Source organism: Zingiber officinale, chromosome 9A (assembly GCF_018446385.1).
Source record: "Zingiber officinale cultivar Zhangliang chromosome 9A, Zo_v1.1, whole genome shotgun sequence".
Classification (NCBI taxonomy): Eukaryota; Viridiplantae; Streptophyta; class Magnoliopsida; order Zingiberales; family Zingiberaceae; genus Zingiber; species Zingiber officinale.
This window is the reverse complement of record NC_056002.1, coordinates 1,374,753-1,446,841: the sequence shown is the minus strand read 5'-3', so window position 1 is coordinate 1,446,841 and position 72,089 is coordinate 1,374,753. Positions and strand designations below refer to the sequence as shown.

Below are 72,089 nucleotides of genomic sequence, written 5' to 3'. Positions count from 1 at the left end.
TAACTGATTTTTCTCCTTTCCTTTGCAGCGGACATCGTCATGGAGTTGGTAATAGCCGGCATTCTGAAGAGAAAGGCGGCGGTGCTCGAAGCCGCGGCAGCAAAGGAGATGGAGGCGCTCGGCATCCAGTCGGTCGGCTCGCATGAAGAAGAGAGCGGGACACATGCCGGGAGTCGGCGCTCGAGCTTCTCTCCCGAGCCGGTGGGGCAACCCTCACCAAGAGCCCTCGCTCGGGGTGACGGCTCACCTCGAAGAAGCGGCCTCACCCGAAAGGCGCCAGTGGAACTCCCGTCCGCTCGGCCACGCTTTGTTCAACCCTCCGCCCCTGCAAGTGCTCGCGGAAAGGCTCCGGAGATCGAAGACATTTCATCCGTCGGACTCCTTGAATGGGACGAGGAGGCCCTATTGAAGCCGTTCGATCGGCACCCTTCCGCCCTCTCAACCGGTCAGTTCAACCATCCACTCTCGGTTTGGCGGCCTCGATCCTCTTCGGATGTCGGTCCGGACGACCCAGTCATAGTCGCTGTCTGAGTCACTCTTCATCTTCTAACTGAAGAGCTGCTGCCAGAGGCCGAAAGTGCCCGAGCATACCATCACTTTGAAGGGTCCACTAGCCGAGATGTGGGCCGACACGCGTCGCGCTCATCCCCCTCCGAAATTTGGCCAATAGCCATATGCAGCAGGCCACGGGGGTAAGTTTATTTTCTCCGAGTTTTGTATGCATTCCTTCCGATCGGCCAATAACAACTTCTTATTTCTTTTGTCAGAGATGGGTGGAGGAGATTATTGTCTCCAACCGCCTAGCCTTGGTAGATGAAGAACTAAGGCAACTGAAGGCGGCCGTCGGTCCGTCCGGCTCTAAAGGCCCCTCCTATTCTGAGCTGCAAAAGGAGCTGAAGAAAGCTCAAGATTTGCTGACGGCCGAGCAGAAAAAGACGGCGGATCAGGCCCATGCCTTGGCCGAGTCCGAGCGACAAGTCAAGTCGCTCGACACAAAAATAACCTTGGCCACCACTCGAAAAAACACGGTCATTTCCGAATTGGAGAAGAAGAACGTGGAGCTGAAGATAAAGGAGCTGATGGAGCAGCTTGATAGAGAGAAGGCGGGTCGCTCGGCCGACGCGGATAAGCTTCAAAATCTAAAGGATTCCCTTACTGCCTCCCAGGCGGCCCTCAAAGAATATCAAGAGGCCGAGCCGAGTCGGGTCGCTGCACTAAGACAGAGCTACATCCGCTCGCCTGAATTCTCGAAGAAAATCTGCGAGCGGATGTACACAGCCTTCGACTTGGCTATGACCGCCACCACCACGTATCTGAAGTCTAAGGGTCTTCTTCCGGAGTCCACTACTATTCCGGCCGGCGATCAAGTGGCGCTCCTGGACAACATCCCCAAGGACCTTTATGATTACATTGAGTAGACGTCTTTATATGTAGTTTGGCCGCTAGGCCAAAAAATGATCTTTTTTTTGTACTTAGGCCGCTCGGCCTAAAGTTTTAATTTTAATGCAATATTTTCTTTTCGCGTACTTCGTCCTTTTGCTAGTTAATGTGTGTTGTCCGCTCGCCTATTATCACATCTCTGGTATTCGAAATGTGTTTTAAGTATTTAGCGCTGCCCTTCCGCTCAGCTAAATATGTAATATTTCGAATATGCAACATTCCGCTTTGATAGCAGAAATCGCTCGCTAGACACCGATGAAGTACCTTTGGGTACTGGGCCGAGCGGAACGTAGAGACGATCGAACGATATTGACGGCGAGTCTCTTGGAGAATTGCATCCTTTTTATTGGCCTCATCCGCTCGGATGATTTATAGACGCCGGCTCGTCTCTCGATATTTAACGTCGGAGCTCGACGGTCTTCCGCTCGGATGATTTATAGACGCCGGCTCGTCTCTCGATATTTAACGTCGGAGCTCGACGGTCTTCCGCTCGGATGATTTATAAACGCCGGCTCGTCTCTCGATATTTAACGTCGGAGCTCGAGGGTCTTCCGCTCGGATGATTTATAGACGCCGGCTCGTCTCTCGATATTTAATGTCGGAGCTCGACGGTCTTCCGCTCGGATGATTTATAGACGCCGGCTCGTCTCTCGATATTTAACGTCGGAGCGACGGTCTTCCACTCGGATGATTTATAGGCCGGCTCGTCTCTCGATATTTAACGTCGAACTCGGCGACCTTTACTAATTTGAACACACCGGCTCGTCTTAGCTATTTGTCATCCATTTTATCATTTTGCTGCCTGCATTACAAGTACATAGGCGACCAAAATATACACAAAAGCGAGTTACATCAGTGCACCTTTCACCCAGCTCGATAAGGTTGGAGATTATTCGCGCTCCACGGTCGGTCCGGCTGTCGCCCGTCTTCATCCTCCAAATAATAAGCGCCCGAGCGGAGCTTTTCGATGATTTTGAAGGGGCCTGCCCAAGGAGCCTCCAGTTTACCGACGTCGCCGACCGTCTTTACTTTCTTCCAGACCAGGTCGCCTACCTAGAATGATCTGGGGATTACGCGTCGATTGTAGTTTTGCTTCATCCGTTGCCGGTACGCCATCAGCCGGACGGACGCCTTGGCTCGCTCCTCATCGACCAAATCCAGCTCCATGTTCCTCCGCTCGGCGTTGCCATCATCATAATTCTGGATCCGGACGGACTCGACGCCGACTTCGACAGGAATCGCCGCTTCGCCGCCGTACACCAGATGGAAAGGTGTGACGCCCGTTCCTTCCTTTGGGGTCGTGCGGATGGCCCATAAGACGCCAGGCACTTCATCCACCCAACTTCCTCCCAAGTGGTCGAGCCGAGCGCGCAGAATACGAAGAATTTCCCGATTGGCCACTTCGGCTTGACCATTGCTTTGGGGGTACGCCACGGACATGAAGTGTTGTTCGATGCCATAGCTTTGGCACCAATCTTCGAGCAACTTTCCTGTGAATTGCCGCCCGTTGTCGGAAACAAGTCGGCGTGGGATGCCGAACCGGCAGATGATATGTTGCCAGATAAATTTCTTGACCATCTGCTCGGTGATCTTGGCTAGCGGCTCGGCCTCCACCCACTTGGAAAAATAATCAACCGCCACCAATAAAAATTTCCTCTATCCGGTCGTCATAGGAAACGGACCCACAATATCCATTCCCTATTGGTCGAACGGACAAGACATAGTAGCTGCCTTCATTTCTTCCGCCGGTCGGTGAGAGAAATTATGATACCTTTGGCAAGAAAGGCATGTCGCGACGGTCCGAGCGGCGTCTGCTTGTAGAGTTGGCCAGAAGTATCCGGCCAGCAGGATTTTCTTAGCCAGCGATCGTCCGCCTGGATGCCCACCGTAGGATCCTTGATGCACTTCTTGGAGGATGTACGCCGCGTCTTCCGAGCTCACGCATTTCAACAGTGGGCGAGAGAAAGCCTTCTTGTATAGTTGGTCTCCAATGAGCGTGAATCGACCGGCTCTCCTCCTTAGTAGCTGGGCTTCATCCCGATTGGACAGTGTAGCACCCGAGCGGAGGAACTCCATGATGGGTGTCCGCCAGTCGCTCGGAAACGAGAGGCCCTCCATCCGGTCGACGTGAGCCACCAGCGAAACTTGTTCAATTGGCTGCTGGATGGCGACCGACGTTATTGAGCTTGTGAGTTTGGCTAACTCATCGGCCGCTTGGTTCTCCGCTCGGGGTATCTTCTGGATAATAACCTCTCTGAAGTCGGCCTTGAGTTTCTCGAAGGCTTGAGCGTAAAGCTTGAGCCGAGCGTTGTTGATTTCAAAGGAGCCTGAGAGTTGTTGAGCGGCCAATTGAGAGTCTGAATGTAGCATCACCCGTCCGGCCCCTACATGCCGAGCAGCCTGTAAGCCGGCTATAAGGGCTTCATACTCTGCTTCATTATTCGTAGCTCTATAATCAAGCCGGACGGATAGATGAATCTTTTCTTCTTGGGGAGAAAGCAACAATACACCAATACCGCTCCCGAGCCGAGTGGCCGATTCGTCCACAAATATCTTCCACATGGCTTCGGGTTCTGGCCTTTGTACTTCGGTGACAAAATCCGCCAAGGACTGCGCCTTTATCGCCGACCGGGGCTGGTATTGGATGTCGAATTCGCTCAACTCCATCGTCCATTTAATGAGCCGTCCGGACGCTTCGGGATTCAACAGCACTCTTCCCAATGGGTTATTCGTCCGAACGATGATAGTATGAGCCAAGAAATAAGGACGGAGGCGCCGAGCGGCGAGGACCAAAGCGAAAGCCAGTTTCTCGAGCCCAGTGTAGCGAGATTCAGCATCTTTTAAAATATGGCTCAGAAAATATACAGGCTCTTCTCCGCTCGCCCTTACTAGTGTCGAGCCGACGACTTGCTCGGTTGAAGATAAGTAGATACAAAGTGGCTCACCCATAGTTGGCTTGGCTAGTACCGGAAAAGAATTCAAATATGTCTTCAGATCTTCGAAAGCCCGATCACATTCTTCGTCCCAGTGAAACTTGGTGGCTTTGCGCAAAATTTTGAAAAAAGGCAGGCTCCAGTCGGCGGTCCTTGAGATGAATCTGGACAGAGCAGTTATCCGACCGGTCAAGCGCTGCACTTCCCTCAGATTTCTTGGAGGCGGCATATCTTGTAAGGTTTTCACTTTGCTGGGATTTGCTTCGATGCCCCGCTCGGTCACTATATAACCCAAGAAACACCCTCCTTTTGCTCCGAACAGGCACTTCTGTGGGTTTAACTTGACTCCATATTTTCGTAGCGTTCGGAAAGTCTCTTCCATGTCTTCAAAGAGATCGACCGCTCGGACGGAGTTGATGAGAATGTCGTCCACGTATACTTCCAGATTTCGCCCGATCTGCTCTTTGAACACTTTGTTCATCAATCGCTGATAAGTGGCTCCCGCGTTCTTTAGTCCGAACGGCATCACATTATAGCAATAGGTGCCGTCGGCTGTAACGAAGCTGATTTTTTCTTGGTCTTCTCGGGCGAGCGGCACTTGATGATAGCCTTGGTAAGCGTCGAGCATACATATCAGCTCGCAGCCAGCTGTGGAGTCCACCAGTTGATCGATCCGAGGCAGAGGATAAAAGTCTTTCGGGCAAGCTTTATTGAGATCCCGAAAATCTATGCACACTCTCCACTTGTTGCCCGGCTTGGAGACTAATACTACGTTCGCCAGCCAGCTCGGGAACTGAACCTCGCATATATGGCCGACCTCCAAAAGCTTCTCAACTTCCGCCCGGATGATGACATTCTGTTCGGCGCTGAAATCCCTTTTTCTCTGCTTTACCGGCCGAGCGTCCGGTCGGACGTGTAGCTCGTGCTGCGCTATACTTGGTGAAATTCTGGGCAGTTCATGCGTCGCCCAGACGAAAACATCATGGTTTCTCTGGAGGCATTGGATCACTTCCGCCTTCTGGCTCGCCTCCAGATCGGACGCGATGAATGTCGTGGCCTCCGATCGGGTCGGGTGAATTTGCACTTCCTCTTTTTCTTCATAGATCAAAGAGGGTGGCTTTTCAGTGATAGCGTTCACCTCGATCCGGGGCGTCTTCCGAGCGGCATTGGCTTCTGCTCGGACCATCTCGACGTAACATCGTCGAGCTTCCAGTTGATCCCCTCGTACTTCTCCCACTTTGTCCTCGACGGGGAACTTGATCTTCTGGTGGAAGGTGGAAACGGCCGCTCGGAATTCACTGAGAGCTGGTCGCCCCAATATGACGTTGTATGCCGAAGGAGAATCCACCACGACGAAGTTTGCAGTACGCGTCCTTCTGAGCGGCTCCTCTCCTAGCGATATGGCCAGCCGGATCTGTCCAACCGACTGAACTTCATTGCCCGTAAACCCGTAAAGGGGGGTTGTCATGGGCAGCAGCTTGGCTCGATCAATTTGCAGTTGATCGAATGCCTTCTTGAATATGATATTGACCGAGCTTCCTGTGTCAATAAAAACGCGGTGAATAGTGTAATTGGCTATTACCGCTTTGATGAGAAGAGTGTCGTCGTGGGGAACTTCAACCCCTTCCAAGTCCCTGGGCCCGAAACTAATTTCGGGTCCGCTCGCCCGTTCCTGGTTGCAGCCAACCGCATGGATCTGGAGCTGTCGGACGCTCGCCTTCCTTGCTCGGTTGGAATCTCCTCCGGTCGGACCACCAGCTATGATGTTGATCTCGCCTCGGGAAGTATTACTTCTATTTTCTTCTTCCCGAGCGGACGATCGGGGCCATTCTCTAGACATCCGGAGATTCTCCAGCCTCGAAGAACGATGCCGCTCGGGAGTCTGTTGTCGTCGCCTGTCAGCTTGCGTCCGATCGGCTTCATGAGTTCTCTGTTGCCTGTCGGATGATGGCGATCGACGACCGCCACTCCGGGGAACGGGATGAGCGATCAAGGGAAGACTTCGACAATCCCTTGTGTTGTGTGTGTGTCCGTCCGGTGGAAGGAGCAGAACATTGGGGTCCATTTCTTCTTTGGCTTGGGTCGCGCGGCAGCTACCTCTTGCACGTGGGACCTAGTATGGGGGGGAGCGGATTGCTTCGGCCCTCGATCCTCTGGGTGGCTGATGAGCAGCGTGCGGCTTTCGTTCGGCAGGAGGAGCCCGCTCAGTTGGAGTTTCTTTTTTTCGGGCCGCTTGGGCTTCCTCCACGTTGATGTATTCGTTGGCCCGGTGTAGCATGTGGTCGTAGTCTCGGGGCGGCTTCCGAATGAGTGATCGGAAGAAATCCCCATCCACGAGGCCTTGTGTGAAGGCATTCATCATGGTCTCCGAGGTGGCCGTTGGAATATCCATGGCCACTCTGTTGAATCGCTGGATGTAGGCTCGGAGCGATTCGCGGGCTTCCTGTTTGATGGCAAACAGGCTGACACTAGTCTTCTGGTAGCGCCGACTGCTTGTGAAGTGGTGGAGGAAAGCCGTTCGGAAGTCTTTGAAACTTGAGATAGATCCGTCCGGCAGTCTCCGAAACCACCGTTGAGCCGATCCAGAGAGGGTGGTGAGGAAAACCCGACACTTCACCCCATCTGTGTATTGATGCAGGGTTGCCGTGTTATCAAACTTACCCAAATGATCATCCGGGTTGGTGGTTCCATTGTATTCACCGATCGTCGGAGGCACATAGTGCTTGGGCAGAGGGTCTTGTAGAATAGTCTCTGAAAATTGGCGGTTGATCTGCTCGGGCGATGCGTCCGCTCGGGGGGCTTTCCCTTTTTTGTCGTCTCGTCTTGGCATTTCATCCGAAGAAGATTCTCGATCTCGATTAGTTGTTGCGGCTTCAGGAGTGCGGAATAGGGCCCGATGGAATGCAACGGTGGCTGGGGGTGCTTCCGCTCGGCCACCAGATGCTGATGTTGCTTGCTGCTCAAGCCGCTCGGCTGATGCCTTCTGTTTTTGTTCCACAAGCTTGGCGGCCCACAACTCGATCAGAGCGTCGAGTTCCTCCGTGGAAAGCGTCACCGTGTGCTGTCGTCCAACTTCGTCCATTGCTTCCGTTCGGATGCAGGAGCGTTCCCACAGACGGCGCCAAATTGATCCTGTCCGAAAGCTGAATCAACGGACGCTGGGCACGTGGCGCCCTCCGAGTCGCTGACGTCGATCTCCGACCGGTCTTACGATCCTCCGGCGAACCTGCAAGGAAGTCAGGCCGGGAAGGGGTTCCCGGCGACGACCCTCCGACGCTCAAGTCAGGCAAAGCTCAACAAGAAAGTGGCTCAAAGAATCGTAGAATGAGTACCTCCGGCGAAGGATGAGGGCCTTTATATAGGGTTGTGGAGAAGCGGATGCACACATACCGAGGTGTACACGTGTCCTCAACCCATACCCCAGTAAAGGCCTGTCAGTGAGCTTACCTGACCCCATACTGATACAATCCAAGCACATCTTCGATGGGACAGCGGAACCCTCTGTCATAAGGTTTGGAGTATGGCCTAGTCTTAGAGCATGACAGCTGTCAGAAGATGTTCCTTGTCCTTCTCTCCCTACTCCATGCCGGGACGTCCGGCCGGCCGACACTCACCTCCCGTCCGGCCGGCCGGCACTCACATCACGTCCGGCCCTCCATATGCACTAGTATGCTTGGGAGATCCTCGATAATGTGCTATGTGGGGACTGTTCGCAGTATGCTACCTTATGTCTTCGACCGAGCGTGTCATCCGCTCGGCCCTATGATCCTGTTCAATGAGCGTCGGAACCCCAACTCCAGCCGGGGCACCTTTTGCCATCATTTAGACACCAGTCGGCCGGCCGATCATTCGACCCACCCATATCCGGTCGGCCACCTGGCCCTTTGACTTCCACGTGGCGTTGACTCCCCAGAACGGGGGTCCCCTGTTCTTACCGCCGGATCAGGCACTATTTTACATGATCTTCTTTTATATCGCCAGACCTCATAGTAGGATCGATTTCACGTGAGAAGGGGGGGAGGGGTGAATCACGTGTATTTTAAAACTTTCTTTTTGATTTTTTAAAATGAGTGTATAACAAAAAAATAAACTAAGTAAGAAAAATAGAAAGAAACATACCATGATTATTTTTACTTGGTTCAGAGCCTTCGCCAACTCATACTCCAAGACCTAGGTCCTTTGGACTTATCGATGGGTAATCCACTGAATTCTTTTCTGGAACTGTTAGAAGAGTAATGCGAATACAAATGATTGAAGGAAGTGTAACAATCCTACATTTCCTCTATTCAATAATCAGTAACAGATAATTGCAACTTAAATTAAAATATATAGTCTCATAGTAAATGGAAGTAGAAGCTTGGAGTTAGTGTTGAAGCGTTGTAGCAGAGCAGCAACACAGTTGGAAGCTTGATTACACCAAGGAACAAGAGCGAGTCAAATCTGTGTATCTCAAATAATTGCTCAACAACTTCTTTTATAGGACATTGGAGGCGCCTCCAATCGTTTTAGAGGCATCTCCGATCAGTGTTGATCAGATACAAGAAGTTCTCTTCTTATCCTTAAAACTTATCCATTGAACTGAGGCGCCTCTGCGCCCTTTACATTGCGGCACCTTCTTCCCACTGGAGGTACCTCCGCGCCTCAAAAATGCAAAGGCTAAGCTGGTCAACCTGAGGTGCCTCGGATCACTGTTCATCCGAGGTAAATCATGTGTTTAAGATGCAAAATAATTGTTAGCCTTAACAAAATAATATTTTTACCAGTAAAACAGAATTAACACAGTTTCTAATAGTATGAATTAGACCCTGTCTGACATGAAGTCTCAGCTTATGTACCTAAGATGAACCAGCGCCTACAGTCACACTGGGACTCATCCTCATTGGATCATTCTCCTCCAGTGAGTTACTTTCATTTACCATTTGTATTCACTTGAGTTGCCTCTTAACCCACTAAGTCTTTTTGCCAGTTATCAAGTCCACAGACTTAACTGGACTTTAGCGATCTGTCAGGTCCTGCAGACCCAGTTAGGCTTCCTTCCAGACATCGGGTCACACCTTGACCTATCTGAAATTTATGCCAATTATTAAGTCCTTAGACTTAACTGGGCTTTAGGTTGGTGTCAAGTCCTCTAGAACTGTCATTCTTGTACACTCGATAAAAGTATTAGATAAACATAACATATAACTTTAAACCATTTGTTATTCATCAAAATCTGAATTTGACCATTGGTACTAACCGCACCAACACTCATGAGAGTTAATTGCCTATAGTGATGCACATTGAGCCGAATCTCCCAAAGATAGACATTCTACTAGTGGGCATGTCATATTTCTTGGGCAAAATCTTATTTCCTAACTTACAAAAAAACAACCTACAGTCTCTCGTTCAAGCACGAAAGCTAAATATATAGTTATTGCTGAATCTCTGTTTGATCTATCAATGTGGGATATTCTGAATTCTTATTTCTAATGGAATCGAAATTATCTATGGATTGATCAGAAGATTTTTTCAATTGTCTAGAATCCCTTGAACAAAAATAGATCTTGATCTTGTAGAATCATATTGAATATTTGACAATGCATTCCGTACCTTACTAAAAAACTGATCCAACCACACATTGTCTAACCAAATCAAATTCTCTAGTTAATGCGACATCCGAAATTATTTGTGTATACTATCTTCTTTCGGCATTTTTCCCAAATAACTACTCTCAAAAATCTGGTGTGATAATCTTGGAGCAACTTATCTTGCGGCAAATCCAGTTTTTCATATTGACACCAAGTATGTAGAGACTGATTTTCATTTTATTCACAAACATGTGATGATTTGACAACTTTCAGTTTCTTACATCTCTACAGAAGATCAAATTATTAATATATTTATTAAGTCATTATGTAACGTTTCACCAAGTTAGTACTAAAACTCAACGTTCAGACACTCCCGTTGGGTTTATTAGGGACAATGACAATAATGAATAATAATCTTGAATTAATTTCAATCAATTGAGATTTTTTATATTTGGAATCATAATCAAGATCGACATGAATCAATAGGAAAATATAATATTTCTAAATTTATTATATCCAGTACTACCGTTATAATTATTATCATTGTATGTCATTAATCTTTTTATTATTATTTGGATAACTTGTATTAATAAACCTATTGACTTTAGTAATAATTAATACAAAAATTATATTCTTTGTTCTTATTTAATTTCTTTATCTCTTCTCTATTTCTATCGCTTCATACCTCGACCTCAGATCTCAACATCATCGTCCCTCATCCTTAGTCGTCGACATCCTCAGTATCAGATCCCAGCATTGCACTTGGCTCAGCCTTAGTGGCCGACATCATTCCAACCTTGGCCTTAGCTGCCAACACCATCCCGAACTTGACCTTGGATGCCGACACCATCCCAAATTTTATCCTAGCCATCGACTCCATCTAGGACTCAACATCATATCTCGATATCCTTCCTGTCTTGGTCTCAGTCGCTGATTTCATCTATCCTCAAAGCGACTCAACATTGACCTCATTTCCTCATCCTCATATCAGGCCCACACCCTACCTTGGCCCGTTGAAAATGTGTAGGGTGAACGTGGATAAAGAAGTAGCATCATCACCTCAATAATGAGATTGTTTCTCCCAGGAGATGTAGACAACAATTGTGAATATTCCATAACACGTTGCATCGGGTGAATAGAAAAGTGGTTATATGGTTATCAGATCTGGTGTTCTAGTTGCCCTACATCAAACACATAGCGTTTGATGAATAGAGAGACAACTAAAGGTTGTAGGATCTGATCCCCTCATAGACTCATACGAAGATGATGAAAGAGAATGTAGCGTTTGACAACTATATAAGGGGGCGTTTGGTTTAGGGGAATAGGAGTGGGGAATGAGAATAAGAATCATTGATTGTCATTGTTAATATTTGGATTATAGGAATAGAAAAACAAATAAGGGAATGAATCCTTGAAATTGGGTAATAACTCATTCCCATGATCCTCCCCTTCAATGAGTCATTACCCTATTTTCATCAATCAAAATATTCCCTTATTCCAAAAATACCCTTGACCTAAAACTAAAATTTTCTCCCTTAATATCAAATATCAAAATATATTTATTTATTTTTTCTTTCATATCACTTCTCTCTCCTTATTCTCTCTCATCATTTTATCACACACTTTCTCTCTCCTTAATCTCTCCTATCACACTCTCTTTCCTCTTTTTTCTCATTACACTTTCTCTCTCCTCAATCCGAGTTGGTATGTGGCGGGTGTTGCCACAATGAGGTCGCAGGGTCGATCCTCGGAGCAGCTGAGGAATAAATCCTCTATCCCCATATTACACCCTGTCCGTCACATGCTTGCTCGGATGCTGCGATTTACCTCCCTCGTGATGGCCTTGGGTCGGGTACGGCGGGGGCGCTGGGGGCAAGCGTTTCGCCTTTATGCCACAATTTTATCACACACTTTCTCTCTCCTTAATCTCTCCTATCACACTCTCTTTCCTCTTTTTTCTCATTACACTTTCTCTCTCCTCAATCTCTTCCATCGCACTCTCTTCCTTCTTTTTTTCTCATCATATTTTCTCTCTCATCATACTTTCTCTCTCCTCAATCTCTCCCATCACACTCTCTTTTCTCTTTTTTTCTCATCACACTTTCACTCTCATCACACTTTCTCTCTCCTCAATCTCTCTTGTCACACTCCCTCCTTTTTTTTCCTCAACACACTTTCTCTCTCATTATACTTTCTCCCTCATCATACTTTTTCTCTCCTCAATCTCTCCTATCACACTTTCTCTCTCATCATACTTTCTCTCACACCATACTTTCGCTCTCCTCAATCTCTCTCGTCACACTCTCTCTCCTCTTTTTTTCTCATTATATTTTCTCTCTTTTCATCCTCTCCCATCATACTTTCTTTCACATCATATTTTCTCTCTCATCTTCTCTCATCACGCTCTCTCCTATCAAACTCTCTTTTCTCATTTTCTCTCATCACACTTTCTCTCTCTTCATTCTCTCTCATCATACTTTCTCTCTCATCATTCTCTTTCATCATATTTTTCACTCACATCTAATTTCTTCTCTTATTTTTCTTTAAGGGTAAAAAAGAAAATTTTGATTTATTCCGATAGAAAATATGTAACTAACCAAACATTACTTTTAAGAGTGATATCCATGCTCATACCTATTCTCATTACATAATATAATGATTCTCATTTCGATTCCTATTCCTAGGAAACAACCAAACGGCCCCTAAATCTTAGAGGAGGTAAGTGTAAGAGGACTCTCATACTTTCTTCGATTACATCAAACTCTTACATTTTTTTTTTCTTCCTCCGCTAGCTTCACATCTCAAACAAACCCTAATTACCTAAATGTTTGTCATAATCCCTTCCGATGCCATTCTAGTTCAATTCTCTATTTAAGTACGTTTCAGGTCTTCCTCATCTTTTTTTTTGCTGACCATTTCTAGTGTATGCGTTAGTCCGTTCGTTAACCGTGGTTTGACCATCTACCGCATTTAATTGAAACAACCGCTTTAAATTTAAAAAATGGAGAGAAAACTGAAATGGTAACTCAACCAAGTGGAAGATCTTTTGTTTTAACGGTATTCATTCACGCTCTTTATTTTTAAAAACACTAAATAAAAGGCCCTCAGTATTATGATTTTTTTTGTCATTTTTTTACTTTTTTCAAAAGACATCAAAATAACACTCAATTTTATCTCAAGAATATTTTTTATAATAATTGTTCTACCTACTACAACACGTAGCAGCTATAATATATTAAAATAAATCAAAATTATCATAATAAAGAATTATATCATTTCAAAACAAACACACAAAATGACAAATGTTACACAATGAATGCTACAATTACTATTTCTACATATTTTATCATCGTCTTCATCATCACATCATGCATCGATCAATAGATCAAAGAGGAATCACGGGGATATTTTGACAGTCACATATCTCGATCATGTTGTGATCAGGATCGTGGAAGAAGAGTTGCTCCACCTCCAACTCACCTTCCCTCACTACTCCACTCACATATTCTATTTTCTTCTCTTCCAATATTCTTCTCGTGTTTCTCGTGTCGCTCACTTGGAACGAAATGTGATTGTCTTTCGGATCAATCTTTCGCGACTTAGGCTCTGTCGTCGCCGGCGAATCTCGTAGCAGCAAATGCACGCCAACCCCGTAGTTATAGAGCCTGCATGCCATAAATTTAACAAAAGAAAAGAACAGAACACATAAATATATGAAAACTAGTAGCTTCTCTATAATATTGACTAGTAAGTGATGAGTCTCACCAAGCACCCTCGAAACCCAAGGAGGAAGGCCGTTTGACGAGCTCGAATCCGAGCACCTCCTGATAAAACTTTATGGAGTCGTGGAGAGAGGAACACAAGAAGGAGACGTGATTGAGAGACACAAGAGGAAGAGGAGGAAGTGAAGGCTGTTGCTTCATTTGCTTGATCCATGTTCATGGTGATGATACCTGTATTTATACTGTGCGTGCCTTCCTTATAACTTGTTTCGCACGTTGACGACTTAACGAAGGCTTATACATATTACATATATCTTTCCGAGTCATTGCATTGCAAGATATACATTCATGTCTTCTAAATGGAAGCATCTACAAGATCGGTGAGATTTATTTTTTTCTTTTTTGCTAATTAAAATAGTAATTAATTGTAATTTTGTTGTTGTTTGGAAGTTACGTTGCTCTTAACGATGGCCGAAGAAAGCGTGTTTCTTGCGGAAAACACGGAGTCAACCAATCAATTACTAGTCAATGCGAGCACATCTGAGATAGAGGTTGATGTTTCCTTAACATCGAATCCAATACTATCTATCAGTATTATTTATAATATTATGACATTTGTATAATTATGTATTTTATTTGATTGCTTCATTTGCTGATGTCATCGATTGTTCATTTTGTTTTTATTATATTGTATTTTCTTGAGAAGTAAGAAATTGATGGGGCGTATGGATAGGATAAATGATGTAATCAGTGATGCGCGTAAATAGTGTCACGGAATGTATATAAGATGCAATAATTTGTGTATTGCTTCTATGGTATATTTTTTTTTATTTTTTTATTAGGCTAATAGGGACGTTATGAATCAATCCGCGTTACAAGTGCATCCAACTCAGATATTCAATTGGAAAAAAAATTGTTTTAAATTTTGAATAGCTTAGCTTAAAATTTTTTGGTGGACTCTTGTATATGGCTCAAATTCCCCTATAGAGCGTTATGTTCTTTGGTCTGATCTAGTTGACCTTGCTCTTTCTATTTCTGGTGCTTGGATAGTGCAGGGAGATTTTAATGCCATTTTGAATAATTCTAAGAGAATTGGAGGTGCCCATATAACAAATTGTGGATCTGAGTTTGAGGCTTGTCTTTTTAGGTGTGGTCTTTCTGAGCTCAGCAACCATGGTTCATTTTTCACTTGGACAAACAACCAGGACGCCAAGTCTCGTATCTGGCGAAAGTTGGATAGATGTTTAATCAATTCTGATTGGCTAGATGTGTTTTCTGGGTTTGATTATGAGGTCATTAGTCTAGGATTGTCTGATCATTCCCCTCTTATTGTTCATATTAGGAATTTGATTCCTCGACGTGCCTCGCCTTTTAAATTTTTTAATATGTGGACCACTCATCCTCATTTCAAGCAGATTGTTTCTGCAGTTTGGAGATCCCCTATCTCTGGCTCTCATATGTTTGTGCTTTGGTCTAAACTCAAGTTGCTTGCTAAGGAGCTCCGTGTTCTTAATAGAGTAGAATTCTCGGATGTCTCTGTTTGTGTTGCTAACTGTAAAGCTTCTTTGGATCATTTGCAGTCAAATCTTCACCAAGCTCCTCTTGATCAAGATCTTTTAGACCAAGAGTGAGCTTTGGTTATTTATTATAGATCTCTAAAATTTTGTGAAGAGAGCTATTTCAGACAAAAAGCTCGTGCTAATTGGTTAAAGTTGGATGACCAAAACACTAAATATTTTCATCAATCCCTTAAACTTAGATATGCTAAAAACAATATTGTATCTCTTCGTCTTCAGGATGGCTCTATGTGTTCCGATCATTCTACTATCTCTCGTGCTATGACTGACTTTTATGAGGACTTATTGGGAGTTGAGTCTCATGCTCGAGTATATTCTGATTCTTCTATTTGGCAGGCTGGTAAGCTTCTTTCTTCTGAGCAAGCTACCTATCTTTGTAGGCCAGTAAGCTCTGATGAGGTCAAATCCACTCTTATGGGTATGAGAAGTAACAAAGCCCCGGGTGTGGATGGTTTAACGCTTACTTTTTCAAAAAAGAATGGGATACTGTTGGCCCTTCAGTTTTTGCTGCAATTGATGAATTTTTCAGAACTGGGCGTATATTGAAGCAATTCAATTCCACCGCCCTTGTGGTTATTCCAAAAACTCCCAACCCTTCTGGCCTTACTGATTACAGGCCCATTGCTTGTTGCACTATCATATATAAACTCATTACTAAAATCCTTGCTACTAGAATGTCTCAAGTTATGCCCTCTATCATAGCTTTGAACCAATCTGCTTTCGTCAAAGGTCGCAGAATAGCAGACAACATTTTATTGGCCCATGAACTTGTACACAACTATCATAGAAATAATGGTTACCCAAGGCTTACTCTGAAAGTAGATCTACGGAAGGCCTTCGATTCAGTGTCTTGGGATTTTTTAGAAGAAGCTCTTTTGAATTTAGGTTTTCCTTCTCAATTTATCGATTGGGTTATGCCATGTGTTAGAACTGCCACCTTTTCCATTGTTATTAATGGGGGTTTGGAGGGCTACTTTCATGGGAAAAAAGGAGTTAGACAGGGTGATCCTATTTCCCCTTTTCTTTTTGTTATTGCTATAGAATACCTTTCTCGTTGTTTTCACCATTTGATCCCACCTGACTTTGGGTTTCATCCTGGATGTCGTACTCTTCGAATTACTCATCTCTGTTTTGCCGATGATCTGTTGGTATTCTGTCATGGTAGTTTTAACTCAGTCACTCAAGTTATGCCCATTCTTAAACATTTTGAACAAGTTTCTGGGCTCCATATCAATGAGGGCAAAAGTCTTGTTTTCTTTTCTGGTGTTACTGATCATATCAAAGCTGAAATCTTGACCATGTTAAACTTCAAGGAAGGTTCTCTCCCTGTGACTTATTTGGGAATTCCTTTAATATCCTCAGGTATGAAAAAAGAGCATTGTGACAAAATTATTCATAAAATCACTGCTAGAATTACTTGTTGGACTTCTCGTTTTCTCTCTTATGGGGGTAGGATCCAATTGGTGATTTCTGTTTTACAAAGTCTATGTCTATATGTGTTCTGTTTTTATGCTTCCAAAATCGATTATTCAGTCTATTGACAGGCTTTGTCGGGATTTTCTCTGGCATGACAATTCCAATTTATTGGGGGATAATCAAGCCCCCTGATGCCAGTTGGTGTTGGAGAAAGCTTCTTGATCTTCGCTCTATGTTTAAGGGTTTGTTTTCTTACTGCCTTGGTTCTGGTATGCATTCAAATTTTGGACTGATCCATGGCTTCGGGGTGTTTCATTGATTGAGAAATTCCTGTCTATCTATATTGTTGATGCTAATATTTCTAAATCGGCTTATGTTGCTGATGTTTGGCATGATAATCATTGGCAGTTACCTGATCCTATTGATTCTATTACTGCTCAAGCTTGGGACTTTATTACTGCCCATTTTACTTGTTCTATTAATTCAGACATTATTTCTTGGAAGCTTACCACTTCTGGTATATACTCAATTGCTTCTGCTTATGAATATTCAGGCCTAAAAAGCCTGTTGTGACTTGGTATAACTTGATTTGGGGCTCTTCTCATGTCCCTAAATGTAGTTTTATTGCTTGGCTTGCAATTAAGGGCAGACTTGCTACTCGTTCTAGACTGCTCAGATGGGGGGTCACCTCCTCTGATATTTGCAGTTTGTGTGGTATTCACTGGGAGACTATTTCTCATCTTTTTTTCGATTGTCCACTTTCAGCTATGGTTTGGACTAAGATATTACATTCTTGTTCTATCCAAAGAGCCCCTTTACGCTGGAATAGAGAAGTCAGTTGGTTTTCCAAGCATGCTTCTTCTAAGTCCAAACGCTCTCAGATTCGTCGAGTTGCTTTCTTCTCTACTGTATATTAGATTTGGAGAGAGCGCAATGATGTTATTTTTAAGGGACAATCTCCTAGCTCTGAGCACATTTTCTTTCATGTGCAAAATTTGATTCGTTTTAGATTTTTTTGATTTGTTACATCCTTGGATTGAACATTCTCCTTGGGTTGTATAATTTCTGTGACTTTGGAGGATTATTTCTGTATGTTTTGTTGTATTTCTGTATGAATGACAGTTAATAAAATGAACTTCATCAAAAAAAAATTGTTTACGGTTTAAAAAACATATTTATTTCGAGGGGAATAAATATGGAGGGATTTAAATATTTAGGATCAATTTTATAAAATGATGGAGGGATTGAGAGAGACGTCTTACATAGAATACAAGCAGGATGAGTGAAATGGAGGGGAGCGTCGGGTGTTTTTAGGTGACCGTAAAGTACCTCTTAAACTTAAAGGTAAGTTCTATAAAACCGTTGTTAGACCTACTATGTTATATGGAGCTGAATGTTGGGCTATGACTTAGGCACATGAGCATAAGATGAGAGTTGCAGAAATGAGGATGTTAAGGTGGATGTGTGGGCATACGAAGATGGACAAAATAAGGAATGAGAGTATTAGAGAGAAAGTCGGAGTTGCATCTATTGAGGACAAACTCCGAGAGACACGTTTAAGATGGTACGGACATGTACTTAGACGACCAATAAATGCTCCAGTTAGGCAATGTGAAACTATGATAAACATACATATCAAACGAGGAAGATGAAGACCAAAAAAGACTTGATTAGCAACAATAAAACAAGATAAAATTTATTTAAATATAGCTAATGATATAATAGGAGATAGAGCTCAATGGCGTAAAATGATTCATACAGCCGACCCCACCTAATGGGAAAAAGCTTGATTGTTGTTGTATATTAGGCTATTAAGAACGTTATAAGCAGTGGGAAAGTACATATTATTTATAATATTAGAAAATTTGTATAATTAATATTTTATTTGTTTGGCTAATAGAAAAATAATGTTTTTATTAAATTGTATGATTTATTCAGTCCTCGATGTCCATTGACTTATCTAGAGTGCAGATCATCTGGATCGTAGATTTTATGAAATCCATCTGTTATATAGGTGGAGTCTATAGAAATCTATTTATGAGCGACTCTCGGATCTAACCAGGGATACTGGTCTAGAAGATCCTGTCCGACTTATCTAACCTCTCAGCTCATTCAATATAATCCAACAAATGCAGCCTCATTTGTTCAAAATTTGTTTACGGTTTAAAAGACATATTTATTTCGAGGGGAAGCGGATCATAAATTTTTCTTAATTACTTTTGTTAGAATTAATTCACAGATCATAAATGATCCTTTCTACTTTTTTTCCCTGTTTGCTTAGAGGGCTAACTACTGATTAGAGTACTCGATCGTGGTCCCTTGACATGTTTACCCCATGCAGTGCTGGAAAAACACTCGATAACTGACAATGGAAGTCAGAAACGCCATCTCCTCTTCCTCTTGCAACTGCAACATATTGAGAATTCCTTGGCAGTTGGCACCTAAAAAGTTTTCCTGCAAGCTAAATTGCTAGGTACGTGCACATCATGCTTACTGTCTTATTCAATGACTTGTAACACCAATTTTGCCATCGTCGATCGCTTGGGGACGATCGGTTCCTACATTATCGAGGAACAAAATTGCATAACTTCTAAGGATAAAATAAAACTCAGTACTGCATGCAGCACTAAATGATCGATTCTTTCTTTTGTTCTTTTGTTTTTTTGTTTGCAATTAATTAAGAAGAGAGTCCCCACTCAACAAAAAAAAAAAATGAAAATTATGTATCGAAAATCGAAACTACACGACACGAACATCTTGCAACACGAGACTGCTGAAATCAAGAATGCTATAAACAACAAAAGGGGGAAAAAAACAAGGTTAAAATTTTTACAGCGGTTGAGTCAAAGAGATCAGATGGATTGTTGTGTGTGGGAAAAAATGGGAGGACATTAAGCAATGATTGGATTTAGGCTCAGAGCTTGTAGATGATGAGGAAGCAGGGGAGCACAGCGCGGGGGTCGAACACGACGAGTTCGCCGTTCCCCAGACTCACCGAGTCGGCGGCGTCCGACGACGACTCGATCCTGACCCGGCCCACGATGACCCGGCAGACCAGCATCGCGCGCCGCCGGCCGGCCCCGCCGCCGCCGCCGCTCGCATGCGCGCCGCCGCTCCCGGAGAAGGTGCGCACACGCTCTGCAGGCCACGCGACGCCGGCGGCGTCGCCGACGACCGCGCCGCAGCGGAAGCGCATCATCTCGTTCCCGTCGGCCGCGCAGCGCGAGTCTCCGGGGCCGGAGCGGGCGCGCACGGCGGCGCGGTGCTCCTCGAAGCGGGCGACGGTGCGGGCCGGGTTGCGGACGCGGAACAGCATCTCGATCTCGCCGGGGAACGCCGCGTCGGGGGACCAGCTGGAGGTGAAGATGATCTCGACCACCCGACGGGAGGAGTGGCCCGGGGGGAGCTCCGAGAGGGAAGGGAAGCGGGCGGGGAGCAGGATTGCCGGAGCCGTCGAGGGGAGAGGCTGTGCCGGGCTGGGCTTGGGCTTGGGTTTCGGCTTCTTGGGAGTGTAGGCGTCGTGGACAGCGTGAGAGGAGCTGACGCATGAGACAGAGGAGAGCAGCGACTTCTTGTCGGAATAGGAGGAGCGCGAAGGGTAGAGAACGTCGTCGACGGTGTTAGTCTTGCAGTGCAGGGACCTGATCCATGCCGTCGGCATTTGACGGACGGATACGCCGGCTGAGTGCCAGAATCGACGACGGGAATGAAGCAGAAGGAATAGGAACAGAGGATAAGAAGAAAGAGTAGCGATGAATGATGATGAGTTATAATTTGGTGGTCCTGTTTGTGAATTCCGGCAACGTGAATTTTAATCGTGGAGTAAATTTTTTTTATCGTAGCAAGAACTTTATTAAAAATATATTTAATCTTTATAAAAAATCCATTAAAAATTCCTAGAATCAAAGATAAACAAACAATGGACAAATTTCATCAACAAATGCAGCCTCATAACAATATTAAAAAAAAAACATTTTCTTGTGGAAGAAAATACTAACTATAACAATGGAGATTGTATTATATCAAATTGTTTCACCTGACCACTAATTCAAGTTAATCTCTAAATAACTATATGATTCCATCTTGCGCTTAATTATTTCCACGTTAATGCCTCCCGTATGATCAAGCATTCAAGTTTTTGGATGGATTGACGGGTGCACTGGATGAGCGCATTCATCTTTTACCACAAGCCCCATTTTTATTTCACTTTTTGTGAATTTTATTAATATTGATTAATGTTTCTGATATGGATAAAATAGTTATATATTCCCTCATTCACTGTTCATTCTGTCTTTGAAATTGGGAAACGTGACACGCTGATTAGGTGATTTCGAGGTTGATCATGGAAAGACTCTGAGCAAGAGGGACTTGGCATTACGAACGAGCTTGCATGTCAAAGAAGAACGAAGAAGGAAAAGAATGTTAGTGACCGGGCTAGGGAGAGATCTCCAGTAGAGATGTAAACGAGTCAAATTGAGTCGAACAATATTAAGCTCGAATTTGGCTCGTTTAAGTTATATTCGGACTCGAACTTGAATATAACTTTTATCATAAGCCTTGAGCTTGGCTCGTTTTGAAATTACTAAGCTCACGAATAGTTCGAGCTCGACTCGTTATTCCTCGATTATCATAGTTAACGAGCCTAACTCGTTAAGCGAGCTTGGACTCATCTTAGAGCTCATTTTACAAGTCTGTTAAGCGAATTTGAAAACTCATTTGAATAAATATTCAACAAACTTAATAACTAAAATAATATAAATTCAACATATCATTGAACATCTCAAACTACTATATTAAACTTTCAAACTCAACACATCATTGAACATGTTCACGAGCCCTTTAATCAAACCGAGCTCGAGCCCGATTCACGAGCCTATAAACGAACATATTCTTGAGCTTTTTAAACAAGCCAAGCTCGAGCTCTTTAAACGAGTCGAGCTTGAGCCCTTTAAACGAACCAAGCTTGAGCCCTTTAAACGAGCCAAGCTCAAGTCCGAACTCGCAAGCCTATAAACGAACATGTTCGTGAACTCACGAGTCAAATGTCTTTGAGCTCGAGCTCCGCTCGATAAGATAAACAAACGAACTCGAACGAACTTTTTTATCGAATTGAGCTCCGAACAGCTCGTAAACCGTTTGGTTCATTTACATCCTTAGTCTTCGGCATAGGCACTTCGACGCTCAAATTAAACAAGGAGTTGAAGAAAATAGTGAAGGGTAGTGATGGTGAACAGTAGATTCTGAGAGCGTAGTGTACCTACACCTTTAGGAAGAGATCTCTTATATAGTGTTATTCTTTTTCTATGTACAAATATCAATGCATTACTAAAATAAAATCTACCATTCTCATGCTTTGCAGTCTTTCCTAAATTGGCTCCGTCACATTTGCGTTTGCAGGGTGGAAACTTGCATCATATGGACCGTACATAAAATATTCCCTTGATCTTCTGACAATGGTTATGTAAAAAAGGAATATCAGGCTGTTGAGCTGAAAAACTACTAACTGTAATAATTCAACGATGGGCCAGTCAATTTCTATCTGTTGTTCAATTGGACATTCCTCCTAAACAGGTCCGATAAGCTTTCGAGGGTTAGATACGTTGAGAACTCGACATTCAATCAAATAAAAAATCCAGTCGAGTAATATGTGTAGAAGATCCGATTGGATTAAGACGATTTAGGTTTCAATCAAGCCATGAAAACTTGAGAGCTATTCGGAAAAAAATCTCATCGATTGAAGTGTTCGGTCAAATTCTCTACAGTGATATTAGTCCTGATTATTGACTCCTCGTTAACTATGATCTGTATCAATTAGCCTTTTTTACTTCGGCCCTAACTCTAGGGATCTACCTTATTCACCTTATCCACTGTGCAATGTCAATTTCTTCTCCTAACTCTGTAGTTGCACGTGATGAATTTCAGGTAGTGAATAAAAAAATAAAATAAAATTTTCAACAACTTAAAGTTTGCTTATTGACTTGTTTGTTAGGCCCATGTTGATAATGAAAGAATCATTTGTCTTTTTGCCATTTATTTTCTTTTCATTTTCTTTAAAAAAATATCTCTAACAATTTGTTTTTTTTTAAAAAAAATAGATAGAATAATATCATTAAACATCAATGCTATTATTTTGTTGATAAAGATGTAATATGGAAAATACAACACATCCATTACATAAAATTGAAAGAGTTTTTTATTTTTATTTTTATCATTATCGTCTCTTTTGTTTTGGCCGTTGATGTGGAGATACCATAAGCTTCCATGTAGAATGGGGGATCCATTGTTGGCGTGCCGAGGTAAAGGTTAAAGTTCAGAAAAATCAACTTAATTGGGCTATTTGATTAGGTCACCTGGGACAAAAAAGTACAAGCAAACGATCAATTTGATTCATCAGTCGATCTGATCAACTCCAAGAGTTCAGTTCTCCTAATACCACACTCCGCTCAGTCGGTTGAGATGCTTCTAGTCGGTTGATCTATCCAATTTAGGGGCTCAACTCCTTGATCCCACACTCCGTTCAGTCGATTCAGATACTCATTAGTTGATCTATCAAACTTTAGGGGCTTGGATCCCCCTATCCCACTCCACACAACCAGAAGTTCCCTTTGACTCCTTAAAGTTGAACAAATATTGAGAATGACCTTTAGCGATATATCTCACTCTTGGGGCCCATCTCTTCGGACTCTATGTTCCATTCAGTCAGACTAATTCACTCAACTTCTTTAATTGGTCTATCTGATTCCCAGGACTTAGTTCCCCTACACATTACGCCACTCTATTAAGTTTTGTTGACTTGACTCGATCCCTCTTAGTGGGTGGGCTCCCATGGCCTAATGGGCGTTATGTTTCATGGGTTAACATCATAATAAATAAAACATGTGAATTGCCAGAGTACGTGGGGTAATATAATTATGCTAATACAGGATATGAGTGATGTGACTATTTAATACGACAAAGATGTGATGTGATATTTTTTCACTATAACATGACACCTATTTAATGAAGCGGGAATGTCACTTTCACAGGATTATAAAAGGAGTGGGTACAGATACATGAATACATGCACATACTTATATTTCTTCTACTACTGTTCATCTTCTCTATTTTTTCTTACGAAGACTGATTTGAACGTTAGAGTAGTTGAGTTAGGGCATTGCTGACCGAAGATCTTCAATTTCTTCATCTAACTTCTTCCTTAGAGTCCTGACCGGTGGCTATCTTTCGGCACCCTAAGACATGATCAGCCGTGATAAATTGAAGATGTACAGCTGATGGAATTAAAAGGAGAGCAAGAAACCAAACTCTGGCCTCTTCTTCTGTCATCATTTTCCTGCCATTTCAAGGTGATATACTTATTAATTCAAGCGTGCAGTCAAAGGTGCTTCACTGCTTCAGCAACAACTGAGACTGATTCTCTAAAGTTGGAAATATTAAAAATAAAATCATAAGGAAAAACAAAGAGAGAGCATGAGATTCATTAACAGTCTGTCTTTTACATGCTGAAGTGTTTGGGGTTCTTGTTCTCGAGCAGTACTCTATTTTGCTCAGGAGTCACTTAAACCAATTTTGTTTATCAACTTTGTTTTCATAACAAGTACGATCCACACGAGCATGACCATGGTGATTTCTGAGTCATTTTGCAAAGCTGGAGCAGAGCACAATAAATGGAATAGGAAAGAAGCATTCATTCACTGACACAGTACTACTGCATGTGCAAAAAAAGTGATGGACAAGGAGAGCTGCTTGCTCTTTTGCTTCACCACCACCTCTTCTCCATTGCTTTAGCATCATTGTGTTCTTTGCTCAACCCCATGCATTCCCTCCAGGTTTCATTGCCCACAAACAAAAGTGGTGAGGCTTGTGGGGGACAAAACACTCATAGGGAGGGAAAGAAAGGGATTGCTTTGGGATACTTGGCATGGAGATTATGATGATGAGACATTAAAGTGTGGGTGCAAAGTTCTCAAGGCAAGGCAAGGCAATGGAGATACTCGGCATCCGTTGAATGGAATTAATGATGGAATGTGGAGTTTGGGAAGTGAAAAAGATACACACATCTTTTAAAAAAGGAAATGGCACTTACACCTTATTGCAAATGGCTTGGGTTAAGCACCCAAAGACATGGATGAGTTATTCTCTTCTGCCTCTCAAATCAGGGGCGGATTCATCGGGGGGAGGGGGGCGGCATTGACGGTTACCTTCCCTTTGCCGACGGTGCAACCTGTAGTATTATAAGATTTCACTGACGAAAATAGAGGATACTGTCTCTTGTTCCGTGTAAAAATTAACTGCGCTCAGTTCAAATCGCGATTGTCATTTCATATTTAAATTTCTGGATCCGTCACTGTCTCAAATGATGCACTATTCACATGATAGTGCAAACGAACGTAGAGTTATCTAGTCGGGAAGACAACTATGTACAGCACAACCGTTTTAAGTCGTGACTAGAGACAAATCAACAAAATCACAACACCACTTTAGTGCCAAAAGGGAAAGCCTATACATGATTTCATCAGAAATGTTTCTTTTCATTGTTCCTTACTATGAATTAATAATATAGACTTTGTAGGACTTGAATAACATACAAGATAATAAATAAATAAATTAATAAACAAATAAAGCCAAGATGACCGTACTGTTGTAATGAGTAGTGTCCATGGTGAGACAAGAGTAACTTGTCTTGCTATCCAGACACCTTATCCTTATATTCAATAACTCATATGGAAACTAGAAAATTTTGGCAGTTATACGACACAAGAAAGATTAATACGGTGAAATAAAGTAGTAAATGCGTTTATAATATAAAGTAGTCACCATCAGATATCAGGCATAAAATTTACCACACTCAGGTCAGGTATGGAATGGACCACGCTAAGGTACTATGAAGCTAACGAAAATAATATGAATCAATGATGACAAATATTGGAGAAGGTAAGACAGATCTCCAACTGTGGATGCTTATCCTTATTCGAGTGCATGTTAACGAGGTACAGAGATGTGAATATCTAATCACATTATGGTAGAAACCATGTCTGGTATCCTGACAAGATTTTACAGGACAGTTTTAATTTAATATAATGGATTGAATGCGGAAACATGAAATTTATTGACAATTGAATTTGGGGCTCCTGCATGTGCTTCACGTATACTAGCCTCTTCGAGCTACAGGATGACTTCTTTGATGTCTGGCCTGAGAGAAGGTGTAGGAGAGCAACAAGCCATTGCTAGTTGAAACAGTACGTTGACGTAATTGAAGCCTCTTCATTGCTAGAATTCTGATTTATAGTATCCTTTAAGATCTTAGAGCTAAACATATCAGAGATTTTGTGCAAATACCAATTTGTAGATGATATCCCATCTATGTGCTAAACATATCGGTGATCAGATCACACTCTAGCGGTTAACTAAGCGTTCAAATTCTAGTTACAAAGCATCACATTAGCCATTGGATAGAAAACGAAAAGAACGACAAACAAATAGTCTAACTTGAACCCATCACATTAGCCATTAATTTTACTAGTCATTGAAGTTCTTGCAAGGGCAATAGATCGGATGATCTTCTGCAGGATTGGGCGACAATGAAATCTTGGTCTTAATGGAAAAGAGTCCAAGGAAGAAGAAGCTCTCAAAACCTTTTTATTCAAGATGACCAAATCAATGAGCTTTTTCCCTTATATACTAAATCCATCATGCAAAAATCATTTACCTTAAAGCCCATAACGCATTAACAATCCATCAAAGTTAATGGAACTGATTATTGGATCTACATATTAAATTCACGTTCAATATTTTAACCCTCTTCATGCTACAAAGCATTAGATCATTTAATTAGGATTTAATTCCTTAATAACAATTAGTTATGTGTATTAATCAAATATAAGCTCATCTTATGGAGATTAAGATCACCCATGTGGACTTAATAGTTCAATCTTCCACTTGAGCTATACTTTATCCCTTATATATTATACAACCCCTTAGTTAAACTCAATATGCAAAATCTTTATGACTTAAATACCTTTTTAAATAATATTTTTAAACAATATGATCCATTAAATCAATTAATATAAATTAAAAAAGTCAGAGTTACTATAACTGTAACAAGACCCAATAATAATCATAATATTAATATCATTAATAACATAGGTGTATAGTACAAAAATGACACGAAATGTGATCTACACGTACCTATTCTCAATAAGCCCTCCTTATAAATGAAATCAGGTCCAAATTATATCTACTAAAATCTTATGTAAAATCACAATGGTAAATCATGACTCAATCTTATGACTCAAAATTTAGTCTTATATCATATTTATAAAATCGTATACAAAACCGCAATAGTAAATCATGACGTCCTCGTGTTCACAAAGTTAAAATCATATACATATGTAAAACTTGAATATGTACAATGAGTAAAAAATACATGTGTTCATTAATATAGAGCATCACACAAATACAAATTCTTACAAAATGGGTACTTCATCACAAGGAAGACCCCACATATTCAGCACATCATCATGATGTAGGATTGTAGGAGACGAGGGGGGGGGGGGGGGGGAATATCGATGGTTTAAAACATTTTCTTTTTTTATCTTTGTAAAACAAAATAAGCAGCGGAATAAAAGTAAAAGCAATAGACATAGAGACACGGTCGATTTTACTTGGTTCATAGTTCAACAACTACTACTCTAAGGCTCGTGATCCTTTATTGCTTCCGATGGGCAAACTAATATAGCTCTTCTCTCCGAAAAACCTTCAGAGAAGAAGCAGTTTTATACAAGTATATATAAGATGAGCAATTACAATAATAAGCAAGTACAATAACGAATATACCGACAACGAAGAATGAATCTTTGGCATACGTTGTCGGATAGCCTTTTGGCGTAGTAGTAGAAGAACTTGCATGTACAACATCAATAGAGAAGAGATGAAGCAATGGGTGAGATTGTTGTTCGGCTCATACCCCAAGAGCTTCTTTTATAGGCACCATTCAATTGACTGAAAACATGATCCGTTGACCGAACCTATCTGTCGATTGAATATCTTATCCGTAGACTGATCTATGTACCCTTCCTTGTTTGCCCTGATCTGATCTGCTTGATCCTATGATTTTCACTATTCGATCGACTGATAAAGCTTATCCGTCGATGGAACCCTCAATATACCTTTTCTACGCGATTCAATCTGATCGACTGTCGTTACCTTTTTTTGGATCGGTCGACTAATCCCATTAATCCGTCAACGAAACACGTATACTAAATTTGCAAAACTTCGATCTGATCTATGCCACGCTGGTCAGATCAGTCAACTGATCCCATTTATCAATTTATTGAACCCTCGATCAACTCAAAACTTTGTTTATCTATAAAATAAAGTTTACACAATAAAATAATAATGGAAGTCCTGTAAAACAGAGTTAAATAATAGATGAAATAAATATATGAGTATGACAGTTAGGATTGTCTTGATCCCAGCTTGGAAACCTCTGTTGATTTCTTTAGTTGGATCGATGCCTAAGGTTTATCTCGAACTAGGACACGACCTCACAAATCCACTCCAGAAGCTTATCTCAATTTACTCGCCAAGCATTCGGTTCTCCAAATTTATTTGGACTTTTACTTGTCCTGCTTAGTGTCTGATCAACCTGATGGACTAAGTTTTTGCTGGAACACTGAGTTAGCACAACAGATATAAAATAGTAAAGTAATGCAGTGTTAGCAGCATTTAAGATTCGCTGGTCACACATGCTTGGAGTTCATTCCTCCAAAACTTCTCATTACCTAGGATTACCTCCCCTAGGATTTTCCACTGCCTAGCTTCACTCACTAGGACTTTCCATTGCCTATCTTTACTCATTAGGATTTCCCACTGCCTATCTTCATTCACAAGGATTTTCACAACTTCACTTACTAGAACTTTCGTCGCATGACGTCACTTACCAATACTATGACTTCACTTACCAAGACTTTCACCACCTAGCTTCACTCACTAGGGTCTAGCTTCACTAATTAGGATTTTCACTGTCCAACTTCACTCACTCGGACTTTCACCATATAGTTTCACTCACTAAAACTTTCACAGCCTAGCTTCACTCAACACGGCTTCTCTTGCTAGTCATCCGGTCAACCTTTAATCTAACTAGACTTCTCTCTTGCTAGTCCTTTAGTCAACCTTTGACCTGACTAAATTTTTCTCTAGTTGGGTTAACCTTGACCAAACTATATTAAACATATTGATAAACAAATATCAAAACTCTAGAGGTCGATTGCACCAACAGATAAAGCACCTTTGGATTATAAGCCCTTGGTGATAGGATCCGCTAACATGGAATCTGTCCTTATATGATATATTATAATTTGACCATTATGAACTCTTTTTTTAACCGCCAGAAATTTTATGTTGATGTGCTTAGATTTTGATGAATTACAGTTATTCTTGGAATATAATTTTGTTGCTTTATAATCATAGTTGATCTTTAATAATCTGTCAATGCCCCCAATAATCTATAACCCTGTGATAAGGTTCCGCATCCATATCCAGTGGCTGGAAGTTTCATAACAGGTTATAAACTCTACCTCCATAGTGGAAGTGCCTATTAGCGTCTATTTGATGCTTTCCATGATATAGCCCCTCTTGCCATCATTACAAAATAATAATAATAATAATAAGGATTTAGCAACAAATTTTCGTGACAAAATATATTCGCTAATTTACAACAAAATTAACAACAAAAATAGAATTTGTCACAAATCATCAACAAAATTAGTAACAAAATCTTTTCATCACATATTAACAACAAAAACACTTTCATTGCCAAATTCATTTCCAATTTTTGACAAAAATAAATATTCATTGTAAATTTGTGATGAATATAAGTTTCATAACCAATTTTGCAACCAATTTAGAATTCATTGTAAAATTTGTGACATATTCTAAATTCGTTGTAAAATTTGCAACGAATTTCAGTTTCATCACAAAGGTTTGCGACAACTTTTGTATTTGTTGTAAAATTTGCAACAAATTTATCGTTTGTCACAAATTTTGTAATGAATTTGTCATTCGTTGCAAAACTCTATAATTTTGCTAAAATGGACACACAAATGTTTGCTATTTTTTTAATTAATTTTTTAAATTTGTGATAAATCCACATATTCATTGCTAAAACTATGAGGAATCCATGGATTCATCATAGATTGGGTCTACTTGGGATAAACAAATTAAGAATTATATGAGTTGGTTAATTGTATTGGTCAAATTAGATGGACCATTAGTTGGGTTTAATGATCCAATTAAGTTAATTAGGGCAATCAAGCCCAATGAGGTTGGCTGTATTGATCATACTAGTGAGAAGAGGAGTTTTGATAGAGCAAACAAATTTGTTAATAAGTAGATGAGCTAATTTAGTTAAAAGAATCAAGTATGCTCGACAAGCTAATAAGGTCAAATTAGTTCAATTAATGATTAATTAGCAAAGTGAGGTACGTGGGTGCCTTGGATGAGTGAATCAATTTTAATTCTTCTTAACATTATAAAATTTTATTAAAATAATCACACAAATGTTTACTAATTCTTCTTTTTTAATTATTTTTTAATAACTTATAATGAATCTACAGAGTCTGCACTGAAGCCAAGGATTCATTGCAGGATTTCGATAATTCGTCACCAATGTGTGACGAATCTTTGGATTCATCACATAATAGTAAAAAAAAATAATAAATAAAAAATATTATCAAATGTGATCCTGTCCGAACGCTGACTCAACGGACGCTGGGCACGTGGTGCTCTCCGATTTGCTGATATAGATCTCCGGCTAGTCGTACGAAGCTCCGGCGAACATGCACAGAAGTCGGGCCGGGAAGAGGTTCCCGGCGGCGACCCTCCGACGCTCAAGTTAGGCAAGCAAGTAGTGAAAAAGGTGGCTTCAAAGATGTCTCCTCCTTTACCTCCGGTGAAGTATGCGGCTCTTTATATAGAGCGGTGAAAGAGCTCCTACACGTCCACCGAGACGCGTACGTATCCGCAGCCCATACCTCGATATGTGTCTGTCAGAAAGCTTACATGACGCCATACTGCTACAGTCCAATCACGTCTTCGATGGGACAACAGAACACCTCGTTGTCAGACTTGGAGTATGGCCTAGCCATAGGATTTGACGGCTTGTCAGAAGATGTTCCTGTCCTTCTTTACCCACCACCGGCCGGGACGTCCATCCGGCCGGTTGGACGAAGAGCGTCATCCGGACGACCCTCATCCCCTGCGCTGGCCGGGCGGCACGCCCATCACGTCCCGCCTGTCGTTTGCATTGATATGCTGGGGAGACTTCCGGGCGGGTGCTACGTAAGGACTGTTAGCACTATGCTACCTTATATCTTCGACCAAGCCTGACTTCCGCTTGGCCATTCTTTACTGTTCCATTGAGCGCCGGATCCCGACTCCTATCCGACCGGGAGGTCAGCCCCTCCCTCTCCGGTCAGCCGACCTGTCCACCTGGCCTTTTGACTTCCACATGACGTCGACCCCTCCAAATGAGGGTCACCTGTTCTATCCGCCGGATCACTTGCCTCCCCTTCAAGTCTAGTCGAAGGAGGCGAAGTCCGACTGACTGGACTGCCGATCTGACCGAGTAACGATCGTCATATTAATCCGCTCGGCCAGGCTTATGGACGCTAATCCGTTCGACGATACGTTGCCCATGCCTTGTATTGCCTTAGAATTTATGCCGAATTTTCTTCTCTACTGCCAAACACGTGCATTGCGTGCGGTATAGGGAGCTCATTAAATGTAACCCGTATCTTGCTGACACGTGGTGACCTTTCTATTGTCAGGGTATGGCGGTGGCATCACCTCCGATGGGACATCCGCCGTTTGAAACGAACGGCTAGATGATGGCCTCGTTTTTCACGACTTGGATCGGACGGTGGGGGTAGCTCTCAGGCGGCGATATAAAGCCCCCGACCTCTGCTCGTCGCCGCACTTTGGCTTCATCGATCCAGACACCTCATTGCTCTCTTCTTCTCCGACGACCTTGCACCTCCGATGACCTCAAAGCCCCTTGCGACTATCTTTTTACTAGTAAGCCTTTCTTCTCCTCGATTCTTCGCTCCTTTTCTTCCTGCTAGTCACCTTTGCCATTCTGCCTTCTTTCCTGGCTTTATTTCTTCTTCCCCTTCCATTCCGCGTTCATTCCCGGTCCTAGACCATGACTAGTACCTCACAGTCGACCGGCGGCGCTCCTGGTCTATGGTATACGACCATGGAGAGCCGTTTCGACGAGGAGGACGCGTTGCGTCTTGCTCGGACCTACGATATTCCTCCTGACCATCACATAGTATTAGCCACACCGGCCGATCGACCTCATGAACCGCCGCCCGACACTGTTCTTTTCTTCCAAGACCAATTTTTGGCCGGGCTACGCTTCCCACCCCATAAGTTTATCTTGCAAGTCTGCAATTACTTCCGCATCCCGCTCGGCCAGATAGTTCCTAACTCCATTAGGCTACTGAGCGGGGTGATAATTCTCTTTAAACTGAACGGCATCCCCCTCGACCCTAAGATTTTTCATTACTTTTATTACCCCAAGCAAGCCGAGTGGGGTACTTTCATTTTCCAGTCTAGGATAGGTTTCGTCCTCTTTGATAACATGTCGAGCTCCAACAAACATTGGAAGGAGCATTTTTTCTACGTACGTTTTCCCGAGCCACCGACCTTCCGTATCAAGTGGCAGACGGCGATGCCAGCGCAACCGGAGCTCGGCAAATTTAGAGGCGATGCAGCCTATCTTCATGCAGCCGATCGGCTGGTCGGCCAACGATATCACATCGACAAGCTGCTCCTTCCGGGAGTAATGTACATATTCGGCTTGTCTTCTACCCCAGCCGATCTGCCCTGCAGCATGAGTAAGTTCCCTTATCTTCTCGTTTATTTTGTTCTAACTGATTTATTTTTTGCTTCTGCAGCTGAAGTTATGTGGCGCGCTGAAACTGCGAGCCGTCGAGATCGAGGCAGCCAAGAACAAGGAGGTCGCCGAGCGGGGCCTTGCTCCAGCGGATCCGGCCGGCGAAGAAGGTGAGGGGACTCAGGATATCCCCGAAGCCTTAGCCGCTCCTACCTCTCACGACGAGGCTGCGGGCGACATAGAACCCTCCGCTCCAGTCGAGGTAGAGGGTCGTTCGGCCGACGACGTTCCTCTGGCAACTCGGAAGCGCAAACAGCCGGAGGCAACCTCTCAACCGATTCCATCCGATGAACCGCAATCCGAGCGGGGCGACGAAGCTCCAGTGTTGTCCGGGACGGTTTCTATTGAGAGTACCCCGACGCCGCTCGGCTCTCCAAGGGCAACCTCTGAGGTGTCGCCCTCCAGTCCTCCAAGAACGCTGCGACGTATTAAGCGATTGGGCGACCGCCCTTCCTCCTCCGCCGGTGAGCCGTCCGGCAAGGCTACTGCTTCTAAAGGTGATCCGAGCGGTCCGAAATTGATAAAGACCATCTTGCGCCTCCCGTCTGAAGAATACATGGCAGCCGCTGATCGGCCTATCATCCCCGAGCAGCAAATCACACTCACAGGTCCCCTCGCCAAAGCTTGGGAGGATGCTCGTCTTCGGATTACCATGATGACTCCTGGTTAGCTCGGCGACAGCAATCTACAACAGGCGACCGGGGTATGTTGTCTTGCTTTGTTAGTTATTTCGGATCGAGCTTCTAACCTGCTCATATTCGTTCACAGAACTGGGTGGAGCAGATTGCCATCAGCAATCGCCTAGCTGAACTGGAGGACGAACTGAAGAAGCTCAAGGCTGCGGGGGACAACAGACAATCGACGGCCGCTCTGGAGAAGGCCAAAAGGTTGCTGGAAGCTGAGCGGGGTAAGACTTCCGGCTTGACAAGCGAGGTTGCCCGCCTCGAAGCCTTAGTCAAGCAGTGGGATAAAGAAGTAAAGACCGCGACCGCTCGGAAGCTCAAGGCCATTGATGATATGGACTTGATGAAGGTGGAGAACCGGGGGTTGGAACAACGGGTGAAGGAGCTAGACGCCTCACTAACTGCCGAGCGGGAGGGTCTCTCCACCGATCGGACCAGAGCAGAAGGAGCCTTGCAAGATCTTCAGGTTGCCCTGGATGCTTCCCAGACCGCTCTCAAGGATTACCACGATGGAGAGCCCGGTCGATTGGCGGAGGTACGCAAAGCCTTCGTCTGCTCGGACGAGTTTGGCGAGAAATTTACCGACAAGCTCTCCTTGACTTTGAGGAGACAATCAAAGTGGCGGTGGACTACATGAAGAACAAAGGCCATGCTCCTGCCGATCTGTCCGTCCCTGCCGAAGACCTGGCGACCATGATGGGCTCCATCCCTGACCATCTTTTTAATTTTGATGACTAAGAATCTATCTGTGAGGCTATTTTGTAATTTTTCTGTATCCGTGCCGGTCGGGGCAAACTTTAGAAATTTTGTCTATCTGCCGGTCGGCGTGAATGAACTGTGTCTTGTTATTTGCCCATTCTTCCCGCGTCCGATTTTTGTTTTTCGCCTTGGTCTTGAGCTTTTTGTGCCCCAAGTACATTTTATAAAGGGGTCGCTCGGCCTTACGCTTTTACGTCGGATCCGACCGAGGGCTACGCAGAAAACCATCCATCCGGCGGCCCTATAGGCTTCGGTCGCCCGTCGAATTTTACCTTCGGAACTTGCCTACTGTCCGATCAGCGGGTTTATAAACGCCGAGTCGTCTCTCGATATTTAACGTCGGAGCTCGACGGTCTTCCGCTCGGAGGGTTTATAGACGCCGGCTCGTCTCTCGATATTTAACGTCGGAGCTCGACGGTCTTCCGCTCGGACGTTTATAGACGCCGGCTCGTCTCTCGATTTTTAACGTCGGAGCTCGACGGTCTTCCGCTCGGATGATTTATAGACGCCGGCTCGTCTCTCGATTTTTAACGTCGGAGCTCGACGGTCTTCCGCTCGGACGTTTATAGACGCCGGCTCGTCTCTCGATTTTTAACGTCGGAGCTCGACGGTCTTCCGCTTGGACGTTTATAGACGCCGGCTCGTCTCTCGATATTTAACGTCGGAGCTCGACGGTCTTCCGCTCGGACGTTTATAGACGCCGGCTCGTCTCTCGATTTTTAACTTCGGAGCTCGACGGTCTTCCGCTCGGACGTTTATAGACGCCGGCTCGTCTCTCGATATTTAACGTCGGAGCTCGACGACCTTTAAGGCTACTTTTAACACAGCCGGTCGGCGAAGATATTTGCCATCTTTATAATTTTGCTTCCTGCGTTACAAGGACATAGGCGATCGAAATGTGTATAAATTTACATTTAGCGCACCTTCCCCCTGCTCGGATATCGTACTCCCAGCCGAACGGCTCGGGGTCTTCTTCGTCGAGCGCTTGGCTCGGATAACATACTCCCGGCCGAACGGCTCGGGGTCTTCTTTGTCAAGCGCTGGGCTCAGATACTGTACTCCTGGCCGAACGGTGCGGGGTCTTCCTTGTCGAGCGCTTGGCTCGAATATTATACCTCCGGCCGAATGGCTCGGGGCCTTCGGCATCGAGCACTTGGCTCGGATATTATACCTCCGGCCGAATGGCTCGGGGCCTTCGTTCGTCGAGCGCTTGGCTCGGATATTATACCTCTTGCACGTGAGACCTGGCATGGGGGGAGCGGATTGCTTCGGCCTTCGGTCCTCTGGGCGGCTGATGAGCGGCGTGCTGTTTCCGCTCGGCAGGAGGGGCTCGATCGGTTGGAGTTTCTTTTTTCCTGGCCGCTTGCGCTTCCTCCACGTTGATGTATTCGTTGGCCCGGTGTAGCATGTGATCATAGTCTCGGGGCGGCTTCCGAATGAGCGATCGGAAGAAATCCCCATCCACGAGGCCCTGTGTAAAGGCATTTATCATGGTCTCCGAGGTGGCCGTTGGAATATCCATGGCCACTTTGTTGAACCGCTGGATGTAAGCTCGGAGCGATTCACGGGCTTCTTGTTTAATGGCGAACAGACTAACGCTGGTTTTTTGATAGCGTCGACTGCTTGCAAAATGATGGAGGAAGGCCGTCCGGAAGTCCTTGAAGCTGGTGATGGATCCGTCCGGCAGCCTTCGAAACCATCGTTGAGCCGATCCAGTTAGGGTGGTGAGGAAAACACGACACTTCACCCCATCTGTGTATTGATGCAGGGTTGCCGTGTTATCAAACTTGCCCAAATGATCGTCCGGATCGGTGGTTCCATTGTATTCGCCGATCGTCGGAGGCACGTAGTGCTTGGGCAGAGGGTCTCGTAGAATGACCTCTGAAAATTGGCGATTAATCCGCTCGGGCAATGAGTCCGCTCGGGGGGCTTTCCCTTTTCTATCATCTCGTCTCGGCCTCTCATCAGAAGATCCCCGATCTCTATGAGTGGGTGCGGCTTCGGGGGTGCGGAATAGAGCCCGATGAAATGCAACGGTGGTAGGTGGTGCTTCCGCTCGACCGCCAGACGCTGATGTCGCTTGCTGCTCTGGCCGCTCGGCTGTTGCTTTCTGTTTTTGTTCCACGAGCTTGGCGGCCCTCAACTCGATCAGAGCGTCAAGTTCCTCCGTGGAAAGCGTCACCGTGTGTTGTCGTCCAGCCTCGTCCATTGTTTCCGCTCGGATACAAGAGCGTTCCCACAGACGGCGCCAATTTGATCTTGTCCGAACGCTGACTCAACGGACGCTGGGCACGTGGTGCTCTCCGATTTGCTGATATAGATCTCCGGCTAGTCGTACGAAGCTCCGGCGAACCTGCACAGAAGTCGGGCCGGGAAGGGGTTCCCGGCGGCGACCCTCCGACGCTCAAGTCAGGCAAGCAAGTAGTGAAAAAGGTGGCTTCAAAGATGTCTCCTCCTTTACCTCCGATGAAGTATGCGGCTCTTTATATAGAGCGGTGAAAGAGCTCCTACACGTCCACCGAGGCGCGTACGTATTCGCAGCCCATACCTCGGTATGTGTCTATCAGAAAGCTTACCTGACACCATACTGCTACAGTCCAATCACGTCTTCGATGGGACAACAGAACACCTCGTTGTCAGACTTGGAGTATGGCCTAGCCATAGGACTTGACGGCTTGTCAGAAGATGTTCCTGTCCTTCTTTACCCACCACCGGTCGGGACGTCCATCCGGCCGGCTGGACGAAGAGCGTTGTTCGGACGGCCCTCATCCCCTGCGCCGGCCGGGCGGCACGCCCATCACGTCCCGCCTGTCGTTTGCATTGATATGCTGGGGAGACTTCCGGGCGGGTGCTACGTAAGGACTGTTAGCACTATGCTACCTTATATCTTCGACCAAGCCTAACTTCCGCTCAGCCATTCTTTACTGTTCCATTGAGCGTCGGATCCCGACTCCTATCCGACCGGGAGGTCAGCCCCTCCCTCTCCGGTCAGCCGACCTGTCCACCTGGCCTTTTGACTTCCACATGGCGTCGACCCCTCCAAACGAGGGCCACCTGTTCTATCCGCCGGATCAAAATGTTTTATGCTTGTATTTTCTTTTATGCTATATTTTTCTTAGCCAATGATGTTGGTCATGTTGATCATACTAGTGAGAGTAGAAGTTTTGAGAGAGCAAAGAAATTAATTAAGTACGATGAGAGCTAATTTGGTTAAAGGAATCATGCATGTACATTAGCTAGACAAACCAATAAGGTCAAATTGGTTCAATGATTTAATCATGTTGATTGAAACTAAGGGTTGATTAAGCAAGGTGAGGTGGATGACTTGGATAAGTAAATCAATTTAGATTTGTTGAGAATGAGTAGGTTGTTCTACAAATGTTTGATAATATATTTTTATTTTTTATTTTTTTATACCAATCTATGACGAATCCATGAATTCGTCACCATTCTGTGACAAATTCATTGATTCGTCGCCAATTTGCCAATATTATATTATATGTAATCGAGGTGAAATACAATTTTACAATTTTTGAAGAGTAAAACACTGTTTCATCAGCAATTTGGCAATGAAACACGTTTTCATCGCCAAATTGTGACTAAATTGGCAATGAAAATAGTTTTGTCACAAAAAAACCCTAAAAACAATCAAGTCACCTAATTCCCCCTGCCCTTAGGTCGCAATTTGGTGACAAAAATAGTTTCATCGCCAAAAAACCCTAAAAACACTCAAGTCACCCAATTCCCCCTACCCCAACCATCTTTTGCTCTCGACGGTGGAGATTCCTCTGCTACGACGATGATGTCTGGCTGGGAAGCTCCTTCTCTCTCCCCTTTGTTAAGGTCAATTTGTAGCTAGAGGGGGGAGGGGTGAATAGCTCGTCGTGCTTCAGTTCCTTACTTCGTGATGATAATATGCAGCGGAATGAACTCGAAGCAACACTTACAACGCTAACACGAAGGATTTACTTGGTATCCACCTCAAGAAGAGGTGACAAATCCAAGGATCCAACCCTCACTCACTCATCCACTATGAAATAACTCCTTCTTGGTAACTACCGAAGGAGGAGAAGCCTTGTACAATCTCTCAATACAATGAAGAAACGAAGAAGCAAATACAAAGAAAATCTTACAAGATTTTACACAAATGAAACCCTAGCTAGCTTCTTCTTCTTGTGTGGAACGCCTCTTGATCTTGGAAGTGCAGCAACACTTTGCTCCAAGAAGCTTCAAGGACCGGTGAGAACCTGTGAGAATCGTAAGAGAGGAGAGCTTCGAGAGATACCAAGTCGCTGTGAGGAAGACGACTTTAAACTAGACGCTTCCTTCGCAACGGTCACATCCCAATCGATTGGGGAGGCTTGAATCGATTGATTGATCGATTCAGAGCGCCTCTGTGCTCTGCTGGAAACTGCCTGAATCAATCGACCGATCGATTTAGGCTTTCTCACGATTGCACGAGAAAACCAGCCCCCAATCGATCGACCGATCGATTAGCGGTGCCCAATCGATCGACCGATCGATTGGGTTGTATTCTGTGCTCGCGATTTAAGCTCCCAATCGATTAGATGATTGATTGGACTGTTGTTTATTGCAGCACTGTGCCCAATCGATCAGTTGATAGATTGGGCTTGGTCCAATTTCATCACTTGATCAAATTAACCAACCCTAGCTTGTCCGAGTCAAGTGTAGGGCTCCCAAGCCCAATATCCGGTCAACCGTGACCTGTTGGGACTCAAATTAACCAACCCTAGCTTGCCCGAGTCAAGTTTAAATTCTTCTCCTACTTGTAAGACTTTGGCTTCTATGCTTTTCCTATTTAATCATCTAAGACTGAATGTGATGAGTCTTAGATGAATGTAATTATGTCTTCTTTGTAAGAGTGTTCTTGTTGATTCTTCAATCATAAGATTTAATTTTTCTTCTCCTCCATCAAGATGGTGAAGTGGTTGAGTTCTATGATGGAAAAAGATTGAAGTGTTGAAAGAAAGGATTCCTTGATTATATAATATTCTTGGATTAAGTGAGTTTAATTGTTCATTCGAAAATATTGTTACATGTCTTTCTATGCCCACTAAGTCTTCTAATCAATAAGTAAAAGTACTATTATGTCTTCTAGTTCTAAAATTATATAACCAAGAAGTTTGGGCAAGGGGTCAATTCTCGACAGGTGCATATCCTCAGGGAAAAACATCCTCCGACCCTCTAATCATTTGGCGGTCAATTATAAGCTGACCCCGTAATTTACCTCCCTTCACATAACTAGGGGAGGGGTTGTGAGGGATGCCTAGGTAAACATAATCACGTTATTGCTACAATCTAACCAAGAAGTTGTGTTTGTTTCAGTTCTTCCAGTTTTTCCTCCTCCTATTGTCTGGGAAGGACTTGTGAAAGTTTTTATTTATGTTCATGTTAGACTCATTTTGATTGTGGCGTAGAAATTAAAAAGGAGTAAATTTTAGGTTGTCTTCTAAGAATAATCTTTCCCATAGATAACTTGCTTAAGTTCTTGGTTAAGTTATCTAGATTTTCTTTCCACTTAGTAGCCTGAGTTGTCATCTGAATTTGTGTTTCCACTTGTAATAGTTTATTTTCTTTTAAAGTAAGTTTGTGATGTAGAGATGTCAATAATACTATTCTTGTGTTATTCTGCGATTAGGACTTGATTACCTTTTCCAGTTAATTCAAGACTACAATATCTGTTCTCTTTGGTCTTAGCAAATTAATTTGAATTTTCTAACGCTTCTTCGTAATAAGTATTTTCAAAGTTTAATTTGTTCATTTATACTTGATTTCTGCATATAATATGTACAAGTTTAAATTCTTCTCCTACTTGTATTTTATTTGTTGTAATATATTCTTTGATTTGAAGTAGTATAACTTTGGATTGAAGTTCGAAATTTCTAGGTTTATTTTCTTTAGTAAGTTTTGAGAGATTTAATATTTCTTTCTTAATAGGAATACTCAGTAGATTAAGTTGATTAAACCTTCTATTTAAATAATCTTGTGATTCTTTCAAGAAGTCTATATTTTTTTTTAAGTCACTTAAAGTGTGCGTTTGTTATGTGAAATTATTGGCTACTTGTTCCAATATGTGATGAGTTTGTTTTTGTTGAGATGCTAGTGAACTCCCTAATCTGATGAGTAAGTCTGTTATGGTATTTAAGTGTGGGTTTTCATCATGTACACTCTGATAAAAGTCCTCGACCTGATAGAACAACTATGTTTAAATTAATCAGAGGTTATAATCTTTATGACTGGGTATTGGAAAGCTAAATCTAAGTAGTCTAATGTCTAAAAGCCTTGAGAGTAATACTAGAGGTCATTCATTTTACCTTTATATTCAGACATTGCTAAAGCGAAACTTTGAAAAGTATGCTTTAAGATGAAGAGGTCCTTTACCTTGAAGCCTTGTATTTTGCATTTTGCAATCTTTGACAGTAGCATGTACCATCCAAGTACGGCAAAATGTATTTCTTCATAACAGAGGTACACAGCATACTCGTTGCTCGACCAGCATCAGCTATTTTTTTAACTCGAGCAGACAACTTTTGGGCAACCACTGAAATGAGCAAGAAGCTTAGCGCATATAAATTGGTTTTCTGACAAATAATAAGTTCAGTGCTCAAGTTCAATGAACTAGAAACCTAAACGTGAGATCGAAAAGCAAGTTATGGTGTTGGATTAGTTTGGAAGAGCGGTAGGAGACAAGCAGGACACAATGGCAAGGCATCTTGAAGAAATATACAGGAGACAAGAAGCAACCTAAACATCATAATTGTCACTGGAATGATAGCAATCATGTGTTGTGGGTTTTAAACAAATGGGGAATAATTGTTTACAGATCTCCTACATTGCATAGTAGGACTTAAATTTTCATCACATGGGTGACTTGCTGATTTAGGATTCTCTGTGTCTCCTAATTTCCAATTTTTTAGATCAGTTGTTGGTGGAATATAATTTTCAAAGTATATAAGTAGAGCAGAAGGATCAGAAATGTACACTTCACTCTCCTACTCAAACTTTTCACAGATAGAAAGTAAAGCCTCCTTTGCTATTAATGAAGCAAAATGATACCAAATTAATAACTAACCCTCCTTTGCTAGTCCATTAACGCTAGCCTTATGGGCATTTTTCAATGTTTATTCTCCTGATATATATGAAACTTGACTCTAGTTAGTAACTTGTATATTGGCGACATCCTTATGTGACACCAAGATGATCACTCAGTAGCATCTAAGCTTTTGTAGTTTTTTTAAAATACGTCTTAAGATAATTTTGTGATACTTCAAAAATGCTATTAACTCAAGAATACATCTTAAGATGATTGTCATTAGCCGTCGGTTATCCATTCTATAATGATCTTAAGCAAATGATTCTATGATACCTCAATAATAATCTGACAAAAAACTCCTATATCGGCCAAGTTTTCTTACAAATAGAGAATTCACATTAGAGCATTTTTTTATGGTGATAGGGTAGAGTGTTTAATCTGATTTCCTAGATTAGCAAGTATTAGAATTTTGGGACCATAATTGTAATTGTAAATGTCTAATGTCATCATCTAAATAAGTTATAAATCAATGTGGTCAAATTTAGAATTAAAGATTGGCATAAGAGCTTAATTGTTATGAATATAATAATGTGGATATCATGTGTAATTTCTAATTTGTTGAAGGGTCAAATTAGAAGTAAGCAAACTTAGACTTCTATAAATAAGGGTTATGGTCCCAATTTGTAGATAGATGATTATGTTTTGTATTCTGATGCGGTGATGAGGGGCCCACACAGTGGAGTGTCATTGCAACGGTGGAGGTCAAAGGTCAAAGTCAGGGCGGTCTACGCCCCTGTATCACCGATCGGTCGGACGACCCACTCGCCCGACCGGGATAGAGAAGGCCCGATCAGATATCATCATAGCTCGGCCTTTTACCGAACTTTTGACGCTCAAGAAAGAAGTATCGACGAGGCGTATGCCGAACGGCGAGCCCGCTCAGACTTACATCGAGTCTCGGAACCAAAAAAGCGAAGCCACGACCGAGCAGATTACATTCAAAGCGGAGCTCAGCCAGTGGAAGGATGGCCGAGTGACTATCCCGCTCGGCCCGAGGACGATAGCGGTCGGACAACTGATGGTTGGCCGGGCGCCCCCCGCCCAATAACGAACAAAAGGAGGATCTACCGATATCGTTCTGGGAGCCCATGCCACCGACAGACGACATGGTCGGCGGCATGGTCAGGCAGTGGATCGTACGACGGAAGCTTCCATTGTCACGTCAGAGATATGCTCGGGTCGTTAAGGTATAGTGTCAGAGACACTTTCCTGACATGTCTTTTCAGGGAAAGCTTTGAGAAGCGTACACGCCTCGAGGAGTGTGCATGTGCGCCTCTGGAGCCCTATATAAAGGGCCCTAAGCGTCAACGAAGGTATGCTAGTTTTTACTATAGCCACACTATTACTCTGCTTCTGTTACTTCGCTTTTTTGCTTCCACATCGCCGGTGATTGACTTGAGCGTCGGAGGGTCATCGTCGAGGAACCCCTCCTTGGCTCGACACTGACGCTGCTGTGGTTGCAGGTCCCTCTAGTTTGGAGTCCACGCACGGTCAACAGGAGCACCACGTCCCACAGCATTCATCGCCTCGACTCTCGGACAGGACAATATTCTATCGGCAAAACTCTTTGAAAATTTAGAAATCTATAAATTGAAGATCATTCCCTAAATTTGACTGCAAAATATGGATTCAAGTAAGCTTTCATAATTCTGATTATTATGTTTATGATTTTTTAAGAATTGAATAGAGTTTAGTATTTTGTGTTGAGACTTCTCAACCTATTTTTCCATCAGCAAGAAGTGGATTGCTGTAATTAGCTTTAAGTGCAGAGGAAAAGTATTAGGTCATGGTCCTAATTAACAATAGGACAATGCTAAATGACTAGAATCTGACCAACCAGAATATATACATGCATGCATATACATGGGCATTTTAGTAATATCATATGAATATATTAATTACATGCATGTACATGCATGTATTATAATTAGGAAGATAGAGATTTCTAGCTGGCCAGATTCTGACCAACAAAATTTACTGTTACCAAATGTGAGTTTAGCTAATCAATGAAGTTCTACTGTGACAACAAAATGGTTATACACATGGTGTCAAATCCAGTGTTGAATATGATAATCATGCATTTGTGACTGCCCTAATGATTAACTAGCACGCTTGCTAACTAAATTTTTAAGGCTCTAAAATTGAGTATAATTGTAAGGAGCATCATTAATTTTTAAGGCTCTAAAATTGAGTATAATTGTAAGGAGCATCATCAACCTAAATATAGATATCATTAAGATCAGGAGCCAACTTCTACTATAACACATCGTATCGTGTCCACCAGATAAATATTTTTGGCGTACAAGTCACAGACAACTAGCATTTGAAAAGTCCACTGGTGAATCGCAAATCCGTGGGCATGAAACAACAACAAAACTAGCTAAGAGCATGTCTAGAGTTCCAAATACAATGGATCATTTAATTATATTATAAATTTGAAAGGCAATTTGCAACATATAGAACATCTTGAGCTTCAGGATGCATGATTCTGTCTGAAGTAGTAGTAGCAACTAGAAAGATTAATTAGAATAGCTAAAAGATGGTCGTGGATCTACCATCATGCTCATAATTTAGCAGATAACTTGAGACAAGCACCCTACATAATTATGCTTAATGGCCGAGACAAAAGTAGCAATCATGTATAATAAAGAACAAAAGTGTGTTGGCATGCATATCTTATACCGATATGCAAGGCTCAGCTTACCAAGATTCTAGTTGTCTCCTTGTGCAGATGAGCATTTAGTGTGTGTATATATATATAGAAGAAAGTAGAGCAGAAGGCTGAGAAACAGATCCATCATCTTCCTCTTCTAGCTCCAATCCTTCAAGAGATTGGCTGAAAAGAAAGCAGCAATGGCCTGTTCGGCTTCAACGGAAGAGAAGACTTTTCATGTTCGCTCAGTCAGCTTACCTTCCCAAGCTCATCCAACTACGGTCAGAGTTGAAGAAGAGCTACACAAACTTAGAATTTGTGTAGAACCATCGGCATCTTCGGTGACAAGGGAGATGATCTGCAATGGGTTGAGACACCTTGGTGAAGTGTATGATGACATGGAGGATCTTCTTCACCTCCCGTGCATCCAACAAGGTCTGCTCCACCTTGGACAGAAGAAAACATGGCAGCAACATCTGGATGGCTCAATCAAATTGTTGGACTTCTTTGGCATAATTAAGGATGCAGTCAACTCAACTAAAGAGAGCATTCAGGATCTCCAGCTATCAGTTCGGAGAAGAGGCAAGAATTCCATGGAAGATAGACTGAAGGCTCATATTCGTTCGAGAAAGGCAATGCAGAAGATGATCAAGAAGAGCTATAGAGACATGAAGCAGGCCCATGGCAAATGTCAACCTGAAACTGAACCTATGGAGCTATCAATGATCATGAGGCTTCTGAACGAAGCAAGCGTGATCACCAGGTCTCTCCTTTGCTCAATCATGCATTCAATGTTTGCCCAAAGAACAAAAGGTAGCCAGTGGTCACTTTCCTCAAGGGCCAAGAGAGTGGCTTGTGAGGACTTGTGTCAGTCCTGGAACGTGGATGTCTTGCCAAACAACCTTAAAGATGCAGACATTGAGAAGATCACAATGGTGCGAGGTCAATTGATGACAATAGAGAACAGTCTTGGAGACCTTGAGGATGGTTTGGAGAGCTTATTTCGGAGATTAATTCGAAATCGAGCTTCAATTCTCAACATTCTTAGCATCTAGAAGGGCATCCAGCATTTGGTAACTGATCACCACCTTGGCATCTGCATTTTAAAGGATGTGCTGATGCAATCCAATTTTTGTTGTTATATTTGAGTGTAAAAAGTGTATAAAAGCAACAGTTCTTGAACTTGAAATACAAGATTTATCCATCAAGGACCACTCACTCATCTGTTGGACTCTCTTTTGCCTTGGATTGTTTCTGAATTTGTTTCCTTATTATTCACTAAATCATAGAAGAAGAAAAACAGATTTTAGAAAATCCATGAAATAATTTAAATCCTTATTTAAGACTGAATGGTTAACCTGTGTTTAGAATAATCAATGATAAAAGCATGATGACTAAGTACCTCACAAATCTTTTAAAAAGTATTCTTGGGTTTTCATTTGAGCTACAGGCAAATATTAACTTCATTAAAATGCTGTAAAGATTCTTCTTGTCTCTCCAAATCTAAATGCGTAAGTAGACACAGGGAATCAAGATGAACAATCATACTAAAACAGTGATTATTAAAACTCAAATCTGATCTTAGATTATGTTATCTTCTGATGGATGGAAGTCAAGTTTTCATTCTATCCTCCAAAAATGTTTGTTCTTTGATTTACTGATGTTAATTATATTTGACGACTTCATGTTATGAAGGATATTACTTAAAGAGCACAAATATCACAAGAAAGCATATGTTTTAATATCACATATTGGGCTTGAGTATTTACTTCCTAACTAGGATGAATTAATTTCATCCTAGTTAAACCAGATAAAAAATTGAATTCACTGATTAAAAGAATCATGCATTCTGGTTGCAAGTGAACCCAGATAAACCAGGTAATACATAAATGTTAACAAAAAAATGAAAAGAGACATGATGCTTTCGGATCACCAGTAATCCTGACAAGAACAAGATCCTTCCTTAAAATGGTGAAATCGGTTGGCATCGCGCACTATGAGCTCCCTTTTAGTTAATAATGATATTAGTTTCATCACAGTGTGACAATCACAGCAAATTCGGAGATTCTTCATAATGTGGATAGGCATCCACTCAGGCAAGCTAATTAGACCAAATGCCACTGCCAGCTTCTCGCTGTGATGACGTTGAGAACCTGAGGTTGCCTTGTGATCATATCCCACTGCTTCTATCTCCTTAATTAGCTCATCTAATTTCTTAAGAATAACGCCAATTTGTGGATGGCTCGGATCATCGGCAGTGAAAACATGGATTGTGTTTTTAACCTCGATCCAACTACATCCAGGATTCTTCTTTATCCCCTTTTCCTTCATGAGCTTTCTCACTCGAGCAGAATCATCTGAATTCCCTGCATCGGCATACATCTTAGCTAAAAGCACATAACTTCCAGAATCCTTAAGGTCCAACTCAAATAGATGCTTTGTAGCATGCTCTGCGAGTTCTTTGTTTCCATGTAATTTACAGGCTGCAAGGAGAGCTCCCCAAATTTCAACACTTGGCTTTAATGGCATGTTGTCTATCACAATTTTTGCATCTTCTAGCAATCCAGCTCGGCTGAGAAGATCCACCATGCAAGCAAAATGCTCTAAGCCAGGAGCTATATTATGGGATCTACTCATGCTATTGAAATAAAACTTCCCTTCTTCAACAAGTCCTGAATGACTGCAACCAGATAAAACTGCAACATAACTTATGTAATCAGGTTTTATTCCATTGGATATCATTCTCTGAAAAACTTTTATTGTTTCCTTCCCTTGACCATGTTGAGCATAAGCAGTCATTATGGAATTCCATGATACCAAATCCTTTTCCAAAATAGAATCAAATGTTTTTCGCGCTTCAACTATCTTTCCACATTTCGAGTACATTGTGATGATTCCATTTGCAACTGATATGTCGGAATTGAGCCCTATTTTTATGGTATGTGCAATTATTTGATTACCAATTCTCTCTGCCGCCACCTCTGCACAAGCACGGAACAGTGTAGAGAATGTAACCCAATCTGGTTTTACAGCACTTTCTCGTTGCATTATGATGTACATTTTAATACCTTCTTCCTCGCTGCCATGCTGTATATATGCAGCTAACATTGCATTCCATGTGACCACATTTTTGTCTTCCATAGAATCAAAATATTCACGGGCCTTATTCACATTTCCGATCTGAGAATATGCAGTTATCATACTTGTCCATGATATGATATCTCTAACAGGCATCCGCTGAAAGACAGAATCAGCATTTTCTATAGAGCCGCATTTGGCATACATTGTAACTAGAGCATTGGATACAGCAACAGATGAACAAGATCCAGTACGCAATGAAATAGAATGAATCTGAGTACCAAGACATAAATCCAAATTAGTGCAACAAGCACTAACTACAGTTGCCAGCGTGAAGGGGTCCAAGGACATAGGCACACTTCTCATTTCATTGAACACTTTCATAGCTTGTTCCATGAGCCCTGAGTGAGCATACCCCGCAATAAGTGCAGTCCACGACACAGAATTACGGTCATGCAAGCCATCAAATGTTCTCTTTGCTGATCCTAGATCACCACATTTAGCATACATATCTACCAGGGCACTCCCAAAGAACACATCAATGCTCTTTTGAGACCTTATAATGTGGGCATGAAGATGCTTTCCCCATCCCAAGTCAAGGATACTAGTGCATGCAGTAAGAACATAAGTGTATGTCGTAGAATTTGGCTCATATCCTTGGTTGCTCATATCAATTATCATAGAAAGTGCCTCTCTTTCTTGACCACAGTGAGACAGTAGTGAAATCATGGTATTCCAAGAGACAACATCTCGCTCGGGCATCTTATCAAACACCTTAATTGCACGTCCAACTTCATAGGAACTTGCATAACCTGACAACATACAATTCCAACAGAAAAGATCAGGACTTTTTAAGATACCAAACACTTTCGAAGCTAGGTCAACAGCTCCACACTTCACGTACATATCAATAAGCGACGCCCCAGCCTCTGGATGTCTTCCAAAATCTAACTTTTCAACAAAACCATGCAATTGAAGGCTCAATCGGTGACACCGAAGCGCGCCACATGATTTCATCACGAAGGCAATGGTAAACAAATTTGGTTTGCAATTAAGATCCCGGAGCATCAATATGAACGTCCTCAGCGCCTCTGAGGGCTGAACATCACGGAAGTAACCCACCATGAGCGTGTTCCAGGAAGTAGAGTCCCTCACCGGCATTTTATCGAACAGCTCCACTGCTTCACGCAAAAACCCAAATTTCGTGAAACCATTGATCATGATATTGCCGGAAAAGACATTGGGAGAGGAAATGCCGCCGTACACTCGGAGCGCGTCATCGAGAGAGCCGCAATGAATGTAGGTGTTGAGAAGATGATTCTGAAGGAAGAGGGAGGCCTCGAGGCCAGCGGAGATGAGGCGGGCGTGGAGCATCCGGCCATGAGAGATGGAGCCGGAGGCGACGCATGTTGCCATTGCGTCGGAGAGCTCCTGAGTGAGGGCCATGTAAGCTTTGTTCCCAGAGGCACTGGCTGAGGTGTAGGCTCTTGGTCTGAGGGAGAAGAGGGGAAGACGAAGAATAAGAGAAAGAGGAGACGAGGATGTTATCGGGCGATGCCATGGGAGCTTTACCATCAAAGGTTGAAGCTTTGGCGACTCGAAGCAATCTCAAGCGCCCCCCAGACTGCTATTAGAATTCAGATATTCAAATTTTGGGTCGACTTTAAACTGATTTCTTTGGATTATGAATTCGTTGACTCTAAGGGTGTGTTTGGTTCAAGTCATCATGTATAACCTTGGTTACCTGATTAACAGGTGATCACATAACCAAGGTTATAGGGAATAAAATATAACCAAATGTTGTTTGGTTCAACTTAGGTAATGCAACAAAAACTTGTTTGTTTGAAGGTTTTAATGAATACCCTAGTTTAATATTTTACCGTATTACCCTCAGTTACAAAACCAACTATACATAATATTATTATTATTATTTATTTATTTATTTATTTATTTATTAATGTTTTTTTACTTTTCTTTTTCCTGTATTTTTTTTTTATTTTTTTAATGTGTTTTTTTATTTTTTTAATTTTTTATATTTTTATATTATTTATATTTATATTTTTTATTTTTTTACATTTTTTAAATTTTAATTTTTATTTATTTATTTTATTTTTAATTGTTTTTAAATTTTTTAAATTTTTAAATTTTTTAAAAAATTTTTAAATTTTTTTAAAATTTTTTAAATTTTTTAAAATTTTTTAATTTTTTAAAATTTTTTAACATTTTTAAAATTTTTATTTTTTATTTTTAAAATTTTTATTTTTATTTAAATTATTTATTTTTTAAAAAAATAAATTTTTAAATTTTTTAAAACATTTTTTTATTTTTTTTACATTTTTTAATATTTTTTTTCTTTTTTTCATATTTTTTCTTATCGGAGGGTATTTTTGGTAAAAAAAAATCGTTAACCCCGGAATCAACAAAAACCTTAGTTTTATGAGGTTTTTCGATTCCGGGCTGCATGACCCTTTTGCTGACGTGTCGGGCATGGAACATTACTTGGAAAACATCAAATACCTAAACCAAACAAGATTTTTGTTGATAACCTTGGATGGATAACCAAGGTTATCAAGAATAATCCCGAACCAAACGTGCTAGTCTAGAGTGTTGTTGCTTTTCAATCTCAAGCCGCTTCTCTGCGAGCCAATTAGGATTTATTCCTTCGGCTCTCTCTCTTCGTGTTCCTTCTTTATATTCTTTTCAAACCTTGACTGATTATAACAATTTTTTATTTTTTTTATAATTCAGATATCAAATCCTAGATAAGTTTCTCATTAGCCATCAAAATAAATTTTAAAAAGCATAGAACGAACAACTCAACAAGTAGTTCGAATATCACGAGAGCTAAGCATTGATTATGCATCAGACATTAGAGCTTTAATTTTTGAACTATGCAAATAGTTATAGTTCAGAAGCCTGTGTCGAGCATATTATTGCTCAACTTTGCATCTATATGTTAGTTATATGTTAGTGTTGCTCCGTCAAGTTCTTAACCTGATAAGATATCTAACTAGTCTTTGTTTTTCCTTAGTATTCAGGAGTCACTTTTTAGTATTTTACGAGTGATAAATTTAGGCACCAACATGTTGGCAAAGGAATTCTTTATTACAACCGAGTGACGTTGGTGCTTAATCCAAACAGGAAAAGAAAAAAAAAATCAAGGTCCAAATAGACTAACATAATAACCTTAGTCCTTGGTAAACATTATTGAACATCAAAGGCCCTTGAGCCCAGGTGCAAATCCTGATTCCTGTGAAATGAAAAAAAAAAGGACAGTTAGGAAGGAACATGAACACTAGTTTTATAAAAGGAAACGTGTTATACAAGCAAGTGGAAGGATTGCAATACTAGTTCAAGGAATCGATATAGATCACATGCATAGAAAGAGTGAGGATTAAACCAACATGCCATCACCACATGGATTGAAATGATGTAAGACAAAGATAGTAGTAGCAAGAGCTGATTCTTTTCAATTTTAGTTCAGTGTCAGTCGTCTTTTTTAAGAAGTCATTAGCAATCTTAAACCAAACAAAATGAATAGAAGATCTTAATAAACAAAGGAATTATACTATGGCAAAGGCACAAAGATCTTAACAGTATACTATGTAAGAAGTCATATGTAAAGAAAATGTTAAAATTAGTATGTCAAGGAGCTTGATGTTCTCTTGTATCATGGTAGAAGCAAAAGATCAACAGCAACAAAACATACTAACAGTTCTTCCAACATCTAAATAAATACTCTAATGCAATTTATAAGTATTATCAGCTCACAATTCAATTAATGTAGAACACATCAAATCCTTTCCAGAGCACGTAGATTTCTTCATGCGCTATAACATCGCAATAAAGAATTCTCTTCAAGTGCTATAAAATCACAAGAAAGGGTTTCCTGGAATCCTGAACAAAGATGACTTGTATGTTCGAAGCCCCACTCTCTAAGCTAAAAGGACCAGTAGGATGGTCAATAAAATTGCAACACATACAATCTTAATTTTGAAAGACAAAGCTGAGAAATGAGAAATTTATATTAAATAACCATTCGAAACATGATCCATTGGAAATGACAATTCTACATCAATGCTATCATCAACTATCAGAAACCTGTTAGTGCCAACTATTTGTTGAGCGTGAATTTGCCCCTCCATTGAATTCTATGCTAACAGCCTTATAACAAATATGATTAAGCCACATGTTCAGAGTGTTTAAACATGCTTTAAGTGGGCTGTTGAATCCTAAAGTAAACCACAGCCTTTGTATCAGAGCTTGCAACCAAATATGTTAATATTAATTTCTAATTTTCATTTCTGTCTAGAAATGCACTTCCGAAGTCAACTTGAGTTTCTGAGACAACTGAAGAAATAACCTGTGTTTTCCACTTTATTCAATCACAAAACTCTTTGGGACAAGTCTGATGCGTTGTTTGGCATGTGTTATAAATGCTTTATTAATATTTAATACATCTTCTTTAGTAGTTCAAATGTCATCACACCACTACTTGGAAGTGTACAAAAATCTCACAATCAATGAGTACATACTAAGTCAATATGGTACAAGCTTGTCTTGCCATTCAAGAAGTAGGGACTAAAGTAAGCCCAACTTGGTAATATCCAAGTTTTTAAATCGTTGGTTTTATAAGCTTACAATAAGTTAAAAGGCAAAGAGTTGGAATCAGTTCTGAGATTGTTAGAGCTTCAGCAGCCAATACAACTGGGAAAGGGATCATGTCAACACTCAATAAAAAAATAATTAACATAAAATAGTTTTCGTAAATGGTAGAGATTAATAAGAAAATACTATGCAGTTTAAAGGTCAATCACCATCACCCTGGTAAATCAGAAGCATTCAGATGCAAACAAGGATAATATATCTGAATTATGAACCTGGATGAGAATCCACTTTATTATTCTGTTGGGAAAGGATGAAATTATCTATGTGCCTGCACCAAAGTTACTAGTATCATGATGGTCTAATGGCATTCATGAAATTATACTTGACATCAAGTTTCTATGACTTAATGGTGAAAGGAATATGCAATACGTAGATATATGATAATTATATGATAAAGAAGATGTTTAACAGCACATTGCCTGATGAACACAAGTTGAACCTCATACATCGGTCTCAATTATTTAATGTCGACTAAAGGGATCATATTCTACCACTGAACTGTCTGCAGGGTTATATTACTGTAATTTCAAATCTGTTACATCATGTTTATGGTCTCCTTCTACCCCTTGCATGTTCAACTCTAATCAATTCAACTTGCTTAAAACTAGAATGTATTGATTGTCTTAGGACATTAATATCATATTAATTTCTTTCTTTCAATTTGTTATCTGTCTGAGTTGCCGGTAATTACTTCTAGATAGCTGTATTTTTTTTTTTGATTTTTTTCTTATATACAATATATTCATCTTAGCATTCTCATGGCCATACTAACTTTTTGTACCCATTATCTAAAAGACCAGCACTGACTCAAACTATTACAGATTGTACAATTTTCTTTGCAACCTAAAAGGCTATAATCTTTCATGTCAGCTAATCTTACAAGTTCTTTTGCATCTTTTATCATTAAAAAACTAAATTTCATGTAATAGGTTTTGCATCTTTCAATTCTGTTTCCAAAACCGTAAGACACTGAAGAATACACATTACAAAATGTATGATTTTTAGGAAGTCTATTGATGACCATACAAGAAAAAGACATGGTGAGGCAAAACACAGGAACTTGTGTGCTTCAGTTGATAGTCTCCTAAAAACAAGGCTCATCCCTACCAAATATTCTATAACTGGTAAAATATTATCATGAGATTTTACACAATTTTTGAAATTCTAGAATTTAACAATTGATATGGTTGTCGCATTATGTTGTCCTATTTGGCATCTTGCATATCAGTCAGCTCTAAGATTAATGAGAAATCAGGGTTGCAGGCAATAAACTGCACAAGCAAGAATGGTCCAAAGAAATTAAAGCAGTAGTTAAAGAGCTTTGGATTCCAATAAACTTGACAGGTCTTAGTGTTGTGATTGCACAATTAACAAGGGAAAACAGATAGCTGAAATAGAAAAGGTCATTCAAATCACAAAGACAATTTCATCAATGCTGCTATGTTAGCTGCAAAGAGAAGCTCAACCAAGAGAAATCCTTGAAAGGTACTATTCAAACTTCAAGGCATCTTATTATTCTGCAGAAGAATCCAGTATCTATCGTCTGGATACAAAGTTACGGAACAGCTAATGAAGAATCTTTCAATTTCATTTATAGACCTGCTTGAGTACTAAGTCTATGGTAGATTCTCAATAAGCACATCTATGATGTGACTTGGACATGTAATAGCAATGCTCTTGAGAACTTCAGGTTAGTGAAAGCTTGTTGAGGCCTTCAAGCCATGAACTCATACTGTCGTGGAAGAACAAAGAACCATGGAAAATTTCTTTATTCCAAGCAACTTGGCCATCACCCTAATTTGCTAGAAAAGAAAATGTAGAACTAATACACTTGGCATCCATAACTTCTACTCCATTATATTTTTCTTCCCTTTCTAAATGCAAGAATAACTAATTGCCCAGATTATGTAGATTTGAAAGGACCTCATAACAATTAAAGTACAAATATTTCTTTTAGATTAATGGAAATGAATTCTAGAAGGTTTTTGATACCCTTAGGATTGTTTATTTTCCATGTATCTTTTTGCTAGGAACACATTGAAACTTAGAAATCAGTTACAATCTCATTGAACTATTTGAAAATGGACATAAAGTATATTTGTTCCATAATCCACCATTTTGCAAACCTTACATCAACAACAGAAAAAATATGGTTAAAAGCATTTGATGATTGGCATAGTTTTGCATTGATTATTGAAACTTAGAACAACCCTGAGCAATATTAGTGGTGTCGTGTTGCTCACATTAAATAACAACAAATAGGGTTAAAAACATGAGGTGGTTGGTGTAGTTTTACATTGATTGCAAAGTCCTAACATATTAAACTTTGTCTTATTCAGGTTAGTACTTGAAAGGATGTGGGAAAAATTGTTCTAGAAGATCATATTGTATTCTTCTAGTCCTTTTTACTAGACTATAGTTATAAGAATGACACCCTCCTTTATACAGCTCTTCATTCTATACAAAAGGTGGAAAAGACTAAAATAGTTTTTCTTCTGCCAAGGCACCATTTTCCATCTCTATTTTCTCCTCTTCCTCCATTCTACACGTCTCATTGTCAAAGACTTTCTAGTAACAATAATAACTAAAAACTGTTAACAGTCTATTATAATTTGCATAATTTTGATTGCCTTGTGGTCCATCTTTAACTTGCACACTACATTATAACATCAAGATCAGGGGTGGTCTAATTATACTTGCAATGAATGATTCAAGCAATTATAATACATTGATCAAAACAAAAAATAAGGCAACACTTTCCTTGCCAATATTTGGAACCACTAAGACATAGTACATGACAAATAGCATGCATAAGAATATCATGAAACATGAGTAATTTTCCACTATGCACATCTTATGCAAGTTATTTTATGTAGGTGCATAGATTCTAACAATTTGAGCAACCTATTAGCTGACGAGTAATAAACTTATAAAAATGTTTTCTCACAAACATAGCATGGCAAAAAAAAAGATGCTCCAAGCAAGAAGCTAAGAATTAGTACATCAAATTGTATGCACTACATAGTAGATTGGTTATGTTAATATCTATTAGAATAAAATGAAGTGCTCATCAGCAACTCTGATTGCATTTCAGACAGAACTTAGCATAGATCTATCACCTATATCATTATCATATGATTTATCCTAGAGGCTTCAATTTGTAAATCCACAACAACGCTATGTTCAGTTCTGGTTGCTCTGTAAATTATCCATATCAGATTATATGCAACAACTATCTAAGTTGATGAAGTATATTTTCTGAACTGTCATAAAAAATTTGCAATACTATAGTCTATAGAAATGAATGATAACAATTTATCATGAATTAATGGTAAACGATCAAAAATAGAAATGAATAGTCAATTACAAAGAATTTTGAAAATTCTAACAAAAAAAAGAGTTGCACTAGACAAAGAACCAATAATTTTGACAGCATTCAACCATTTTACACAAATATAAAAAGGAAAGAAAGTATTAAAAGACATTTAAGCACATTTAGATCATCGAGCCAGCCCACACCGAAACCTAGAAAAATTGTATTCCTGTAAAATAAGAAAATCCCAAATCCATTTTTTTTTCTTGTCCAACTGATAGAAATCTTATTTTATTTGCTATCCTCTTATCAAAACATGTTCTTCGAATGCTTAGATCCAGTGGGATAGTCCTTAATAACTCCTTCTCAATTAGATCCATCGGAGAAAAATAATAGCATTCTCAACCCAGAAAACATTCAATCTCACTTAGCACAAGAAGAATCTTCGAGATTAGGAGAACTCTTTGCAGCCAAACCTAGAGTCCTTAGAAATTACAACAGTGAACCAAAGAATCAAGCATCTAAACCAATTAAGACGAAAACGAACCATCACGAAGGGGAAGGGAAGCGATTCATGCGTTGGCTGGAGAAGGGATGACACCGCCCGCACCCTGAATCTGCTGCGCCTTCTTCCTCTCCTCAAGCTCACGGATCTTTTGCATCTGGAGCATCCGCTCCATGATGAGCTCGTACTCGCACTTCTCGTAGACGTGGCGCTCGTTCTCGCACTTCCATGGCAGAAAGAACTCAGCGGAGCGGCACTTGTTGAGAGGAATAAGAAGATGGGCGCACTCGTCGCGGTAGGGGATGGGGACCCTGTTTTCCTCCATCTCCTGCTGCGTCGCGATCATCGGCTTCGAAGATCCCAGCTTCACCTCTTCCGCCATTGCTCGACCAATCCGCCTCTCTCCGTATCCCCCCTTCTATCGATCGAACCCTGGAGACCGCAGTGCCAGTTATATCGCCAACAGCCGCCGCGATCGAATCGAACCCTTTCGGGTTTCGCAGTAAACACAGTCGCGTTGATGCTCAATATTTGCATGTCTTTAGGTGGGTCCCACCTAAAATCAACGGGGGATTTTATTGTTTGTTATTTGATGGAATTCTAATAGGAATAGGAATATAAATAGAAATGAGTATTATAATATTATGAAATGAGAATAAGTATAATTTTAAATTATTTTTAAAAATAATATTTAATTAGTTAAATGTTTTCAATCGGAATGAATTTAATTTTTTTTATTTTTAGAAGAAAATAAGAAAAAAAATTAGATGAGAGAGAAAGTTGAATATATTGATAGAAACATACAATGAGAGAGAAAGGGTGATGAGAGAGTATGTGATGAGAGAGAAAGTGTGATAAAAAAATGAAGAGAGGAAAAGTATGATGAGAGAAAATGAGGAGAGAGTGCATGATAGGAGAGATTGAGAAGAGAAAAAGTATGATAAGAGAGAAAGTGTGCTGAGACAGAAAGAGTGATGGAAAAAAATGAAGAGAATGAAAGTATGACGAGAGAAAATGAAATATTGAGTAGAGAGAAAGTATGATAAGAGAGAAAGTGTGTTGAGAAAGAAAGCGTGATGGGAAAATGAAGAGAGAGAAAGTGTGATGAGAGAAAATGAGAGATTGAGGAGAAAGAAAATATGATGAGAGAGAAAATGTGCTGAGAGAGAAAATGTGCTGAGAGAGAATGAAGAGAGAGAAAGTGTGATGAGAGAAAATGAAGAGAGAATTTGTAACAAAAGGCGAATACGCTCGCCCCCAGCGCCCTCGCCAACCCGTCCCAAGGACAACACAGAGGAGGTAAATCACGGGCGGCTACTAGTCTTGGAATATTGACTAGCACATAAGGAAAGTATTTATCTCTGTTAGGACCAAAAGTAGCTAGAGGGGGGGTGAATAGCTCGTCGCGTTCGCTCGGTGCTCGGTGTTGCTTGTTGTTGCTTGTTTCTTCAAGAATGCGCAGCGGAAAATACATAAACAAACACAAACACGCTAACACTAGGAGTTTACTTGGTATCCACCTCACAAGAGGTGACTAGTCCAAGGATCCACACCACGCACGCACCCTCCACTATGAAAACACTCCTTTTCGGTAACTACCGAGGGCGGAGAAGCCCTACAAGACTCTCAGTACAAGAAGAAAGGAAAGGGAAACAAAATACAAGCTTACAAGCTTACAATGAGTACAAAACCCTAACCCTAGCTTCTCTTCTTACCTTTGATCCGCCTCTTGACTTGAAAGCTTCCAAGATCCTTCAAGAAGCGATCGATCTTTGAGAGCGTTGTGGAGAAAGAGAGCTGGAGTGAATCGGAGAAGTTCTTATTGCACGCCAACAGCTATAAACGACGCCAACGGTCGGATCCCGATCGATTCGAATGTTCCCAATCGATCGGGAGGCTTTGGATCGATCCACGGATCGATCCGAGCGCCTCGCTCGAAGCGGCGCTGGATCGATCCACGGATCGATCCGGCGCTTATCGCGCGAAGGAGCGTCCCAATCGATCCATCGATCGATTGGGACCTCTGATCGATCCACGAATCGATCCGAAGCTTTCTATTGGACAGTCGGATCGATCCACCGATCGATCCAACACTTGGTTTTGTCCAAAACCAAGTCCTAAACCTCCAAACCAACATCCGGTCAACCTCGACCTGTTGTATGTCATGCCCAGCATCTAGTCACTCCCTTGACTGCTAGGACTCCTTACCAAGTGTCCGGTCAATCCTTTGACCCACTTGGACTTTTCTCTGCAAGTATCCGGTCAATCCTTTGACCTACTTGGACTTTTCTTTCATGCCAAGTATCCAGTCAATCCTTCGACCTACTTGGACTTCCCACACCGGATGTCCGATCATCCTCGATCCATCCGGATTTTCCTGCCCGGCTTCACTCACCTGGGCTTTCACCTAGCTTCACTCACTAGGATTTTCCATCCGCCTAGCTTCACTCACTAGGACTTTCACCGGCTTCACTCACCGGATTTCCATCCGCCTAGCTTCACTCACTAGGACTTCCTTCCTGGCTTCACTCACAACTTCCTGGCTTCACTCACGGGACTTTTCTTCCGCCTGGCTTCACTCACCAGACTTTCATTTTGCCTAACATCCCGTTAGGACTTCCCGTTATCCAACAACCTTGACCTACTTGACTCTTCTTCAATCAATATCTTATTGTCAAACATCTAAACCCAAACCAAGACTCGGCTTGGTTACCCAGGTCAACCTTGACCTGAGGGATATTGCACCAACAATCTCCCCTTTTTGATGTTTGACAATACCACAATAACACTTACAATCCCATATGTAAGTTAGGCTAATCCCATAGCCTCCTTCTTCATGCCACTAGGTAATGAAAGCATAAGTTAAGCTCTTCATTCTCCCCCTAAGAGGGCAAACTCACCCTCTAGGTAATGAAAGCCTAACTTACTCCCTTTCATGAGTCCTTTCATTCTCCCCCTATGACCTTCCCATAGGTAATGAAGGACTAAGCTTAACCATACATTCTCCCCCTATTGGCACACATCAACCCATCGTTGGACACACATCAACCTATGCTCCAATTCTGGGCACACTTCAACAAACCCATTTGTTGAAGACTCTCCCCCTGAAGAGTTGCTCATCGTTGTTCACAACATCACTCGTTGTGATCAACACGATAATGAAGGTCTCATACCCTTCATTTATCCTTAACGTCTCCCTCAATGTAGACAACTACTCAACCTTGAGCATTATCTACCACTTGAGTGTCCACTTGAAATAATGAGGATATCCACTCCCCATTTCTCCCCATTTCAAGTTTAAATGCTCAACCTTGAGCAAGTTCACAACAGAAGGTTAACCACCTTCCAAGGTTCATGAAAAATAATTTTCATGTCTTTAAAGAGTCCCTCCCCCTAAAGACATGGTGGAAACTTCTGTCATTGCACCAACAATGACTTGGAATCCCTAAACCTTTAGGAAACCCAAATTTAGAAGTTTTGAGGTTCAAATATTCAAAATTTGAAACAACCTCAACCTAAACTTCTACTTAGTCTTCGTTAACCAATCCATCCTTGTTTTCAACATGAAAACACCCTTTGTATGTATACAAATGTATTTAAGGGGTTTGGAATGGTTACCTGGACTCAAAGAGGTTCAAAGATGCTGAAATCAGGTCTTCCCAGCCAAAATCAGCAACTTGGATCGATTGGAGTTGGGTTCCAATCGATTGAACCTTCTCGAATCGATCCACGGATCGATTCAGACTCGGATCGATCGGCTGATCGATCCAGCGAGCTTTTGCTCGGAATTGCCGTTTGAATCGATCCATGGATCGATTCATGGAACTCAATCGATCCATGGATCGATCGAGCTCGATAGTTGCTGAAATTTCATTTCAGTCAACTGAAACCCTAGAAAATTCTACAAAAATCCAAAAATTATGAAATTTCGTGTAGACATTATTTAGGGCATACTTAATCATGGAAAAATAGTTTTCTATGAAAATACATCATATTTTCAAAGATTGACACAAACTTGAAAACTTACAAAAACTTTAGTGTTTTTCTTCAAGTTTGTGTCTAACTATTCAATGGTGATTACTATCAAAAGATAGCCTTCACCAAGGTTTTCCAAAAACATTTTAAAAACTTTTTCAAAACCAATATCCCATCATGTTCCTTGGGCATAATGCACATGACTTGTACATTAGCTTTCCCAATGATGGGAAAACACATAACTATGTGTTTTGATGAACCTAAAACTCAAAAGAATGCACTAAATCAACATCTTGAGTGTTGTTCATCATCCTAACATCTCACTTGTATATAATTATGCACTAAAACACATACAAGTCACCTTAGAGGTCTTTGTGAGATGTAGATTTTGGTTTTTGCCCTAATCTAGGGATCATGCATATTTATCTAGGCATTTTAGAAATGTTAGACCTCCACCTAGGATGTCACTTGTCAATAAGTATCGTTAGATGCCATTTGTCCTTAATTACAAGGAATTAAACTTAATGCATGATTATGTTATGGCATACATCAAAAGAAAATAATTTTCAAAAGAAAATATCCTATTGCTACATGATGTATGAATGTCATGACATGGTATTTTTTTTTTTTTTTGGATTTTTCATAATAAAACATGAATGCAAAAATAGACATGATGTCATGGCATATGATGGGCAAACAATCATGGCAAGATTTAGCATAAATAAAATATACCTAGATTAACTATCTAAGTATCCTTAAAATCTTAGCTAAACTTACACCTTAAACCTAGATTGCCCTAAAGTGCTTCAAGAAAATGTCAAAGCCTAAGTTTGCATTTCTTATTCCCTTGATTAATTTATGCCAATTAAAATAAACATGTCCTCAAATGTTGGCATATTCCATTTTTCCTCAAGAGTAGCACTTTTAAATTTAAGGCCCGGATTGCCTTAAATTGCCTAAGAACATACCAAAAAACCAAACTTGATAGTTCTTATTAATTTTCCAATATGTGCCATTTAAGATTAAAATCAATTCTTCCACCATTAGGCACACTTTACTCTTTCAAGGAGTAATCAATAATTTCATTTCATTTTCAAAGGTGAACAAAAACCTTGAAAATGCTCCTTGAGTGTCAATTTCCTCAAAGTTGGGTTAACTACCCTTCTAATCGGAGTTGACACTCTCTAACCCATCTATGGGGTAGAGAAGATGCTCCTAGGAACCCAACACCTATTGGTGCTCCTTGGATGCTCTAGGTACTCACTAGGGATAACTTCCCTAGATACCTTCCTAGTGACCTTGTTGGGCTTCTTAGAAGCCTTGGTCACATTTTCTAGGTCGACTCTAGGGATAACCTCCCTTGTGACCTTGTTTGTGACTTTCTTAGACTTCTTAGAAGTCTTAGTCACATTTATTGCAAAAATACTCTTAGGGATGACTTCCCTAGTATTTTTGGCTTGACCACTAGACCTAGGGTTTGTTCCATAACTATATGGAACTCTATGGTAAGAGGGCACATCCTTCTTAGCCTTTGGTTTGTATCCCAAACCTCTATGGCCATTGGATGGCTTTTGTACCCCTAAACCTAGGTTATGCTCATTTTGCCCTAATAGGATATTTTCCATCCTTTTTAGGGTCTTTTCAATTTTATCAAGTCTTGACCTCAAGACTTGATTTTCCATCACTAAGTCCTTAGTTTTTGGTTTTTCATTTGATCCATGAGCATTTTTGTTTCTAGGCTTGTATCTTACATCCTTAGAGTTATTGCCTAGGTTTTTACCTACATTCCTAGCCTTAGGGATAGTAGTTTTGGCATGTAGGGCCACATGCTTTTCCTTAAAGCCCTCATGCTTCCTATTCTTATGGTAAATCGCATTAAAATGATAAAAATTTGACCTATCATGCTTTTTACCATAATGTAAAGAGGTAGGCTCAATAAATGTTACCTTCTTCTTTACCTTGGAGGCTCCCCCTTGCCTAGTGCCTCCTTGAGCCTTGACCACTTTCTTCCCCTTGGGGCATTGACTTCGATAATGCCCTTTTTGTTGACACAAGAAGCACACAATGTGCTCCTTGCTCTTCTTTGTCCCGGGGGTGGTCACCTTGGGCTTCTCCTTGCCCTTTTGTGCCACTTGGCCCTTCTTCTTGGCCAAGTTGGGACACTTGCTCTTATAGTGCCCATGTTCCCTACATTCAAAACATATTATATGATTTTTATTATTAATTGAAATATTTATACCTTTGCTTGTAGGGGTGGCACTTGCTCCTCCATTTGATATTTCTTGAATTTCGGAGGTGGCACAATCTTCTTCTTCTTCACTTGACCCGGATGTAGAAGCTTCTCCTTCTTCTTGATCCGGCGTCACCAAGAATTGCTCCCCCTCAATCCTAGAGGTGGAGGCTTCATCATTTTGAATGTGAAACAAGGAGTATGCTCCCTCCTTGTTCCCTTTGTTGCATTCCCTTGAGGATGAAGCTTCTTGGATTTCCTCTTCTTCGGAGGTTGAGCATCTCTCAACCTCGGAGTCCTCCTCTTGGTCTTGCTCCAAAGAGTCACCCTCTCTGGATTCTTCATGATCTTGTACAGTGGAGGGGATCTCTTCATGAAGCTTGGCCAATTTGCTCCATAGCTCCTTTGCATCTTCAAACTCTCCAATTTTGCAAAGGATGGTGCTTGGCAATAAATTGACCAAAAGCTTGGTCACTTTGTCATTTGCCTCGCACCTTTGGACTTGCTCCGGGCTCCATTTGCTTTTCTTTAAAACTTTGCCCTTTGAATTGCTTGGAGCCTTGAAGCCTTCCATTAGAGCAAACCATTGCTCTATCTCCATCATAAGAAAATTTTCGATTCTTGATTTCCAAGAATCGAAACTCGTAGAAGTGTATGGTGGAGCCACCCTTGTGTCAAATCCAAGCCCATCTTGGAATTGCATCTTGAAGTTGAGTTTGATAAAGTCTTGAACTTGAAGAATTTGCTCCAACTTCTTCACTCTCTAGCTTTTCTTGATATGCTTGACCCTTCCGGCGATGATTCCGGTGAAGAGCGGCCTCGCTCTGATACCACTTGTTAGGACCAAAAGTAGCTAGAGGGGGGGTGAATAGCTCGTCGCGTTCGCTCGGTGCTCGGTGTTGCTTGTTGTTGCTTGTTTCTTCAAGAATGCGCAGCGGAAAATACATAAACAAACACAAACACGCTAACACTAGGAGTTTACTTGGTATCCACCTCACAAGAGGTGACTAGTCCAAGGATCCACACCACGCACGCACCCTCCACTATGAAAACACTCCTTTTCGGTAACTACCGAGGGCGGAGAAGCCCTACAAGACTCTCAGTACAAGAAGAAAGGAAAGGGAAACAAAATACAAGCTTACAAGCTTACAATGAGTACAAAACCCTAACCCTAGCTTCTCTTCTTACCTTTGATCCGCCTCTTGACTTGGAAAGCTTCCAAGATCCTTCAAGAACTGGCGATCTGATCTTTGAGAGCGCTGTGGAAGAGTTGGCGAGAGCTCTGGAGTGAATCGGAGAAGTTCTTGCGCAGCCATCGAACGCCTGCAGCTATAAACGACGCCAACGGTCGGATCCCGATCGATTCGAATGTTCCCAATCGATCGGGGAGGCTTTGGATCGATCCACGGATCGATCCAGAGCGCCTCTGTGCTCTGGAAACGCGCCTGGATCGATCCACGGATCGATCCAGCGCTTATCGCGCGAAGCAGCCGCGTCCCAATCGATCCACTGATCGATTGGGACCTCTGGATCGATCCACGGATCGATCCAGAAGCTTTCTGTTCGCTGGGACAGGTCTGGATCGATCCACTGATCGATCCAGCACTTGGTTTTTGTCCAAAACCAAGTCCTAAACCTCCCAAACCAACATCCGGTCAACCTTGACCTGTTGGTATGTCATGCCTAGCATCTAGTCACTCCCTTGACCTGCTAGGACTCCCTTACCAAGTGTCCGGTCAATCCCTTTGACCCACTTGGACTTTTCTCTGTGCCAAGTATCCGGTCAATCCCTTTGACCTACTTGGACTTTTCTTTCATGCCAAGTATCCAGTCAATCCTTTGACCTACTTGGACTTCCCAGCACCAGATGTCCGATCATCCTCGATCCATCTGGATTTTCCCTTGCCTGGCTTCACTCACCAGGGCTTTCACCTAGCTTCACTCACTAGGATTTTCCATCTGCCTAGCTTCACTCACTAGGACTTTCACCTGGCTTCACTCACCAGGATTTCCATCTGCCTAGCTTCACTCACTAGGACTTCCTTCTGCCTGGCTTCACTCACCAGGACTTCCTTCTGCCTGGCTTCACTCACCAGGACTTTTCTTCTGCCTGGCTTCACTCACCAGGACTTTCATTTTGCCTAACATCCCAGTTAGGACTTCCCAGTCAAGTATCCAGTCAACCTTGACCTACTTGACTCTTCTTCAATCAATATCTTATTGTCAAACATCTAAACCCAAACCAAGACTCAGCTTGGTTACCCAGGTCAACCTTGACCTGAGGGATATTGCACCAACAATCTCGACTTTGCTGAGATTCGAACCCCAGACCTCATTGTGGCAACACCTCATGTGCTAACCACTAGACCCATCCAAGGGGACAGAGAAAATGAGGAGAGAATGATAAGAGAGATTGAGAAGAGAGAAAGTACGATAAAAAATGAGTAGAGAGTGTGTAATGGGAGATAATAAAGAGAGAGAAAATGAGGAGAGAGAGTACATCTGATGAGAGAGAATGAGAAGAGAGAAAATATGTTGAGAGAGAAAGTGTGATGATAGAATAAGGAGAGAGAAAATATGATAAGAGAAAATAAGGAGAGAGAGTATGAAATGGAAAAAAAAATTTGAACAAATATACTAAGGGTATTTTTGTCTAAAACTTAATTCACATTCCTATTCCATCAAACCCCAAGGTAGGGGTGGATTTCATTCATACCCAAATTTTTTTGTTTCATTCCAAAATCTTTATTCCATTCCCATCAACCAAACACAAGGTTTGGGAACGAATCCATTCTCTCATTCCCAAACTCCTAAACCAAACTCCACCTAAATTAGATTTCATCACATATAGGAATTGACGGTTCAACGATTTAGAATTGACGGTTCAGAGCAGATAGTTTAACGGTAGGGGTGTCAATTCGGGTGGGTCGGGTCGAGTTGGGTCGGGTTGAGTTTTTTTTTTTAACCCAACCCGAACTCGACCCGAACTCGACCCGAACCCGATCAACCCGAACCCGACCCACATAACCCGAAAATCCGATTCAAAATGACTTTTTTGGGCTATTTTCCCTATAATTCTTCACTTTTATCTCAATACTCTATCATTATCATACAAACATGATATTAATATACATAAAAACATCTAAATTTTTAAAATAAAATTTGATTTAACCCCAAAAAACCCACAAAACCCTATATTTAAGTCAACCTGGGTCAACCCGAATCCGATCCGACCCAACCCGAAACTTTTTTACTCTCCAACTCTCCAACCCGAACCCGAAAATGCCCAACCCGAACCTGATTTTTTTCGGGTCGACTCGGGTTGGGTCGTCGGGTCAAGTTCATTTTTGACACCCCTATTTAATGGTTCAGAATTTACAGTTCAACAGTTTAGAATCGACTATTCAACAGTTTGACGATTTAACAGTTTAGAACCGAAGGTTTGACAGTTTAACAGTTTGATGGTTCATACGGTTCGATAGTTCAATGATTCAAATGATTCAACGGTTCATAGTTCGAACAATTTGGAACAAACAGTTTGATGGTATTCGACGATTCGACAGTTCTGAACCGACGGTTCAAAGTAATTCAATAGTTCGACGATTCAATGATTCAACGGTCGGAATTGACGATTCAACAATCTGACGATTTGACAGTTCAGAACTGACGATTCAATAATTCGACGATTCGACAATTTGACAATTCGAAACCGACTGTTCAGAACTAATGGTTTGGAACCTACTGTTCAGAACCGACTGCTTGCCTGTTTGAAACTATCAGTTTGATAGTTCCTAATAAGTCGACCCTTAACCTTAACCGTCTAAGACAATTACAATTCACAATTCGGAACCGTCGGTTCACCAGGGTTCAAGACTATTATTATTTTTTAAAAAAATATATAAATTTCTAACAAAATATAAAAATTAATAGCTTGTATTTATCTAAGTTGTCTATGTATCCCTTATTATTTTAAAGGAGTATTCTATCTTTAGAAGTATCCTCATTAGTACTTTTTTGTATCTTGCGTGTCGAAATTTGCTCGGCTTATCATCGTTAAATTGAATATCATGATCCTCATTTGGATTTTCTTGCCCCTCCAAAATTGAGATGATGAACCTCCTCCTTCCACTATAATTAGAGAATTGAAAGCGATTAAAATTTTGGAATTGAAAGATGAGAGTAGAAACGATGGTATGAAAAATGATAAAATAATTTCCTTATTTATAAAATTTAGAGAATAACGATACTAAATCGTGTTATCAATAAAAATGATTAAATAATCTGAACCATTAAAAAAAAATCCCCCCCCTCTCCCTAAGCGATTAGAACCATTTGTATAACTGTCAAAATTATTTTTACTCCTCTTTAACTTTTAAATTGTACTAGTATAAACGAACAATTACAAGGTTGAAAGAAATTATTGATTGATTATTAAATAATTAACTACCATATAGGATATCAATATATTCTATTCTAATTGGTTAAAATACTTAGTTGTCACTCGTCAACATAATTCTTTTTAATAAATTTTTATTAAAAAAATCATCTAAACTAAAAAAAAAAGTCAATTGAACCGTCGATATAGGCAATTTCTGAAGTGATATCTGTGGGCTTCTTGATTAAGTATGACTATTAAAATACATAGTCATGATCAAATAAGTCAGTATGAGATATTGAATTTATTTAATTAAGTTTACCTAGAGATCAAGAAATACATAAATTGATGAGAGAATGACACGATCTATGCATCGTAAATCAATATGGATATCATGGATAAAAAGACTAAGTTATATAATAAAATAGTCATAGACAGATTAGATCAAATCTACTACATTCTTATCACTTGGGTAGTCATGAAGTATTGTTAAATGCTACCCATTGCTTGTTTCTTTAAAATGTGATTTTAAAGTCATTGTCACCGTTATGAGGACCTATTGGGTCACATATAGAGAGCACATTACTTTTTGATTTTGTTTTATTTTAGTATGACTAAAATAAAATAGACCCAAAATTTAAGTCTAAAATTAGTTTCAGATCTTAATCTTGTTAGATTAATATGTTAATCTAATAAGATCTTATTAGATTACTAGGTTAATCTAATTGAATCTTAAACTTATTGAATTAATATTAATCTAATATTCGTTTGAATTTTTCAAAACAAGACCAAACAAATAAAGCCCATGTTATTAGATAATGTTTTATTAGATAAGATTTGACCACGTTTTACAAGTCTTATTAGATAAGACTTAGGTGATTGTGTAGGTTAACAACACATCTTATTTGATAAGACCGTGATAACCCTAAAAGTTAGGGTTTGATCTCAACTTATATATATGCATGGTAGTTAACATTACGTGTATGACAACGTGAGACTCCAATTATGCTCGTGAGATGAGCGGTGGATGTACTCGTGTGAATTCCAAAGAGGCACAAACACTCTGATCATGCTTAGATCAACTTGACTCTCCAAATTTGCAAAGGTTATGTGCATTGAGAGGTATCTTTCCACACCAATGATATAATTAGAATTCGCATGGATTTCTGGTGGGTTCCTTTTTTCACTGTGTTTTAATGCTTGATTTTGGTTTGGAACCCAACAAAAGTATATAATTACTTATAGGCTATTCATTTTCCCTTTATTTTCTCCTATACTTTCACATTCCACAACCAAGATTCTTTACTTAGTGGTGCACGTCCCTTTGACTCACTGAGTACACTCTTTGCTATTATTTTCAACTTTGATATTGATACGGCATGTTGTGAGTGACCCCAAAAGTAATGTGGGGTTGATAGTCAAGATGATATGGAAGTCATAATCAAGGTGAGGTGACAGTCAAAGTTACGATGTACATAATTGGTCGACCCAAGAGTCGGTTGGACTTTCGAGGCTTAACTCCCTACACTTCATGGGCTCAGCTCCCAACATATAGTCGGTCAACCCAAGAACTAGTTGGACCGTCGAAGTTCAGCTCCCCACTCTTTATGGGCTCAGTTCCCAGTATTCAATCGATCGACTCATGAGCCAGTCGGATCTTCAGGGCTCAGCTCTCCACTCTTTATAGGCTCAGTTCCCAGTATACAGTTGATCGACTCATGAGCCAGTCGGATCTTCAGGGTTTAGCTCTCCACTCTTTATGGGCTTAGTTCCCAGTATACAGTCGATCAACTCATGAGCCAGTCGGACCTTTGGGGCTCAGCTTTCCACTTCATGGGCTTAGCTCCCAACATACAACTGCTCGGCCGAAGAGCTAATCGGACCTTCGGGGCTCAGCTCTTCACACCTCATGGGCTCAGCTCCCAGTATATAGCCGATCAGACCTTCGGAGCTCATCTCCTCACACTTCATAGGCTCAGCTCCCAGTATACAGCTGATTGGCCTAGGAGCCGGTCAACCTAGGAGCCAGTTGTCCCAAGAGCCGGTCGGATCTTCAGGCTTAGCTCTCCACTCTTCATAAGCTCAGCTCGTAGCATGCAACCAGTCGACCCAAGAGCCGATCGGATCGTTGGAGCTCAGCTCCCCACCTCATGGACTCTGCTCCCAACATACAACCAAACCCTCCATCTATGCCTAAGCCGGTCGGCCGACGCCATCATGCCGACATCTCCTCGGTGGACAACACCTCAAGACATAGATGCCCACGACAACCCTTCATCTCCGGCATGTCGTCCCATGGCTAAGGTTCCCGTCGACGGCACAAGAAGGGGAAGGCAAGTAGATCTCCTTAGTAGGCATAGGATGGATGTTTTCTCATGTAGGTTTGTAAACAATCCGAATGATGTCTTTGTCTCAGCTCAATGTTTTTTTTCTCGATTTACTGCTATGGATTTTTGAGATGTCGATTTGGTTTATGATATTTGCATTTTCTCCTTGTAATGGGTTTGATTCATCGGGACGGACTTGAGGGTTTGTAATTAGATTGGTTTTCTCCATTGCCTTTGGAAGGATTTCCGATTACGAATTAAAATAAGAGGGTGTGGTTTAGGTTTGTTGTTGCTCTTGTTTTTCCTCAAGTTATCTATTATTTAGGGGATAAAAGTAGTAGGTTGTAATCTGATTCAAGGTTGTTCTTGCTTCTTCACAATGGTCTCATATTTCTAGATAGATTTCAGAAATTGAAGTTTGACTTCGATGATGCTTGCTCTTTCGTGTTGATCTCGGATTTCTAGAACAGAATTGGTAGGTGGTAGTTGGATTACAATGTTGCCTTGTGTCTCCACGATAGCTTTGGTTTCTAGAAAGGTTTATCTATCTAGGTTCCTATTTTTGCCTTGTATTGATTCCAGTTTCTTTTGGGGACAGTTTTAGTTGGTGAAGATTTGTTTGTAGGTATCTCCATTGTTGCTTCATTTTCCTTCCATGAAGGTTTCAGGCTTCTGGTGTCAATTGGAAGATTGGGATTTGAGTTTTGATATGTTATTGTCTTGTGTTATAGCTTTGATTTTCTATTGAAACAGATTTAGTAGGTTACAATTCTTTCTACTATGGATATTGCTTATTTGTGATGGTTTAGATTTGCATTTTCCGGCATCTTCGAAAGTAGGGGATTTGTATTTGATGTTAATCTCGATTTTTTTGATAGTGGAAATTCTGTAGAAGAATTAGGAGAAGTTTAATTCGGATTAGGAGTTGGGTGTGCTGCCCTTGTGTTGGATGAGTTGCGGGACATGGTTGATAGTAGTAATCCTTTTTTTTTTTTACGGGTTCTAGTATGTTACAACAGAATTTGGATGGATACTAGATTTATTTGTTGATGTTTTCAGTGTATGGAAAGCACTTGATCTTTTATTGTTTTCTTATGATCCTTAGATTTACAAATGTTCAATTCCTAGTAAATATGTAAGAATGTTAGTATAATACCCGTGTATATTTTCTTGTGTGTAATTATATGGTATATGGAAGGAATATAGGTATGAGTGGTGACAAAACGGGATGAGTACCCTGAGATGAGATCTAGGGAGGGTCCTTCCAAACATGAATGATATAACTATGAAAATTGGAGGTACCTCACAACTGTTCAGGAACACTGACTCAATGAATGTGCTCTAATAATGGTCACCACCCTTGCATCATGATATTGTCTTACTAAATATGTTGAAGTTTTCGTTAATGAAAATGCAAGTCATGTTTGTTGTTGTCCATTCTTAATTGCTACTAAGATATGCTTAGGTTTTTTTAGGGTGTTAAGAAAAATTATGTTTCATGCTTCTTAATTGTTGCTCTCATTTTCTAACTCCTGTCCTATGCCCCTAGGGGAATTTGCTTGCTGGGTTTTGGACTCACAACATAATTATTACAGGTATGAATGATGTTGTAGGGGATGTGTTAGGGGACGTGGAGGCGAAGTAGCCGAAGAGACGAGATGGAGGCATAGCATACTGTTTGAGGACCTGAGACCATGCTATGAAATTGTTCTCTGAGTTGTTATGTAGTTAAGGATTGGAGTCTTATTGTTGGTTTCTTTTCTTTTTGGTAGAAGTTCGTCAACTTCAAGTTCTTCTCTGTTTTGCTAAATGCTGAGGTTCATATGCCATGCAACTTCGACATGGTTTCTCTATTTCAAAAGTCTTTGGGTTTGCTACTTGATGAGTCATTCACACGAGTTCAACACGTATTGAGTATCTTGTCATGTGTAGGTTATAAAGATATTTTAAGTCAACTGGTCTTCACAGCCATCGGGCACACAACCATTTTGTTCCTTCATGATCCTAGACCAGTCGATTGATCTTTACAACAATCAACTGCCCCATTACAATCACTCACACTCATCCTCTTCGGAGTTGCCCTTGAAGCCCTCTTCCTCAGCCTTCGTCCCTTAGATGCACTTGAGCCCACGGTTCCTCTTCGTGCCATCATTCATGTTGCCTTAAAGTCTGCTTCGTCCACTCCTTTTCTCCTCATCCGCTGGTCCCTCGGATACACCATCTTTCACCGATCTTAAGGACTCGAGCCATAGGATGCACTTATCAAACTTGGTCGCACCAAGTTTCTCATGTGTGGTTCACTAAGTCCTGCACGACTCAAACACACATATTAAACACATATATAACCTAATTTAAACTTTTTGACACACACATTAAAATCATAATAGTACCAGATCAAACCTAGGTCGATTGCACTCACAATCTCTCCTTTTTTTATGTGTGATAATATATTTAAGTTAGGCATAAATAACAACTTAAAATTACAAGCATAGTATAAACATGAAACATAAAATCCAAGCTCCCCCTTAACTTATGTTCTATCACTTAATTTTTAAGTTTCTCACACAAGTATGGAGAATTAAAAGTTTCTAACATAGCCTTATCCCATTTCTTCCCATTTGACACCATCAAAAAGATTGCACCTAAATACTAAGTACAATGTGGTATCAAATTTGACTTATCATGGCACAAAATCAAATTTTGAAACAAGGCCAGAATGCTGAAAAAACACCTACTAGTCGACTGCCCTCTGATGCACTCGACTGGCACAAAGCCTGTTTGAATTTCTAATTTATAAAGCTAACTTCAAGACTAAGCTTTCTACTTGTCCACAGCTCATATGAGGTTTTCGTTACTACCTAACTAGGAACTCTATTGAGTAAGTAAACCGTAGTGTTAAGTGTTTCACCCCATAAAGATTCCAGTAGAGAAGAAAATATAATCATACTTCTCACTATGTCTTTTAGAGTTTGGTTTCGTCGCTCTACTACATCATTCTATTGAGGGGGTCCCAGGCATGGTGTATTGTACCAGTATTCCATACTCTGCAAGGTAATCCACAAATGGCCCAGAACATCGTCCATGTGATATGTCAGATTTACCATAGTATCCACCATCACGATTTGATCTTATGACCTTAATCTTTTTATCAAATTCATTTTTAACTTCGGCTTTAAAGATTTTGAACATGTCTAAGGATTACGACTTCTCGTGAATAAGGTATAAGTATCTGTTGTTGGGAGATTGTTGGTGCAATATTCTCCAGGTCAAGGTTGATCTAGTTTGACTGAGCTTGAATTGGGCCAAGCTCGAGTCTTAATGTTTATGTTTTGATGGTTTGACAATACATGTGGACAACACATGGAGGTTGTAGGTGCAATTGTTCATGTGTGGAGATTGTGATGGAGAGTCAAGTAGGTCAAGGTTGACCGGATACTTGACTGGAAAGACCTGGTGAGTGAAGCCAGGCAGAAGGAAAGTCCTAGTGAGTGAAGCTAGGCAGAAGAAAAATTCTGGTGAGTGAAGCCAGGTGAAAGTCCTAGTGAGTGAAGCTAGGCAGAAGGAAAATCCTGGTGAGTGAAGCCAGGTGAAAGTCCTAGTGAGTGAAGCTAGGCAGAAGAAAAATCTTGGTGAGTGAAGCCAAGTGAAAGTCCTAGTGAGTGAAGCTAGGCAGTTCGAAGTCCTGGTGAGTAAAGCTAGGCAATGAGAAAATCCTGGTGAGTGAAGGCAGGTGAAAGTCCTAGTGAGTGAAGCTAGGCAGTTGGAAGTCCTGGTGAGTAAAGCTAGGCAATGAGAAAAT

At 41.2% G+C, this 72,089-nt stretch overlaps 5 protein-coding genes across 6 annotated transcripts; 1 reads left to right on the top strand and 4 right to left on the bottom strand.

Annotated features, from left to right (window-relative positions):
- Positions 1–13,191: 13,191 nt before the first annotated feature.
- Positions 13,192–13,890, bottom strand: LOC122021435 (metallothiol transferase FosB-like). The gene is made up of 2 exons (XM_042579553.1): positions 13,706–13,890; positions 13,192–13,605 (listed from the first exon to the last, which is right to left on the bottom strand). Exons 1-2 carry the CDS (start codon positions 13,861–13,863, stop codon positions 13,326–13,328), a joined length of 438 nt encoding a protein of 145 aa, XP_042435487.1. The 5' UTR covers positions 13,864–13,890; the 3' UTR covers positions 13,192–13,325.
- A 5,461-nt stretch (positions 13,891–19,351) lies between these two features.
- On the bottom strand, positions 19,352–20,434 carry LOC122020822. Its single transcript, XM_042578850.1, has one exon. It carries the CDS (start codon positions 20,314–20,316, stop codon positions 19,570–19,572), a length of 747 nt encoding a protein of 248 aa, XP_042434784.1. The 5' UTR covers positions 20,317–20,434; the 3' UTR covers positions 19,352–19,569.
- Positions 20,435–43,716: 23,282 nt separating this feature from the next.
- Positions 43,717–45,442, top strand: LOC122021516. The gene has a single exon (XM_042579641.1). It carries the CDS (start codon positions 44,020–44,022, stop codon positions 44,872–44,874), a length of 855 nt encoding a protein of 284 aa, XP_042435575.1. The 5' UTR covers positions 43,717–44,019; the 3' UTR covers positions 44,875–45,442.
- Positions 45,443–45,536: 94 nt separating this feature from the next.
- On the bottom strand, positions 45,537–48,532 carry LOC122018613 (pentatricopeptide repeat-containing protein At3g24000, mitochondrial-like). 2 transcript variants are annotated; one of them, XM_042575979.1, is made up of 2 exons: positions 48,162–48,409; positions 45,537–48,075 (listed from the first exon to the last, which is right to left on the bottom strand). In XM_042575979.1, exons 1-2 carry the CDS (start codon positions 48,277–48,279, stop codon positions 45,749–45,751), a joined length of 2,445 nt encoding a protein of 814 aa, XP_042431913.1. In that variant the 5' UTR covers positions 48,280–48,409; the 3' UTR covers positions 45,537–45,748. The 2 variants fall into 2 exon arrangements, with proteins under 2 accessions (XP_042431913.1, XP_042431911.1); XM_042575977.1 differs by having other exon boundaries at positions 45,537–48,532.
- A 1,451-nt stretch (positions 48,533–49,983) lies between these two features.
- On the bottom strand, positions 49,984–55,903 carry LOC122020941 (NADH dehydrogenase [ubiquinone] 1 beta subcomplex subunit 7-like). Its single transcript, XM_042578996.1, has 2 exons — positions 55,426–55,903; positions 49,984–50,147 (listed from the first exon to the last, which is right to left on the bottom strand). Exon 1 carries the CDS (start codon positions 55,763–55,765, stop codon positions 55,451–55,453), a length of 315 nt encoding a protein of 104 aa, XP_042434930.1. The 5' UTR covers positions 55,766–55,903; the 3' UTR covers positions 49,984–50,147; positions 55,426–55,450.
- Between the last annotated feature and the right edge of the window lie 16,186 nt (positions 55,904–72,089).

What these genes read in the sequence shown, in the direction of transcription:
- LOC122021435 (XM_042579553.1), bottom strand. Translation starts at nt 13,863, where the DNA reads ATGAAGCAACAGCCTTCACTTCCTCCTCTTCCTCTTGTGTCTCTCAAT. An exon ending in TTGGGTTTCGAGGGTGCTTG is followed by an intron (nt 13,606 to 13,705) that starts GTGAGACTCATC and finishes TATGGCATGCAG; the next exon opens with GCTCTATAACTACGGGGTTG.
- LOC122018613 (XM_042575977.1), bottom strand. Translation starts at nt 48,472, where the DNA reads ATGGTAAAGCTCCCATGGCATCGCCCGATAACATCCTCGTCTCCTCTT.
- LOC122020941 (XM_042578996.1), bottom strand. Translation starts at nt 55,765, where the DNA reads ATGGCGGAAGAGGTGAAGCTGGGATCTTCGAAGCCGATGATCGCGACG.
- LOC122021516 (XM_042579641.1), top strand. Translation starts at nt 44,020, where the DNA reads ATGGCCTGTTCGGCTTCAACGGAAGAGAAGACTTTTCATGTTCGCTCA.
- LOC122020822 (XM_042578850.1), bottom strand. Translation starts at nt 20,316, where the DNA reads ATGCCGACGGCATGGATCAGGTCCCTGCACTGCAAGACTAACACCGTC.